General features: G+C 46.9%; 1 protein-coding gene across 2 annotated transcripts; it reads left to right on the forward strand.

Annotated features, from left to right (window-relative positions):
• The first annotated feature begins 5793 nt into the window (after window positions 1-5793).
• LOC119952417 (C-X-C chemokine receptor type 5-like) lies at window positions 5794-53254 on the forward strand. 2 transcript variants are annotated; one of them, XM_038776155.1, is made up of 2 exons: window positions 5794-6289; window positions 51976-53254. In XM_038776155.1, exons 1-2 carry the CDS (start codon window positions 6252-6254, stop codon window positions 52685-52687), a joined length of 750 nt encoding a protein of 249 aa, XP_038632083.1. In that variant the 5' UTR covers window positions 5794-6251; the 3' UTR covers window positions 52688-53254. The 2 variants fall into 2 exon arrangements, with proteins under 2 accessions (XP_038632083.1, XP_038632082.1); XM_038776154.1 differs by lacking the exon at window positions 5794-6289 and adding an exon at window positions 48081-48195.
• Window positions 53255-72089: the final 18835 nt, after the last annotated feature.

Here is a 72089-nt window from a genome sequence, read left to right on the forward strand (position 1 = left end):
TCCCAAACTGATTTGTGTGCAATCTTTGGATTGTTGCAACCTTATTTATATCTCTTGTCATACAGGGATCTCACGCTCAACTTGCACATTCCAGGAGTGGACAAATAAATGTTTGGTTCATCCATAACTCTTGATGTTTTTGTTTCTCAGAAATCCAACAACCCTATTTGTTAACTGCTGAATGTGGAATCATTTTGAAGATTGTTCTTAAGATGAGCCCCCAGGTATGGTTATGTATCTGAAACAAAAACAGAAAATACTGGACAATCTCAGCAGGTCTGACAGCGTGTGTGGAGAGAGAAGAGAGCTAACGTTTCGAGTCTGGATGACTCTTTGTCAAACCTGGAGAGAACTGGGAATAGGATGAGATTTATACTGTTATGGGAGGGGGGAGCATGGAGAAGTAGGGCTGGATAGAGAGCCAGCAATAGGTAGGGATTGATAATGATGCCATGGACAAAAAGGCAAAGGGAATGTAAATGGTGTGATCGTGTCGAAGATAGTGGCACATTGAGAGATCAGAATGTGTTAATGGCGGAACCGGGGTAAGCAGGGTATTACATTTTATTACAAGTCAACCTGGGACAGGGGACATATGGCCCTCGTGGGATGAGGTGGGGGGAGGCCAGGCAATGGTGAGGGAAAAACAGAACAATGGAAGAAATGAAAACTGTTTGGAGCGTCTAATGTTTCAGACAACACAGTGAACGCTCTCCTCCACCTTCACCCCATTTGTATTTCTCTCTATTTACATTAAAACTCATTTACCCATGTACCCTTACTCATGAGATGAACAAAGGAAAAGAGTGGCTTTGTGATTCAACCCGATTTTACTACAGTACCTTATTATCCAAACTCTATTAACAAAATAACTCTAAATCCTTACTTAAACATATCAATACAGTACTGTCTATCTGAGACTCTGATACCACCCATGAACGTTGAGCTTGGCTAGGCTGCTCAGCCTGGGATAATTCTTCGCTGAGCTCTGCTGATTCCGATGACCTTGCCTCTGAAGTCAGGCTCTTCTTCATGAAGGTGGATCTCACACGCCCTCTCCAGGCAGGGCTCATATGGCAGGTGACACTCCCTGCATTTATGTTCAACAGTGGGCAGTCAGAGGGGCACGCAGCCAGATGGCTGCCTTTCAGGCTGCGGCAATGGTGGTACGTGCCTGAACACTCTGATTCCGGTGGGATACCCTGACCCCACGGCCCATCCCCTGGTCACCCACCTCCACCCACCGGGCCCTGTCAGACGCCCCCAGCCAGCAACACAGCCAGTTCACTGATGCGCTTTTGGGGATATTACCTACCTCCTCTCTTGCCCTCAACAGCCACGGCGCCTATTTCTTGATTTTAAGTACCTCAAGTGAACCTCGTCATCGTCACTTCTGGCTGGCGGGAGCTGAGCATCGCAGGAGGCCGGAAACTATCTGGTCAGGCCTGTTAATGAGATGTTAATGCATGCGAATGTACATTTTGCATCTCCACGCCGGCGCGCAGCATGGAACGCATTTACGCCGCCATCGAAGCGCCAAAGCTTGGCGTTCCGTCGGGCAGCCAGCGCCGACCTTGATTTTTGGCTGATGCCGTATTCTCCACCTAGTCGCGATTCAGGCATGTCTGATGAAGAATCCCGCCCCTTATCTTTCAACTGCACCCCCTCTTTCTAGTCTCCCCCGCAAGAGGAAGCATCCTCCCAGTATCCACCCTCTCAAGTCAGCTCTGGTTCTTATATGTTTCAATAAGATCATCTCTCATTCTTCAAAACCCCAATTTGTAGAGGCCTAATCTACCAGGCTACCAGGTTATACATATTTATTTCTAACCGTTTTGTTGTAAATGCAGCAGGCATTTGGATACAGAGCATTTAACTTTCTCTTTTTTTTAATTTTTGCAATCTATGGCCTTATCTATTGGTGTATCTTTGTAAGACCCTCCACCTGGTCTAAAGATTCTTTTGTCTTTACTCTGGATATGACTGACACAACAACTTGGATGAAGTATCAATAAAGATGATACAATTTCATTAAACCACAAACAAGTGTACATACGACAATACCAATCGCTTAGCTTCCCTGTGAGCCGAAGTCTGTCTTGATGGTCAATTCGGTGACAAATCCTCTGTACGCATCTTCTGAGTAACTGACCAAACAGCTCTAACCCACTGCAGCCCCAATGGTTCTGAGGCTCTTTCCTGATACTATGGTTTGCTACGGCCCTGTTCCATATAGGGCAAAGTTGTTTTTAGTTTATTTAATAGATTTTTTTATCACATCACAATACATCGCCATGCTTACTACAGATGTTCCCTTGCTCGGCTCCCATTGGAGCTCACACTTGAGGTACCATAACCAGCTTGAGTACACTTTGTTCCTTCCAATACTGTTATCAATCTCCAACACTGGGGGAGAATAAAGGGATTAAGGGTTATGGTGTTCGGGCCAGAAAGTGGAGCTGAGTCCACTAAAGATCAGCCATGATCTCATTGAATGGTGGAGCAGGCTCGAGGGGCCAGATGGCCTACTCCTGCTCCTAGTTCTTATGTTCTTATGTTCTTCTACAGTTTAAGTCATTTTGCAAAACTTTCTGATTCTAACAAGGCTTTCACTTGACTAAATTAGCCATGATATCTTCATACCATGGAAGATATAGTGTGCTATTGCAAGAGTCGCTAAAAGTTGGTTTACAGGTGCAACAGGTGATTAAGAAGGCTAATGGAATTTTGTCCTTCATTGCTAGAGGGATGGAGTTTAAGACTAGGGAGGTTATGTTGCAATTGTATAAGGTGTTAGTGAGGCCACACCTGGAGATTTGTGTTCAGTTTTGGTCTCCTTACTTGAGAAAGGACATACTGGCACTGGAGGGTATGCAGAGGAGATTCACTAGGTTAACCCCAGAGCTGAAGGAGTTGGATTATGAGGAGAGGTTGAGTAGACTGGGACTGTACACGTTGGAATTTAGAAGGATGAGGGGGATCTTATAGAAACATATAAAATTATGAAGGGAATAGGATAGATGCGGGCAGGTTGTTTCCACTGGCGGGTGAAAGCAGAACTAGGGGGAATAGCCTCAAAATAAGTAGATTTAGGACTGAGTTTAGGAGGAACGTCTTCACCCAAAGTGTTGTGAATCTATGGAATTCCTTGCCCAGTGAAGCAGTTGAGGCTCCTTCATTAAATGTTTTCAAGATAAAGATAGATAGTTTTCTGAAGAATAAAGGGATTAAGGGTTATGGTGTTCGGGCCGGAAAGTGGAGCTGGGTCCACAAAAGATCAGCCATGATCTCATTGAATGGTGGAGCAGGCTCGAGGGGCCAGATGGCCTACTCCTGCTCCTAGTTCTTATGTTCTTATGTTCTTCTACAGTTTGTCACTTTGCAAAACTTTCTGATTCTAACAAGGCTTTCACTTGACTAAATTAGCCATGATGCTTTGTGTTTTGAGCTGTCAGTGCAATTCAGCACAATTCTTTATGTATCTTCGGTCTGGGTTCTTCATCTGCTGCTCTTTCTTTCACTTCCCTCTCACCACTTTGTGATGTCTCGCCAATCGTCGTTCTCTCTTTCACTCCACCTTCCCCTAGTTTATGAAGTCTCTCCAAGTTCACTCTCTCTCTCTCTCTCACTCTTGTTCCCTTTTCATTGGTCATTCACATGAAATATGAACTCTTCTAATCTCCAGCAGATACAGGCCTAACCTGTCTGACCCTTTCTCATAAAACACTCCATCCATTAGTCTGTTAAACCTCTGAACTGCTTCCAATGTGTTTAAGGGGATCATAGGATATGGAGACAAGGCAGGAGAATGGGGTGAGAAACATACTAGCCATGATTGAAGACAGAGCAGACTCGATGGGCTGAATGGCCTGAATCTGCTCCTATGTCTTATGGTCTTATTTACATCCTTCATTAAATAATGTGACCATACTGTACACAGTACTCCGAATGTAGTCTCACTTATGCCCTGCAGCACTGAAGCATAACCTCCCTACTTAATTCCTCTCACAATAAGTGATAAAGTTACATTAGCTTTCTTAACTGCTTGCTTTACCTGTGTACCTGTATGCATTTTCTGATGAATGCACCTCAGAGCTCTGCAATCTCTCACCATTTAGATAATGTGTGATTTTATTCTTCCTGCCAAAATGGACAATTCCCACATTTTGCCACATTATACTCCGTTTGCCAGATTCTTGCCCACTCCTTGAACCTATCTATATCTTGTTGTCGCCTCCTTGTTTCCTCTTTACTTAGCTTCTACCTATCTTTCTGTCATCAGCAACTTTGGCAACCATCCCTTCCTGTAATTATTCTTGTAAAAGAGCTATATATGCCTATTCTCTGTTTCTGTTAGCCAGTCAATCTTCTATCCATGCAATATGTTATCCCCTACACCTGAGCTTTTATTTTCTGCAATAACCTTTGATGTGGTAACACATCAAATGCCTTCTGGAAATCTAAGTACAGTACATTCACCGGCTCCCCTTTATCCACCGCACATGTGACTCCTTTAAAGAACTCCAATAACTTGGTTAAACATGATTTCCCATTCACAAAGCCATGTTGAATCTGCCTGATTACCTTGAGCTTATTCAAGTGCCCTGCAAATTCTTTAATAATAGCACCACTGCCTCACAGTGTCAGGAACCCATGTGCAATTCCAGACTTGGGTGATTGTGTGGAGTTTGCAAGTTCTCTCTGTGTCTGTATGGGTTTCCTTCGGGTGCTCCATTTTCCTCCCACAGTCCAAAGATGTGCAGGTTATGTGGATTGTCCAAAATTGCCCCTTAGTGTCCAAGGATGTGCAGGTTAGGTGAGGTTACAGGTTTACGGGGATAGGACGCAGGGATGTGGGCCTAGGTAGGGTGCTCTGACAGAGGGTTGGTGCAGACTCGATGGGCTGAATGGCCTCCTTCTGCACTGTAGGGATTCTATGGTTCTAATAGCATCCAATATTTTCCCTGCGACAGATGTTAAGCTAACTGACCTGTACTTTCCTGCTTTTGTTGCCTTCTTTTTTGAATAATAGAGTTACATTTGCTATCTTCCAATCTAATGGGACTATCCCTGAATCTAGTTAGTTTTAAAAAAGTAAAACAATGCACGAACGATCTCACTGTACACAAACACATTTTTTGGCATTGAATGCCACATCCTGTCATTTTTGGATTTCCAGAAAATCATTTTGCAGTGAATTGATATGACCTTGAGCTTTGCAGTCATCTGCAAAAAGTCGATAGCTTTTAAAAAAAAAATTGTTGGAAAGGCTGCTTATATATGTGAAGAAGTATAAAGGTCCCAACATAGTTCTCTGGGGAACTCAGGAAAGGACATCTATCGGAGAGGATGATATTCCATCACATAATACTCTTTATCTTCTGTTGATAAAAAAGTACCAGATCCAATTTAATAATTGAGGGCTGGTTTAGCACAATGGGCTAAACAGCTGGCATATAATGCCAGCAGCACGGGTTCAATTCCTGTACCAGCCTCCCCAAACAGGCACTAGAATGCGGTGACTAGGGGCTTTTCACAGTAACTTCATTGAAGCCATCTACAAGATGCACTGTAGTAACTCACCAAGGTTCCTTCTTCAATACCTTCCAAACACATTACCACTACTATCTAGAAGGACAAGAGCAGCAGATACCTGGGAAACCCACTACCTGGAAGATTATTATTACTATTAATGTTTCCCTCAGGCCACATTAGTGGATGAAGACAAATTACCATGGATGCTGGAATATGAAACAAAATCAGAAAATACTGGACAATCTCAGCAGGTCTGACAACATGTGCGAAGAGAGAAGGGAGCTAATGTTTCGAGTCTGGATGACTCTTGGTCAAAGAATGGATGGACAAGAGCTTTTCATGAGGAACTTTGTCAAAGGCTTTTGAAGAATTTGCTGTGTGAATCTCGTTTGAATCTAGGTCATTGACAGATTGCCGTGAGCTGCAAGATGCTTCACAACATGAGAATGAATAATGTGTTCAGGCGATTTGCAAATTGCACCGGTGAGAGAGATACTGGCCTGTAGTTTCCTGTCTGACTTTTATCCCCATTTTTGCCCATGCCTCAAATGCTAGCTTGTCTCTACTGGTCTGGTAAGGAGCCTGTGTTGACTGACTCTGGAAAGAGAGGAGTCCAATTTGGAGCCAGTTCATCAGCTGCTAACTTTAAAACCCGGGGATGGATTTCATCTGGATACGGAGGATGATTTGGATTTATTTCTCGCATTAATCTCGGAATGCCTGCTTTACTTATAATGAGGTTTAGTGTGAACAGGTAAATGGACGCTGTCTAACCTGGGAATGTGTGTTAAATTTCTGGTAAATACAGTAGAAAACTGTACACTTAATTCTTCTGCTGTACCCTTAGGGTCACATATAATTCTATTGTCTATTTTGATGTCTGGAATGCAGATTTCTTCTTACTTCTTAATTTTCTTACTGAATAACCAACAGCTCTCAAGATTTTTCCTTCAGAGACATTGTGAGATATTCAGAAATATAATCGGATCCACGGAGCTTGGAAAATGTTGTGTATTAGCAAATCTTTGAAAATTCTTTTTGACCAAAGTTTTGGAAAATAATTTTTTCAATAAGGCAATTATCTAACTAAATGTGGGAAAACTCTTTTACTTGAAACACAGCACAGAAGTATTATTTTTATGTTTGCTCTTGGAATGTGAGTATCAGTCGAATGACGCCAGCATTTATTGCCCATCCCTAGCTGCCCGTCAGAAGATGGTGGTGGGTTGCCTTCTTGAATCGCTGCAGCCCTTGAGGTGTAGGGACACTCACTGGGCGGTTAGGGAGTGAGTTCCGGGATGTTGCCGCAACGACAGTGAAGGAATGACAATATATTTCTAAGTCAGCGTGGCGACTAACTTGGAGGAGAGCCTCCAGGTAGTGGGGGTCCCAGCTATCTGCTACTCTTGTCCTTCTAGATAGTAGTGGTTATGTGTTTGGAAGATGATATTGAATAAGGAACCTTGGTGAGTTACTACAGTGCATCTTGTAGATGGTACACATGGCTTCCACTGTTCGTCAGTGGTGGAGGGGTTGAATGTTTGTGGAAGGGGGAGCAATCAAGTAGGCTGTTTTGTCCTGGATGGTGTCCAACTTCTTGAGTGTTGTTGGAGCTGACTCATTCAGCCAAGTGGAGAGTATTGCATTACACTCCTGACTTGTGCCTTGTAGATGGTGGACAGGCTTTGGAGGGGGTCAGGTGGTGAGTTACTCGCTGCAGGAGTCCAGTCTTTGACCTGCCCTGGTTGCCACAGTCTTAATATGGCTAGTTCAGTTCAGTTTCTGATCAATGGTAGCCCCCAGGATGTTGATTATGGGGAGTTCTGCAATGGTAATGCCATTGAATGTCAAGGGCAGTGGTTCGATCCTCTCTTGTAGGAGATAATCATTGCCTGGCATTTGTGTGGTGCGAGTGTAACTCACCACTTGTCAGCCCAAGCCGGGATATTGTCCAGGTCTTGTGTATTTGGACATGGACTGCTTCATTATCTGAGGAGTGATGAATGGTGCGGAACATTGTACAGTCATCTGCAAACATCCCCACTTCTGATCTCCTGAAGGAATGGTCATTGATGAAGCAGCTGAAGTGGTTGGGCCTAGGACACTACCTTGAGGAACTCCTGCGGTGATGTTCTGGAGCTGAGATAATTGTGCCTGCTCCCAGGGCCCTGTACCTTTTCCCCTTTGATACGGGTTTGCGTACTCCCACAGGATAGCGCCCGAGTGCGTCAAGTGCCAGGCCGGACCTCACGCCCTAAAGGGGCCACGCTACAACAAGCAGGTAGTGGTGAATCACATATAATTGTGTTGTTTGCTAGGCCGTTTCAGAGAGCAGTTGATTGGTGTGAGTCTGGAGACATGGGTAGGCTAGACTAGGTAAAGACAGCAGATTTCCAACTGTAACGATCAGGTGAGGAGAGAACAGATTCCTTTCTTTTCCCACTCTCCCATTGGTTCTAACAGAGCTTTGAATTTATAAAGAATGTGATATTGCAAATTCAGTTTATTCTTGATTGTGTGCAGTCATGTAAGAAATAAACCATTCAGACATTCTTGAGTTAAACACCAATACTAAAAATTGCACATAAACCAACCCCGGCAAAAATAAATGTAAAAAATTTACAAATACATCCTGCTTCCCATTAACACATGCAAACACACATTCAATATGCAGAAAAGAATACAGCTTACGGGGAGTGTCAGATGTCAAATTTGGTCAAGTAAAATACCAATACAATCGTGAAGTCAATAAAGATTTACTGATTGCAGCCGGAGGCGTTGGCTCTTCAGCGAAACTGAAGGTTTAAAGTTGTTGCAGGTGGATTCCCTTCTCTCTTGGAATTACTAGTGTAGAAAATCCAAGGGATTTTTATGGAACCTTTGTTTGCTACTGGGCTGCAGATACCTTTCTCAGCAAAACAGTGTGCAGTCTTAAGTGAAGTGTTGCAGAGAAAGAGAGACAGGGAGACCACTGCTCCATCTGGCAGCTTCTGTGTCGCTCAAATCCCAAATCCAGCACTCACACCAAAGGATATATTACATGGCTCTTCTCCAATTATACATTTGATTAATGTTGATTATACATTCCAAAAGATATAGAACACTAGTTCATGTTTTGCATAGCTTTCCTTTTTAGTTTAAGGGTCTGGCATAGTTAAGGTTAACATGGGGTTTGTACTGCACCAGCCACACTGTGATGTAATGGAACACATCTCGAGGGCAGTCTTCGACTGGACAGAGGGTTGTGTAGAGGCAAGTATGGAGACAGCTCCGAGCTTGGACCTTATCCTGCATATCTGCACATAGTTGAACACTTACTGTTAAACTATACAAGCCTCAGAATCGCATTACGAGGCTGACCAAACTACACACATATTACAAAACAATGACTGCTCTTGGAAAAACCGAGTCTCACAGAAGAAGCTGGAAAAGACTGAAAAAAGTAGCATTCTGACCTGACGAAAAGTACCAGCAGTGAAGGCGCAGAAGGAAATCATAGAATTTACAGTGCAGAAAGAGTCCATTCGGCCCATCGAGTCTGCACCAGCCCTTGAAAAGAGCACCCTACCTAAGTCCACACTTCCACCCTATCCCCGTAACCCAGTAACCGCACAAAACCTTTTTTGGTCACAAAGGGCAATTTAGCACGGCCAATCTACCTGACCTACACATCTTTGGACTGTGGGAGGAAACCGGAGCACCCGGAGGAAACCCACGCAGACAAGGGGAGAACGTGCAGACTCCGCATAGACAGTGACCCAAGCTAGGAATCGAACCTGGGGTCCTGAGGCTGTGAAGCAACTACGCTAACCACTGTGCTGCCGTGCCCTCCATATCACCAGAGAAAAACTCCAAAGCAGGTTTAGATGTTGGAGGCAGTAATAAAACTCAATGCTGCAGCAGAAGACTACACTGAATCCAGCTTCAAGAGAAGCTTAAATAGAAATGCCATTTATCAAACGCAGCACGGACAGATGCTGGGTTCCGAGTCAGCACCTGAACTTGTGATGACCAAGCTCACTCTGATTGAAGAATATATGTCAAAAATAATCGACAGGTTAAAAAAAACACAGCAATTGCTGGGAATTGATGGTTTCGCAACTTGAAAAATACTTAGATACTGCGGGGAAGACTCAGAGAAATTCGATCTGGAGAGTCACTGCTGAAAGTTTGAAATGTAGAAACTGGGAACGCCATTACTGCAGGAACCTGCCAAAACCAACAAGTGTGGGAAACTTCATTGGGAAAAAGCATAAGGCAGCACCATCCTGGATTTCCTAACGGTAATTACAGAGGGACCCACTTAATTTTAAATGACCATAGATGAGTTTATTTTATGACAATCCGGCAGCTTTGCGACCATTATTAATTAGATTAACATTTTATTCTTGATTTAATGATCAATTAAATTTAAATTCCCCAGCTGCCATGTGAGGAGTTGAATTCACGTCTCCAGTGGTTGTATCTGAACCTCTGTTCAGTCACATTTCCAGTATGCTACCAGCCCCTCAACTGGACAGGGACATTTTTTAGTGCTCTGAGGAGGAAACATATAATGACTTACAGTAGCGTGAAAAGATTTCCTCAACAGCATTCAATACAAACATACTCGGCAAGAAGTAAATAAATCTGTCAACGATAACGCTTTGTTTATACAAAATGTGGCTATCGTAATCTGAACATGCTGTGTAAATTCATTACAGTGAGAAAGGTCATAGCCATAATCATTACATTCATATCTTCAGAAGGTTAACCTGCCAGTCGATAAACAGTGGGGGAGGAAATAGCCAAAGGATAACAACTTTCGAAAGAAATTCCGCAGATACTCATCATTCCTCCCTCCCTCCTCCGCAACCCTACACCACCCTTGAAAATATTGAATCACCCAAAGGACAAATATGTGAAAGGACATATCAATCGTAAGGTTCGCAAATTCGAGGGTTAGCCCTGCTGCCTCACGGCGCAGAGGTCCCAGGTTCTATCCCGGCTCCGGGTCACTGTCCGTGTGGAGTTTGCACATTCTCCCCGTGTCTGCGTGGGTTTCGCCCCCACAACCCAAAATGTGAAGGGAAGGTGGATTGGCCACTCTAAATTGCCCCTTAAATGGAAAAAAAATGAATTGGTTACTCTAAATTTATAAAAATAAAGATTAGCAAATTCCACCCTCGTTTTTTTTTAGCCTCCCAGTCTGAGTATTGGAGGAGTTGAATCCAGTGGCATTTCATAAATGGTGGAGGAGGACAGAAGCTCAATAGCAGAGTAGGACATATTTTGTGTGTTGCCAAGACTGTGAAATCCATCACCTCCAGCTAATGATTCAACACTGCTGCACACGGTATTAATTCTCTCTCTCATTGTCTTTCTCAGGGTAAAGGTCTTGAGCTGCAACTTGTTGCATTCCATCGCAATGGTTATCGTTTATCCCCTAGCTGTCTATACGGAGCCAGGTTAAAAAGGTGGAGACCATGAGAAATTGGAACTGGGGAAGTAGTTAAGAGCAGAAAGTGGTCACAAAAAGATGAGGAACCGCTAGCGCTGTCACTTAAAACCAGAGCCTTTGACAAATTTTGAGTCCAATGATAAGAATTTGAGGATTTGAAATCTCTGCACATTAAAAGATTCCACAGGGGAGAAATATCAGATTGTGATTCTGAAAGTCATTCCTGTGGCTGTTTCCATTCCTAGAATGGAACTGAATTGATCTTTAAAAGAGGCAGGACAGAGCCAGTGGGCTAAACATTCTCTTTCTATGCAGTCCTATCATTTTCTATGCAGTCCTATTCCATGTAAACTACATGATGTTCAACAATGACCATGAAACCAACCAGTTACGTTGCCTGCCATGTATGAGGGCAACAGATTTCAATAGTGAATAATCTGGTGATGGGATGTGGGGAGAAACTGGTCATTGTAATTCACTTTACAATCATCGGTGCGGGCAGGAGTAAACATGGCTCTTCCAATGAATTTCAGGGAAAAAAATGAAAGGAACTAGGCTGAAATTCTCTGAAATATTCCTGGAACTGCAAACAGGAAGATGCTGTTTAACGTGCTGTTAGGTAATGTGGACATTCCAAATTCTCCTTCTGTGACCCAAACAGGAGCTGGAGTGTGGTGACTAGGGGATTTTTATTGCAGTGTTAATGTAAGCCTACTTATGACACTAAGAAAGATTATTATTAAAATGGCCTGAAAAAGCCATTCAGTTGCGATGACTAGAAGCACTTCTTCATGCAAAGGGTAGCAGAAATCTGGAACTTTCTTTCGCAAAATTTCAATACTGAGATTGATAAAATTTTTTATCAACAAATACATTTTTGTTTGTCAAGAATATTATGGGATATGTGACCAAGGCAGGTAGATGGAGGCCAGATTCAGATCAGCCACCGACCACCTCACCCATCCATCGCCACACCCACCCAATCCACTTATCTCAACCATCTACCACACTACCCATTCACTCATTCATCCACTCATCCATTCAGAAACATTTATCCATTCATCCATTCATTGATAATCATACTGAATTGTCAGCTTATGTGAATCTTGAATCATTGTTTAGAGGCGATGGACATCGTAGTGTTAAAAACCCTGCTGATGTTACCTGCAGGAGTGTCTGAAAACCCCAAAAGATAACTTGGGTGACATAGAGGCGCAGTGGTTAGCACTGATGCCTCACGGTGCCAGGGATCCGGGCTCAATTCCAATGTTTGGTGACTATCGGTGTGGAATTTGCATATTCTCCCCGTGTCTGCGTGCGTTCCTCCGGGTGTTTCGCTTTCTTCCCACAGGCCAAAGATGTGCAGGTTAGATTATTGGCCATGCTAAATTGCCCCTTAGTGTTCAAAGATGCACATGTTAGGTGGTGTTACGGGGGTGGGGCGGAGTGTGGGCCTAGGTAGGGTGTTCTTGCAGAGGGTTGGGGTAGACGCTATGGGCCAAATGGCCTTCTTCAGCATTGTAGGAATTCCATGGATTCTTTGGGAACAGTGGTTCAAAGTGGTGTATTTTTGTTTGAAATAATGTGAGGAACTATGTATAACCCAGTGAAGAACCAGGCCAGTCATTGTGTAAACAATTAATAAAGAATGTTTATTACAGTAAAAGAAAAGAAAACACACATGACAAAATCACTGTGACATTTAAGTATCTAAATAACTAAGCACATTTTATCTGAAATTACCTGAACTCACTTGAGACACCCTTTTTCCCCAAACAACATGAAATGTTAGCAACTTTTTAGGTCAAATCTGGTTAATAGTTACCACACAATACCACTTAGGTGACCAAGTCTGGGAAAATGTCTCTTCCTGGCTCAGCAAAAGCACAAAACTGTATATTTTTGAGGAAGCTGCAATGTGCCGTGGATCTGAAACAGGCCTCCCCGGCTTGGATCATAGATGGAACTGGCCTGTCTGACTTAGATAGAGCACTAGCCTCCTTCCCCAATGAGGGTGCCAACAGTTGTACTGTTCAGTGTCTTTGATATTTCCCTCTGTGTATTTGGCTGTCTACCTCGCTCAAACTCCCTGCCTTTAGAAGTTACCATTTGATTTCTGGTAAACAATATTTTTGATATGAGCATTCACACCTCAATGTCTCTGGACTCCTGCTACTCTTGTTACTGGGCAAATTGCATCTCAACTTCACAGTTAATCTCGTTAACTTTTCACATTTTTGACAATGCTCTTTGGAACACAAGATTTTTCCAAGTACTGGGGAAGGCAGTTCCGTTGGCTCTCCACTGACCACTGTCAAGAGATTCTGCTAAAAACAGTGGCAGTTGACAGTCCTGGCTACTCTACTAACACAGGCATCCACAGGATCCACTTCCCAACCCGATCCGAGGAGAGCTCTAGGACCATGGTACATTGTTGACAAAAATATTGCACTTCTTTCTAAGCACTTTCAATTTCCTTTTTTCCTTTTCCCTTTACTGGTTCACTTACAATGGGTAAAGGAAAGATGACACTCCGTCGTACAGTGTATTTTGCCATGCAAGTGTCCTCTTGAAGGCTATATTGGAACAGCTACTAATATTTGATTTGCGTGTGAAACCCATACGAAGCAGGAAGATGTTAGATCAGCTTTGAAGAAGTCAGCAACTTGTGGCACTGACTCCTACCACAACCATCGTCATAGTTACGTCAGCCTGACAGATTTACATTGTGCAATTGAGTTTGTTCTGGGTACAACACTAAGCTTAAGTGAAGGAAAAGAACAAGAATTTTGGCCAGAAGAATAAAGTATGTTCTTTCTCAGTTGAAGAGCATTGGTCGAGGGATTAGCATTGTCTGCTAGAACCACCTGAGTCTATTTAAAGCTCTTTGCACTGCAAGGCTAATAGTTTAGAGGAGTTTGCTAGCTAATTCTTCTCAGGACTATAATAATAATCGTTATTAGTGTCTCAAGTAGGTTTGTATTAACACTGCAATGAGGCTGCTGTGAAAATTCTTAGATCAGCAGGGTCGCACAAGTGGCTAGCACTGTGGCTTCACGGCGCCAGGGTCACAGGTTCGATTCCCTGCTGGGTCACTGTGCGGAGTCTGCACGTTCTCCCCGTGCCTGCTTGAGTTTCCTCCGGGTGCTGCGGTTTCCTCCCACAGTCCAAAGACGTGCAGGTTAGGTGGATTGGCCATGCTAAATTGCCCTTAGTGTCCAAAAAGATTAGGAGGGGTTATTGGGGATAGGGTGGAAGTGAGGGCTTAAGTGGGTCGGTGCAGACTCAATGGGCCGAATGGCCTCCTTCTGCACTGTGTATTCTATGCTGTCACCAAGGGATATGGGGTAACTTTGTAAATATCCGCAAGAGACTCCCCTGTAGCAGACTGTTGTGATAACTCAGACTGATGTTGGAACCTGAAATCAATAACAGTTTTACTTGACCACGTCCCAGGTGTCAGTAGAATGGATGGCAAGTACCACAACCCTGCCTGGAGATCTTCTGAAATTAGATCACTGGACATGTTGAGGGAGAGAGTATGCAGAGAGATGTGATTAGAGAAGGCAAAACTGAGGCTGCGTTTACTTCCAGTGATGGGAATGTGCTGAGCAGACGCACAAAAGGTGGCTCCCCTCTGAAGAACTAGAAAATAGTCACTTTTGACCGAATTTAGCCTGCAAGAATCAGACAAAAACATCCCCTCACCCTCTACAACACACAGACAAGGAGAGATGACAGGTGGCAGTAGCTCCAGAGGCTGCAAAGAGGCCAAAAGCAACAGCAAGGGACAGGAGAAGCAATCAAGCGGATCAGCGGACCCACGAGGCGGGAGGTCCCCGGGCACACCCGAGAGAGTGACACAAGCCAACCGCAAAACAAGCTCCCCTCCCAGAGGCAGAAGTACCTTACGAGGGAACTAAAGGAGTTGTAAGATCAAATCAAGAATTAGATCAAGGCAACAGTCAAGGTGATGGTCACAGAAGTGTGCTCACCATGAAGGTGACACTCGACAAGGTAGAAAAGAGATTGGAGGCCCAGGAAAACACAATCAAGGACCTGAAAAAAGCCTTGATGGACCAGAGCAACTGGATCATCGCCATGGAGGCAGAAAGAAAGAGGTTCGTGGCAACCAAGGGGAATGTGAAGGCAAAGATTAAGGACCGGGAGAACTGGTTGAGGCGCCAAACCCTCAGGATAGTGGGCCTGCTCGAGGGAACCGAGGGTAGGGACCCAACAGACTACGTGGGCCAGATATAAGACAAAAAAGAGTGGCTAAGGTAAATATTGGTCCTTTAGAGGATGAGAAGGGAGTTTTAATAATGGGAAATGAGGAAATGGCTGAGGAACTGAACAGGTTTTTTGGGTCGGTCTTCACAGTGGAAGACACAAATAACATGACAGCGACTGATAGAAATGAGGCTATGACAGGTGAGGACCTTGAGAGGATTGTTATCACTAAGGAGGGAGTGATGGGCAAGCTAATTGGGCTAAAGGTAGACAAGTCTCCTGGCCCTGATGGAATGCATCCCAGAGTGCTAAAAGAGATGGCTAGGGAAATTGCAGATGCACTAGTGATAATTTACCGAAATTCACTAGACTCTGGGGTGGTCCCGGTGGAGTGGAAATTAGCAAACGTGACGCCACTGTTTAAAAAAGGAGGTAGGCAGAAAGCAGGAAATTATAGGCCAGTGAGCTTAACTTCGGTAGTAGGGAAGATACTGGAATCTATCATCAAGGAAGAAATTGCGAAGCATCTGGATAGAAATTGTCCCATTGGGCAGACGCAGCATGGGTTCGTAAAAGGCAGGTCATGCCTAACTAATTTAGTGGAATTTTTTGAGGACATTACCAGTTCAGTAGATAACGGGGAGCCGATGGATGTGGTATATCTGGATTTCCAGAAAGCCTTTGACAAGGTGCCACACAAAAGGTTGCTGCATAAGATAAAGATGCATGGCATTAAGGGTAAAGTAGTAGCATGGATAGAGGATTGGTTAATTAATAGAAAGCAAAGAGTTGGGATAAATGGGTGTTTCTCTGGTTGGCAATCAGTAGCTAGTGGTGTCCCTCAGGGATCCGTGTTGGGCCCACAATTGTTCACAATTTACATAGATGATTTGGAGTTGGGGACCAAGGGCAATGTGTCCAAGTTTGCAGATGACACTAAGATGAGTGGTAAAGCGAAAAGTGCAGAGGATACTGGAAGTCTGCAGAGGGATTTGGATAGGTTAAGTGAATGGGCTCGGGTCTGGCAGATGGAATACAATGTTGACAAATGTGAGGTTATCCATTTTGGTAGGAATAACAGCAAACGGGATTATTATTTAAACGATAAAATATTAAAGCATGCCGCTGTTCAGAGAGACTTGGGTGTGCTAGTGCATGAGTCACAGAAGGTTGGTTTACAAGTGCAACAGGTGATTAAGAAGGCAAATGGAATTTTGTCCTTCATTGCTAGAGGGATGGAGTTTAAGACTAGGGAGGTTATGTTGCAATTGTATAAGGTGTTAGTGAGGCCACACCTGGAGTATTGTGTTCAGTTTTGGTCTCCTTACTTGAGAAAGGACATACTGGCACTGGAGGGTATGCAGAGGAGATTCACTAGGTTAACCCCAGAGCTGAAGGAGTTGGATTACGAGGAGAGGTTGAATAGACTGGGACTGTACTCGTTGGAATTTAGAAGGATGAGGGGGGATCTTATAGAAACATTTAAAATTATGAAAGGAATAGATAGGATAGATGCGGGCAGGTTGTTTCCACTGGCGGGTGACAGCAGAACTAGGGGACATAGCCTCAAAATAAGGGGAAGTAGATTTAGGACTGAGTTTAGGAGGAACTTCTTCACCCAAAGGGTTGTGAATCTATGGAATTCCTTGCCCAGTGAAGCAGTTGAGGCTCCTTCATTACATGTTTTTAAGGTAAAGATAGATAGTTTTTTGAAGAATAAAGGGATTAAGGGTTATGGTGTTCGGGCCGGAAAGTGGAGCTGAGTCCACAAAAGATCAGCCATGATCTAATTGAATGGCGGAGCAGGCTCGAGGGGCCAGATGGCCTACTCCTGTTCCTAGTTCTTATGTTCTTATGTTCTTATGTTCTTATGCTTGGAAACCGGGTGAGAAAGGACAGCTTCCAAACCCACTGGAGGTCAACCGGGCCCATAGGTCGCTCTGGCCAAAACCTAAGACTGGGGATCACCAGATTACACAGGTACCAAGAATGGGAGAGCAACCTGAGCTGAGCCAGGCAAATAAAGGCCTGCAACTGGGAGGGACACAAGATCAGGATATACCAGATCATTGGGGCGAACCTGGCAAAGCGTCGGGCAGAGTTCAATAAAGCGAAGGTGGCACTGTAGAGGAGCAAAGTGAAATTTGGGCTGCTGTACCCAGCCAGACTTTGGGTCACGTACCAGGGTAGGGAGCATTTTTTCACGACCTCTGCGGACATGGATGAGTTCATCCAAAAGAATGGGGTGGGTAAACAGCAACAGAGTCAAGGATGAGGATTCTCCCTTCTGGGGGACTAAACCGCACGCCGGCGGTAGAACCGGCGCCAATCACTACGGCGCAAACAGCCCCCGAAAGTGCAGATATTTCCACACTTTCGGGGGCTAGGTGGACGCCGAAGGGGTTGGCGCTGCTCCAACTGCCGCCGAAGGGACTGCGTGAGCTTGCGCATGCGTTGAAGGGCCAGCGTGATCTCACGCATGCGCTGAACCGTCATCATGGTTCCACGCATGCGCAGACCGGCCGGCATATTTTGGTGCATGCGTGGGGGGTTATCTTCTCCACGCTGGCCATGGCGGAGCCCTGCAGGGGCCGGCGCGGAATGAAGACGTGCCCCCTCGGCACCGGCCCCCCGCAGATCTGTGGACTCTGATCCGTGGGCCAGGCCACCGTGGGGTGCCCCCCCTGTCCGATCCCCCCATGCTCCCCGAGGACCGCTGACTTACCTGCCAGGTCCTGCCGTATGGGACCATGCCTAACCCACGCCGGCGGGACTGGCCAAACACAGACGGCCGCTCGGCCCATCAGGGCCCGGAGAATTGCTGAGGGGCCGCTGCCAACAGCACCCGACTGGCATGAATCCCGCCCCAGCCCGTAAAATGGTCCTGGAGAATACAGCAGCCAGCGTCGGGGCATCGGAGCGGGATTTGCACCGCCCCCCCCCCCGGGGTGGGTCGGAGAACCCCGCCCCAGAGATGCAGAAAATGCTAAAGCACAATTTTCCGGGACTGTTCAACTCAGTCTGAGCCTGCAAACATAGCACAAATAGGAGGGGGCGAGGGCAGCAGAGTGCAGGAGAGAGTGAGGAGGAGACAGAGGGGGAATAAAAGCAGGGAGTGAAAGAGGTGGGCACCACACCAGCAGGTAGGACAAAGATGATAGATGAGGGAAAAGCAGTAGTTGTATTCAGGGACTTCAGTGAAATCTTTGACAAGGTGCCACATGGTACACTGGTACAAAAGGTGAAGTCACATGTGATCAGAGGCTAGTTGACAAATTGGATACAGAACTGGCTTGGGCACAGAAGACAGGTGGTAGCAGTAGAATGGTGCTTTTCTGAACGGAAGGCTGTGACTAATGGCATTCCACTAGCCGGTCTGAGCATGCGTGGAACCATGCCAACAGTTCTGCGTATGCATGAGATCACGCTGGCCCTTTGCCGCATGCGCGAATTTGCGGGATCAGTTCTGGGACCTTTGTTGTTTGTGGTGTACATAAATGATTTCGAAGAAAATGTAGCTGGTCTGATTAGTAAGTTCGCAGACAACACAAAAATTGTTGGAGTTACGGAAAATGAAGAGGATTGTCAGAGGATACAGCAGGATATAACTGATTGGAGTCTTGGGCGGAGAATGGCTGATGGAGTTTAATCCGGACAAGTGTGAGGTAATGCACTTTGGAAGGTCCAATGCACAATAAATGGTAGAACTCTTGCGAATACTGACAGGCAGAGAGATCTGGGAGTGCATGTCCACCGATCACTGAAAGTGGCAACGCATGTAGATCAATTGGTCATAAGGCATACGGCTTACTGGCCTTCATCGATCTTGGCATTGAATATAAAAATTGGCAAGTCATGTTGCAGCTGTACAGGACCTTAGTTAGGCCTCATTTGGAATATTGTGTATAATTCTGGTCACCATGCTACCAGAAGGATGTGGATGCCTTAGAGAGGGTACAGAAGTGGTTTACGAGGATGTTGCCTGGTATGGAGGACATTAGTTTTGAGGAAAGGTTAGATAAACTCGGTCTGTTCTCCCTGGAACGACGGAGGTTGGGAGGTGACCTGATAGAGGTCTGCAAGATTGTGAGTAGCATGGACAGAGTGGGTAGTCAGATGCTCTTTCCTAGGGTAGGAGAGTCAAATACTAGGGGACATAGTGTTCTGGAAAATACAGAAAAGGTGTCATTTGAAACATTGAAGTCTGGCAATATCTGGTCTGAGAGGGTACAGGGAAAGAATAAACATTTAAAATAAGACACATTCCCTGCCCTTGGCGCCTGTCTGTCTCCCGCCCCAGCGCTCAGGTTTTAACAGAAGAGGAAAGTACCCAAGCCACAACAGACATATTTGAGAATAGATTGAATAAATTATTGGAAGAAAAGGAGACCATTTTACATAGAACTGCTGCACCAAATTTGAGAGCTGTTGAAAAACTGCAAAATGTGTGGGATAAGTTTCAAGAGTCAGTGTATGCATTTGAATCAAGCAGAAAGAAAGCTAGGATAAGCAGACAGGATTTTGAATATGTCAAAAGATGAAGATATGGTTTGTTTAACTAGTGCTTTGAACATATCTCAGTGAAAATTGATCAGATCTACAAGATGATCTGTCAAAATACCAGCGCTCAGGCCCTCCCCCCACTGTTGCACGTTTTACTGTGGTTGTAAAACGCGTTTATTGGAGTGTATTAACACGCCTCCGTATTCGACGTGTGCTTAACACTACTAGGCTCTGTTGTATGTAATTATTCAGCTCTGGGAGTCGCCAGTTGCCGTATAGACAATGTCACAAGTATTCCAAGGTCAAGTTCAAAGTAATAAAGACGATACACCGATTAGTAAGGTTCAAACGATCAATATTTATTATACAGTTATAATAAATACTCATGCACACACTAAGAGACTAAGCTATAACTAAACTTAAGTGAACAGAATACTTATCTAACAGGAACAGGCAAGGTCAGAGAACGAGGCCTTCGTCCTGGTCTTGTACTGCAGCCTTCAGCAAGCGTTCTGGTACTTGGGAGTCTAGTGGGCTTGGATCGCGTAGCGAGCGTTGAACTTACGGTTTCGGCGGCTGGTGCTCAACGGCTGGAGTCAGGATGCAAGATGTCAGTCAGAGCCGGAGCACGGGTTTAACAGACCGGGCTCTGTGGGGAATTTGCCTTTATACCCCTCTCTAATGTCCTTGCCCCCTTCTAGGCGGGCTCTACCTTTCGGTACCGATTGGAGCGTTTCCAAACGGTTACCTTCGAAATCCTCCAATGCGGGGGCTTTCCTCGATGTTGGGGGGTGGTTTCGATATTCGTTACTCTGGTGCCATCCTGTCTGCACAACCAATTAAGTGTTACATTGAGATGGAAATGTTGCCATTGTTTGTGCCTGGATCTGGGCTGCCTCATCAGAATGCTAAGCGCTTTCCCATTAACACCTTTGGCTTGGAGATCTTGCACCTGGCCAGAAAACTGGTTTGCTGCTTGCAAAATGCTAATTAGTTGAGAGCAGGCTGTCTGTTCTCACTAAACAGGCTTTTCCTTCTGTCTTCCATTTTAGTTTGGCTCAGTGTCCATTTTGCGTGGCCAGCATGGCTACACCACCATGCCCCTTTAAGCCCCGTAGCCCATCCCCTATCGGAGGTCCCAATCTTTCCCGCCAAAAAAGTATCAAGTGCGGGCTTCTCCTTCCCCCCCACCCACGAGGCAGCAGCAACGAGGAGAGCAGAACGCGAGGGAGCAGCAGCTGGAGAGGTCAGAACGGAGCACAGAGGCAGGAGGACAGAAAACAGAGAACCAGCATCAGGAGAGAAGAGGAGGAGAGAGAGAGAGAACTCGGCCATGGGAAAGGCAAGGCAAGCAGCCGAGTGTAAACTGTAATAGATCTAAAGAAGGCTAGGATTTAAAGTTAAAATGTTAAGGTGAGTCTGAAGGTTCCTACAACCAACCAGACAGCATCCAGAATCACTAATCTTTTTACCTTTCTGTAAAGAAAGTGTTTGCAACTTTTAAAAAAAAGTATAATAATAAAATAACTTAACCTGAAAAAGTGGTTATTAGCTTACTTCACTTCTTTAATAACGCAGGACCCAGGACATCGATGCTATTAAGGGGTAAGTAGGTAAAATTCTTCGGTGAAGGTATGGGTTATACTGGGGGATAACTTGAAAAGATAGTTTGACCTGAATAGCACCCACCGAAGCCTGCATCGGAGTCAGGGAGTGAGAATCCCTGTTCACCATTTAGAATATTGGCCCTTTTTGGTATAGGAGGATTCTAAGAAGAGTGGTGAATTTGCAAAAACAATAGGCTTAAAGCATGGGGAAAAGTTTAGAAAAGATGTGCGAGGCAAGTTTTTTCCACAGAGGGTGGTAAATATATGGAGCGCGCTGCCTGGGGAGGTGGTGGGAGCATGTAAGATAGTGGCATTTAAGGGACATCTAGACAAATATATGAATAGGGTGGGAATGGAAGGATACGGGCTCCATAAATGCAGACGGTTTTAGTTTAGGCAATTACCATGGCCGGTGCAGGTTTGGAGGGCCGAAGGGCCTATTCCTGTGCTGTATTGTTTTTTGTTTTTTGAAAGCTACCACTAGGAGTTACGAGTGAGTGGAGGGGCCACAGCACATCTCTCTCAGGCCGGATGGGGGGGGGGGGGGGGGGAGTGCCTGCCGACAGGGATGGGGAGGTGCACACCATCGACTGAGGGATAGGTAGGTGGATAGATGGTGGGGGGAGAACAGAGGGCGGGAAACAACAGAAGGGAAGGAGGGGTTAGAAGAGGGGAGAGAAGCAGAACCGCGGGGGAACAAAGGGGGAACGGCGGGGGGGGGGGGTGGGTAAGGTCTCGAGGCTGGCTACAGTAGGCCACACGAGGTAACAAGGAACAAAATGACACTGCAAACAGCCACTTTGGAGAGTCCCCGAACAAACGAAAATCCCGGAGCACAGTGGCCTAGCCTCATGGTGAGTACGGTAACCGCGGTTATTTTGAATGTCCGGCTAACAAAGGGAAACCCGGAGTGCAGGGGCTCATCTGCAGGAATTTGGGGGGGGAAACAAAACCCCCAATCAGAATAGCCATGTCAGGGGACTTAACGGCCCAGTGAAAAGATCCCGAGTCTGCGCCCACCTGTCAAGTATGAAAGCCGCTACAGTTTTCCTCCAAGAGCCATACTTGAGGGAGAATAACCGAGTGTGGTCAAGAAAGGGATGGGTGGGACAGACTTACTATTCACGTTATGGGCCGAGAGCTGGGGGGGGGGGGGGGGGGGGGGGGTGGGCATACTGCTTAGTAAGAGGATGACATTTAGTACGACGGTGGCAGTTACGGACCCAGGGGGGATGGTAGGTCATGGTCAGCGATGTACTGGACAGGGCACCAGTGGTCCTGGTGAACATGTACGCTCCCAACTGGGATGACACGGAGTTTATGAAGAAGACCACGATGGAAACCAATAACATAGATACCCACAGACTAATCATGGGGGCGAGGGTGGGTTAACTGTATACAGGACACGATGACGGACAGTTCAAACCCCAAAACGGCGAAGACATCAAACATGGCAAAAGAACTAGGGACATTTATGGAGCAGTTGGGAGCTATGAATCCCTGGAGGCTCACACACCCAAGGGAAAAGTTCTCATTCTTCTCACATGGACACAGGGTCTTCTTTGTGGTCGGGATATCGTTGCTTCCAGGGATAGTAAGTGCGCAATACTCCACAATCGAAATCTCCGACCATGCTCCACACTACATTGATGTGAGGTTGAAGACAGGCCGATCCCACCCTGCAGATTGGACATAGCCCTCCTGGCCGACAAGGCTTTCTGCGAGAATATATCTCAGGACATAGCTAGGTATATTACCAATAATCAGAATGGGGAGATCTCACCCTCCACATTCTGGGAGGCATGAAGATTGTGACCAGAGGCGAGATCATCATATACAAAACGCACAGAGACAGAGAAGGGAGGGCAGCTAGGCAACAACTGGTTGATTCCATACTGGGAAAGCAGTGCACCAGCTCAGTCCGACCTGGGGGACCTTCTAGGAACATGCAGTGAAAGCCAGCCACCTGCGAGGACCGGACGGATTCCCGGCGGACTGCTACAAACAATTTACGACAGCATTGGCCCCTCACTTGCGGAGATGTTTGAAGACTCGCTAGCAAGGGGCACTCTGCCTCCAATGCTCGCCCAAGCACAACCTCGCTGATACCCAAGATAGCCATAGACCTGACCGAATGTGGATCCCACAGACCCGTCTCGCTGCTTAATGTAGATGCGAAACTCCTGGCAAATCTCCTGGCCAGGCGCCTGGACAATTGCGTACCAGAGGTGGTGGCAGAAGACTAGACGGGCTTTGTCAGAGGCAGATAGCTAACAGGGAAGAACACCAGAGGTGGTCATCTCCCTGGACGCAGAAAAGACCTTCACCAGACTCGAGTGGAAGTACCTCTGTCAGGTACTGGAGCAGCTTGGGCTGGGAACAAGGTTCACCTCTTTGGTGAGACTCCTGTACAACGCCCCCATGGTGAGTGTTTTGATCAATACCACCAGCTCTTAATACTTCCAGCTGTACTGGGGCACAAGGATGCCTGCTGTACCCGTTTCTTTTTGCCCTGGCAATTGAGCAGCTGGCGATTGACCTCAGAATGGCAGAAAATTGGAAGGGAATCCAGAGAGGGAACAGAGAGCACAAGACTCCCATTCTATGCGGATGTCCTGCTCCTCGACGTCTCGGACCCGCAATGCAATATGGAAGGGATCAGGAAGCTCCTGAAAGAGTTCAAGGCCGTCTTGGGCTACAAAACCAACCTGAGCAAGAGTTGTCCCGGAAGGGACGGGGGAAAGCTGAAAGGGCTGCCGTTCAAGCAAGTCCAAAGCTTTCTGGGAATCCAAATTGCCCATGACTGGACACGGATGCACAAATGGAACGTGACTAGTTTGTCAGAGGAAGTTAAAAAGGACCTGCAGAGGTGGGACACGCTCCCATAGTCCCTAGCGGGGAGGGTGCAGACGATGAAGATGTACGTGCTGCTCAGGTTCCTCTTCCTGTTCAGATCCATACTGGTCTACTTGCCTAAGGCCTTTTTTAACACAGTTGGCAAATTGATCAAGGTGTTCGTCAGAGGGGCGTGTTGAGGGGGAGGGGGGGGTGGGGAGGGGGGAGGGATGTTGGGGGGGGGGGGAAGAATCCAACGATACCAAAAGGGTCCAAGAAAGAAAAAGAAGTTTGGGAGGCCTGGCCACCCCCCCCCCCCCCCCCCCCCCCCCCCAACCGTACAATCCTATCAATGGGCGGCCACAGCAGAGAAAGTGAAGGGATAGGTGAAGGAACCAGGTGCAGAATGGGTGAGGGTTGAGGAGAGTTCCTGCATAGGGACGTCCCTCCCACTCCTTGCCACAACAGCACTCCTTGGCAATGAAACACTCAACAAGCTCAGTGGAAGGAGCCACACTCCGGACCTGGTACCAAATGAGACAACACTTCGGTCTGAAATGTCCACCATGGCTCCATCTGCAGCAACTACAGGTTTGCGCCAGCCATGAGGGACGCCACCTTTAACAGGTGGAGGCAGGACGGAGAGATGCTGACAGTTGGGGACTTCTGCACAGACAACAGATTAGCATCGTTCGAGGAACTGACGGAAAGGTTGCAACTGCTCCAAGGGAATGAACCACAACGCCTACAAGTCAAAAACTCCGCAAACAGCCAGAGCTATTCATGGGGAGGAGGGCCAACATCCTTGCCTTTGCCTCCCTCATTGCCCGCTGAAGATTCCTGCTCGACTGGCGATCAGCAGCACCGTCCAAAGCTGTCGGCTGGCTGCCCGACCTGTCGGAATTTCTCCACCTGGAGAAAAACAAAACTGCCATCTGGGAAACAGAAGAGGGTTTCCATGAGATGTGGAACCCCAACCCCCCCACCAACCCCCCACCCCCCCACCACCAAACCCCCCCCCCCTCACTATAAACATTCCCCTCCCCAACTCCAGAAGGAAACATGTAAATAAAACTGGTGGACGATCCGAGTCAATGGGGGACAGGGAGAGGGGCAAGGTTATCTGAGTGCCCTGCACATAACACCTCCCTCTCCAATTTATTGAGGATTCTGGCACATGCGAATAACCAAACCCGAAAAATATGTAATATAAAATGTGAAACCAATAAAATACTTAAACAGTTTGGGGGTTTGGGAAGGGGGAGGGGGCTTAGCTGATATCGGTATGGGGGGGGGGGGGGGGCGAGTTGGAGGGGGTTATCCCTGCTATTATAATATTATTGTATGCTTTCTTTCTCAACATTGTAAAAAAACTCGTTAAAATCTCAATAAAATCTTTCAAAAGAAAAACTGAGACTGCTTCGCACTCTGAAAAAAGACACATGGTGTGTGATTCTCCATTGGCGGGATCCGCCCCTTCACCGACAGCGCACTCACATCCGGGGATTTCCCAATGGCGTGGGGTGGCCACAATGGGAAATCCCACTGGCCGGCTGCCTGGACTGTGGATCCTGCTGCTGGCGAGGGCGTGCTGCACTAGAAAACAGGTCTGGCGGGACGGAGAATCCCGCCCACATTCTCTGCAAGAACAATGAACAGGGCAACAACCATTTATTGTGCATACGTAAGAGCAGAACTCCTGGCATTACGAACTTATGACATCCGACCCTGGCTTACGTACTTCACAGACACAGGTTTCTTCTTTCACACATTGAAAAACAAAGCCCAATGTTTAGTCTGCATGCAAATGTAGACACAGACTCACCTGGTTGATGAATCATTGAACTGTTTAAAATGCTGATCACTGCAATGCCTTGTGTTATGAGACACTTGCATTGTATTATATGAAAAAGCTCAGTTGTAAGAAGTCTTACACCAGATTAAAGTCCAACAGGTTTGTTTCAAACACGAGCTTTTGGAGCACTGCTCCCTCCTCAGGTGAATGAAGAGGTATGTTCCAGAAACATATAGACAAAGTCATATCCGGAATGTGGTGACTAGGTGCTTTTCACAGTAACTTCATTGAAGCCTACTCATGACAATAAGCGATTTTCATTTCATTTCATTCGTTGTCGCAGCGTTTGCATGGTCTCGCCAATGTACCACGCTTTGGGACACCCTTTCCTGCAACGTATGAGGTAGACAACGTTGGCCGAGTCGTACAAGTATGTACCTGGTGGGTGGTGTTCTCACGTGTGATGGTGGTATCCATGTCGATGATCTGGCACGTCTTGCAGAGATTGCCATGGCAGGGTTGTGTGGTGTCGTGGTCGCTGTTCTGAAGGCTGGCTGGTTTGCTGCAAAAAATGGTTTGTTTGAGGTTGGATGGTAGTTTGAAGGCAAGTAGTTGGGGTGTGGGGATGACCTTGGCAAGGTGTTTATCTTCATCGACGATGTGTTGAAGGCTGCGAAGAAGATGTCATAGTTTCTCTGCTCTAGCAAAGCACTGGACGACGAAGGGTTCTCTGTCAGTTGTGTCCCGTGTTTGTCTTCTGAGGAGGTCGATGCGGTTTTTTGCTGTGGCCCGTTGGAACTGTCGATCGATGAGTCGAGCGCCATATCCCGTTCGTACGAGGTCATCTTTCAGTGTCTGTAGATGTCTGTTACGCTCCTCCTCGTCTGAGCAGATCCTGTGTATACGGAGGGCTTGTCAATAGGGGATGGCTTCTTTAATGTGTTTAGGGTGGAAGCTGGCGAAGTGGAGCATCGTGAGGTTATCTGTGGGCTTGCGGCAAAGCAAAGTGCTGAGGTGACTGTCCTTGATGGAGATGAGTGTGCCCAAGAATGCAACTGATTTTGGAGCGTAGTCCATGGAGAGGCTGATGGTGGAATGGAACTTATCGATGTCATTGTGTAGTCTTTAGAAGATCGTGTAGTCTTTGGACTGCACGATGACATCAATTACAGAAAGAATAGCCCTAGCAGAAGAAAAGAAAGGGAAAAGGAGATACAGATCAGGGAAAAAGATAAAGAGAGAGAGTTGAACTTTAGAAAATGGCCATGAAACATGACAGTCAGTTAAAATTGGGAGATGTAAATGGAAATGTGCAGTTGGATGATAGTGATGAGGATAGTGAGAAAGAGCGTCAAAGTCGAAGGCTTGGTGGGAATCTATTTAAATATGTCCAAGCATTGCCAAGGTTTGACGAGAAGGAGGTAGAAGCCGTTTTCATTTCATTTGAGAAGGTAGCTAAACAAATGAAATGGCCACAGGACATGTGGGAAAACTGGTTCAAACAAAGCTGATAGGTACGGCTAGTGAAGTGTTTGCATCACTACCGGAGGAGGTATCTGAGACATATGAGGAGGTGAAAAAGTCCATCTTAGGTGCATATGAACTAGTGCCTGAAGCCTACAGACAAAGGTTTAGAAATTTAAGGAATTTGGTCAAACATACATGGAGTTTAAAAGGCTCAAACAGAGTAATTTTGATAGGTGTATCAGGGCTTTGAAAATGAAGCTCTCAGAGAAATTATACTTTTAGAGGAGTTTAAAAATTAAATTCCTGATGTAGTGAGAACTCATGTGGAAGAGCAGAGGGCTAAAACTGTGAGATTAGCAGCAGAAATGGCAGATGATTATGAATTAGTTCATAAATCAAAGCTTGGTTTCCGACATCAGTTTCAGCCTGTGAGGGATGGAAACTGGGAACATGAGAAATACTCAAGTGGTAAAGGTAAAGGGGATCTGATGGTAGATAATAAGGAGAGTGTACCTCAGATTAAAAAATAAATCCAGGCGGGTGGAAAAGAAATGAAAAATTTCAAATGTTTTCATTGTAATAAACCTGGCCATGTAAAGTCACAGTGTTAGTGGTTGAAGAAAAGCACTGGGAAGGCTTACGTGGTAAAACAGGATAAGACAGTGGGGTTTGTTAAAGTGGTAAAGGAAAGCCCAAGTGAAGCGAAGGAGGTGCAAAAGATTGTACAGCCTGATCAAGAGGTGATTGATAAGAAGGTGCCAGATGTATTTAAAGAATTTCCTTGTGTGGGTAAAGTTTACTCATGTGTATCAGGAGGAGCAGGTAAAGAAGTCACAATTTTAAGAGATACGAGAGCCAGTGAACCTTTAATGGTAAGAGATGAGGAGTTATGTAGTCTGGGAAGAATGTTGCCAGAAAAGTTGGTAATATGTGGAATTCAGGGTGAGAGGAGTAGTGTTCCATTATATAAGGTAAGGTTGTGAAGTCCAGTGAAGAGTGGTGAAGTGTGTTGCTCGATATGCTTTCCCTTAATTTGCTCTGTTTTAATTACCTTTGCTCTAGAGTCGCCAGGTATCTTTCTGATACCACCACAGGGTTTAAAGCCAAGTACTGATCAATAACTCAATACACCAGTTAGTAAGTTTGAAATCAATACACATTTATTTACACACAGTCAATTATTACTCATGCATAAACTCTACTCACTAAACTACAACTACTACAAAAAGCCTGTACTTAGCTTTGAATGGCCCTCAGGGTCAGAGGAACAATGGCCATTGTCCAGTTCTGATACTGCTGGCTTCGAACTGGTACGGAATACTAACTAGGAGTCTATCTCGTAGCGTGCGTTGACCTTAGACTTACTTGTTCTGGTGCAGCTGCTAGCTGAGAGCCAAGAGCCGAGAGCTAAGAGAGCGAACTGAACTTGGGGACGCTATCTTATAGTCCCCAGGGGTTTCGCGCCCTTCTGGGCGGACCCCGGACTTGGTCCCAATTAATTTTCTGGTGTTGTCCGTTTTTCCCTGCACTCCTTGCGAGTGTCCATTTTGAATCGGGATGTGGCCACCCCAGGTGGCGACAAGTGGTAGTAGGAGTAATAAAGAAACTATCTTGTCCAGGAATACAGTTTATCTTGGGTTATGATATAGCTGTATCGCAGGTGGGAGTGATGCCTAATGTGGTTGATAAGCCAGTAGAAAATCAGACAACTGAAGTGTTGAAGGACGAATATCCTGGGATTTTTCCGGATTGTGTAGTAACAACGTCGCAAAGTCACAGTTTAAGACAAGAGGAGAAATCAAAGAGTGAAGATGAAGTGCAATTATCAGAAACAATTTTTGATCAGATGGTTGAAAAAGAACAACAAGTGGAGGATGAGGCGGATATTTTTAGATCAGGAAAATTGGCGAATTACAACAAAAAGATATAGAAATAAAAAGGATGTATTAGAAAGCATACATGGAAGAGGAATCTAAGTGCATACCAGAATGTTATTACCGTAAAAGTGATGTCTTGATGAGAAAATGAAGACCTTTACATGTGCAGGCGGATGAAAAGTGGGTAGAAATTCATCAAGGAGTATTGCTGGTAGGGTATAGAAAGGAGGTGTTGCGAGTTGCACATGATGTACCAGTGGCAGGTCATTTCGGAATAAGGAAAACTCAAGCTAAAATCCAAAAATATTTTTATTATCCTGGACTGCATAAAGATGTAGTAAAATTTTGTCAATCATGTCACACATGTCAAGTGATAGGGGAAACCTCAAGCAGTGATAAAACCAGTGCCCTAAATACGCATTCCAGCATTTGAGGAACCTTTACATGGGTCCTAATTGATTGCATTGGACCGCTTCCTAAAACGAAAAGTGGGAATCAATATCTTTTGACTATAGTGGATGTGTCTACTAGGTTTCCAGAGGCCATTCCAGTACGTAATATTACAGCTGAAAAGATTGTGGAGGAGTTACTTAAATTCTTTACTAGATATAGACTACCCACAAAAATACAATCAGATCAAGGATTGAATTTTACCTCAAGGTTATTCAAGAGGTTGTGGATAGCTTAGCAATAAAACAATTTAAATCAACTGCGGCCTATCCAGAATCGCAGGGAGTGTTAGAAAGGTGGCATCAGAATTTAAAGACAATCTTCAGTGCTTATTGTCATGATTATCCAGAGGATTGGGATAAATGAATTCCATTCGTACTGTTTGCAATTAGGGTTGCACCAAATGAATCAACCAAATTTAGTCCTTTTGAACGAATTTTTGGTCATCAGGTAAGAGGACTACTTAAATTGATTAAGGAAAAAATGGTGAGTGAGAAATCAGAAATTACATTATTAGATTATGTGTCAAATTTTAGGGAATGATTAAATAGAGCAGTTGAATTGGCTAGACAACATTTAAAAGTTGCACAAAATGTGATGAAATGGGTCGCGGACAAGAAATCCAAAGTTCGTAGTTTTGCCACTGGAGATAAAGTTTTAGTCTTGTTACCAGTGGTAGATGAACCTTTAAAAGCTAGGTTTTGTGGACCTTATCAGATTGAAAGGAAATTAAGTGAGGTGAATTATGTGGTTAAAACACCAGAAAGAAGGAAAACTCACCGAGTGTGTCATGTGACATATGCTTAAAAGGTACTTTGAAAGGGAAGGAGAGAAAAAGGAGGAAGTTTTAACGATTCTAACTCAAAGTGACGAACCAAATCCAGATGACTGTGAATTTGACATAGCTCAAATAAAATTGGAAAACGAGGATGTTCTTAAAAATTGGGATAAAGTGTTGAGTTACCTTCCAGAGAAAAAAAGGGACTGACCTGAAAGAGTTATTGCTATCACGTGGGCAAGTTTGTAGAGATAAATTGGGAAATACTAAAATGGCTATACATGATGTATATGTAAGAAATACTGTTCCAATTAAACAACATCCATACAGACTTAACCCTTTAAAATTGGCACAGGTTAACAAAGAGATTGAGAGTATGCTTAAAAATGGCATAGTTGAAGTGGGTTGCAGCCAATGGAGCTCACCCGTAGTGATGGTAGCAAATCCAGATGGTACCCAATGGTTGTGTATGGACTATAGAAAGATTAATGCAGAACGGATTCTTATCCTATCCCACGTTTGGAGGATTGCATTGAGAAAGTGGGACAATCAGCTTTCATTTCCAAACTGGATTTACTTAAAGGTTACTGGCAGGTACCTTTATCCGAAAGGGTGAAAGAGATTTCAGCTTTTGTGACTCCAGATGGTATATCCCAATTCAAAGTTATGCCATTTGGCATGAAAAACGCCCCAGCCACATTTCAACGGTTAACTAACAAAATTGTTTCAGGATTACTGAATTGTGCGGGATACATCGACGATCTGGTCATTTTCAGCCAGACGTGGAAAGAACATTTGAAACATGTGATGGAGTTATTTGATCGACTTCAGGAGGCGGGTTTGGTGATAAACCTAGCCAAAAGTGAATTTGGAAAAGCCCAAGTCACTTTCCTTGGCCATACAATCAGACAGGGTCGAACGGTCCCACGGAATGTGAAAACTAAAGTTATTGGGGAGTTTCTGATACCCTCGACACGACGGGAAATAATGCTATTTCTTGGTATGAGTGAATTTTACCGGAAATTTGTACCAAATTTCAGCAGTGTGGTCGCTCCACTGATGGGCTTGCTCAAGAAGAGAAACAAATTCCAGTGGACAGCGGAGTGTCAATAGGCATTTGACGGCCTGAAGGCTGTGTTAACCACCGCTCCTGTGTAAGCCATCCCAAATTTTACGAAACCATTCAAAGTGGCTGTTGATGCTAGTAATGTGGGTGCAGGGTCTACAAGACGACGACGAAGGGCTAGAGCGGCCTTTTGGTTATTTTTCAAAGAAATTGAATTTTCACCAGAAAAAGTATTCAACGATTGAGAAGGAGACATTGGAATTGGTGATAGCTTTGCAGCATTTTCACATTTATGTGACCAGCAATCCGTCTGACAACATTATATATACTGATCATAATCCGTTGACGTTTTTGGAGCGATTCCGGAATGCAAGGCTGTTTCGCTCCCGAAGTACAGATGGAAACATGCAAATAAAACCGGAGGACTAGCCGAGTCAATGTACATCCAAAAGGGGGACAGGGAGAGGGGCAAGGTTATCTGGGTGCCCTGCACATAACACCTCCCTCTCCAGCTTATTGAGGATGCTGTCACATGCAAATAACCAGACCCTAATAACATAATATAAAATGTGAAACAAATAAAATACGTAAACAGTTAGCATGGGGGGGGGGGGGGGGGGGGGGGGAGGGGGGTTGGGTTGGGTTGGGTAGGGGGCGGGGTTTAGCTGATATTAGTGTGGGGGGTAGGTGGAGGGGGTTATCCCTGTTATTATATGTTATTGTGCTTGCCAGGGGCTGGTTTAGCACACTGGGCTAAATCGCTGGCTTTTAAAGCAGACCAAGGCAGGCCAGCAGCACGGTTCAATTCCTGTACCAGCCTCCCTGAACAGACACTGGAATGGGGCGACTAGGGGCTTTTCACAGTAACTTCATTGAAGCCTACTCGAGACAATAAGCCGTTTTCATTTTAATTTCTTTCTTTCTCAACATTGTCAAAAAACTTGTTAAAATCTCAATAAAAATCTTTCAAAAGAAAATCTGAGGCTGCTTCGAGCTCTGAAATAAGATACACGGGGTGCGATTCTCCGTTGGCGGGATTCTCCCCTTCGCTGGCAGCGCACTCGCATCCGGGGATTCCCCGACAGCGTGGGGTGGCCACAATGGGAAACCCCAATGGCCGGCTGTCTGGACTGAGGATCCTGCTGCTGGCAAGGGTGTGCCGCACCAGAAAACAGGTCTGGCAGTGCTGCCTTTTCTGTGGCTCTGCTGTAACTACGGCAATCAGTCGGTTTGCCCTTCTTTCTTTGATATTTATATTCTAATGCTCAGAGTCACCAGGTATCAAATGATACCAACACAAGGTTCAACCGGCTATCGATCAAAGAGCCAAACACCAGTTTATTAGTTCAAGGTCAAGGGTACTTTATTTACACACACAATAGATCATGCAACATACACTGCTAGTTAACTACACCTATCGACTAAGATTGTACTTAACTTCAGGCACCCGGCTTAGGTTAGACGAACAGTGGCCGTTGTTCGATTCTGGATCTATCGAGTCTGGAGAAGTAACTGCTGCTCAGCTAGGCTCATCCGTCTGGTAGCGAGCGGTGAACTTGGATTTGCTTCTGGTGGTGCTGCACTTGGACGTATGCCGAGGCGCCAGGTCCAAGAGAGGATGAACACATGGCGGACTCTCTTCTTATGCTTGGCGGTTTTTGCGCTCTTTTGGGCGGTCCTTCAGTTTGGACCCCACTAATTGGGTGATCACTATGTCCGATTTCTAACCAATAAATGGGCGGGTGCCTGGATGGCTGGGCGTGTCCCAAGCGGTCACTGACCCTGTTGTTTACGCTTCTCTAGAACAGGGAGTGGCGCTGAAATGTCTGGGACTGTACCGGTCGCTCGAGTACCAGTCCTTTGTCTGGCGGAGATGGGCCATCAAGTGTTAATCGGTCCATTAAAATGCTAATTGGTCGGTTTCGATACCGCCTGGATTCCTTGCCTGCAAATATACATTTCAGGCTCTGAGCCTGCCTGAATCTTGCTTCGTCCATTTTACCCGCTAGGCTTTGCGAGTTTCTCTGTTCCTGGTTGTAAGTGGTCATCCCAGATTACTACAGCAGAACGGAGAATCCTGCCACATTCTCTGCAAGAACAATGAACAGGGCAACATCCATTTATTGTGCACACGCAAGAGCAGAACGAGTGACATTACAAACTCATGACATCCTAGTCTGGCTTACGTACTTCACATAGACAGGTTTCTTCTTTCACACATTGAAAAGCAAAGCCCAATGTTTCGTCTGCATGCAAATGTAGACACATACTCACATGGTTGATGAATCATTGAACTGTGTAAAATGCTGATCACTGCAATGCCTTGTGTTATGAGACACTTGCATTGTATTATATGAAAAAGCTCAATATAGCTTCAAGGTATGAGACTACAGACAATTTGAGTTCTTTATTCAATCAGCATAATCCAGAGATTGATTCACAGTGTACACAGATTTCAATGAGTCACCATGAGCAGACAAACAATAAATTGGAACTTTTAAAAATTCAGACATGGGATATAGATGTCGCTGGTTATATCAGCATTTATTGCTCATCCTTACTTTCCCATGAGTAGGTGGTGGTGAGCTGCTGTTCTAACCCGCACGTGACATAGGGCATTGGCGCAATCAGTCTCCTGTCATGTCAGAGTACCTTTAAGAAATGAGTGTTTAAGAAATGTACCTTTAAGAAATGGGAGTTTAGGGGACTTCCGGTGGCGGCAATGTCCGAGTGAGCCGCACATTCGGTGGGCTCTCACTCCGGTGGGGCGGAACAGCTGATTCCCCGCGATAGCGGGACCACGGGGGCGGCAGAAAAGCTGCCGTGAAAGAAGAGGAGAGCGAGCTGCAGCAAATGGAAGTGTGGGAGGCCAGCAGGTGAGGAAGAAAGAGGGCGAGACGGAGGCAAGGAGGAAGCTGACCTGAAGGGTAAGATGGCGGACCCACGGACCTTCCTTCCTCCAGGACAAAGGGAAGAAAAAGTTTGGAGTTGCTGAGGAGGGACAGCTTGGACCCACTTCAGATGCCCAGGAGGGGAAAAATTTAAGGAGCTGGGCAAAGGAAAGCGGCAGCGAAGGCGCTGAGGAGCGAGCTGCGGCACATGGAACAGCGGGATTCCAGAAGACAGAAGAAGAAGGAGAAAAAGGGACAGAGACAAGGACCTGAAGAAAATTACCTGGGACCTAAGATGGCGGACACATGGACCCCGGACTCAGTAATCCAACTGGCGCTGGATAACATGCTCCAGGTAATGAAGTCCAGTTTTGAAGCGCTGAAGCGGGACAGCTTGGACCCAATCCAGAAAGCAGTGGATCAGCTGAACCAGAGGCTGGACGCCCAGGATGTTAAAGTTAAGGAGCCGGGAGAGGCGGTGGAGGAGCAGGCGGATGCGCAAACGGTTGCAGCGCTAGAAGTGGACGGCCTGAAAGAGCGGCAGAGAAGACTGCTGGACAGAGTGGAGGAGCTGGAGAATAGAGTCCGCAGGAACAATCTGAGGATGGTCGGCCTCCCGGAGGGGGCGGAGGGAGCTGATGCTGCAGCGTTTGTAGCAGACCTGCTGAAGCAGCTGATGGGGGCCGAAGCCTTTCCGCTACCGCTGGAGCTGGAGGGGGCTCACAGAGTGCAGGCAAGGCAGGGGCGGCCGGGCGGACCCCCCTGCCCGATGGTGATTAGGTTCCACAGGTTCGTGGACAAGGAGCGGGTGCTGCAGTGGGCAAAGAGCGCCAGGAGCAGCACGTGGAACAACAGTGTTCTCCGCATTTATCAGGACCTAAGCCAGGAGGTGGCTCGGCGGCGAGCAGCCTTTAAGAATGTCAAGGAGGTGCTGTTCAAGAAGCACGTGAAGTTTGGTCTGCTGTTCCCAGCTCGGCTATGGGTCACGCACCAGGGTCAACACCACTACTTCTCCGAGCCCGAAGAAGCGATGGATTTTGTGAGGGACCTGGGGCTGGTCCCGAAAGGAGGCCCCAAGGACGCGAGTTAGGGCCCGAGGATTTCTGTGGGAAGGAACGCCGAATGTGCCTGGACTGCTGCTCAACGGTTTGCTGGGCCAAAGGGGCCAAGCGGAACATTTGAGACTCTTTCCTTTGTTCATGGACAGTTATGTGCTTTTTCTCTTTTTTCTGTGGTTTTTCTTTTTTTTTCCTGTTTGGGCTTTTTGTGCAGCTCGCGGAAGACACTGGAGCCGGCTTGCCCCAGTGGGTGGGGAGGAGGACGGGGAAACAAGGGGAATGGGACAGGAAGGCGCCGGAGTGTTGAGTCACCGGGCTAGCAGATTGGCTAGTCAAGGAAGTCAGATGGGAAGGGAAGTTACAGCCAGTAGATGGCAGGGGTGGGGGTATCGGGGGATGGGGTTAGGGGAGGGGGGGGTTGTTCTGCTGACGGGAGAGGGACTTGAAATAGGCACTGGAAAGGAGGTCGAGGGTGGAGGCAGCCAAAGGGCGGGCCAGGAATGGCGCGACGCACGGGTCGGGCCGGCCCGAGAAAGGCTATGGCTGACCGGTGGGTGGGGGGGGGGGGGTGGGATGTGCCCCCCGACCAGTCTGATCACCTGGAACGTCAAGGGACTGAATGGGCTGGTTAAGAGGGCGCGGGTGTTCGCGCACTTGCGGGCCCTGAGGGCGGACGTAATTATGTTGCAGGAGACACATCTGAAAGTGTCAGACCAGACCAGGCTAAGGAAGGGCTGGATTAGCCAGGTCTCCCACTCGGACTTGGACTCGAAGTCCAGAGGGGTGGCAATCATGATCAACAAGCGCGTGCAATTTGAGGCAGAGGGCATATCCGCAGACAGGGGGGGCAGATACCTGATGGTACGGGGCAGACTGGAGGGGAGAAGAGTGGTGCTGGTGAATATATATGCCCCGAACTGGGATGACGTGGACTTCATTAAAAGAGTGCTGGGGAAGATCCCGGACTTGGATTCTCGTAGGCTAATAATGGGAGGGGACTTTAACATGGTCCTTGACCCGACTTTGGATCGGTCGTGTCCCAGAACGGGTAGACTCTCAGCAATGGCAAGGGAGCTGAAAGGGTTTATGGAGCAAATGGGGGCAGTGGACCCCTGGAGAGAGGGACAGCCAACAGTAAGGGGCTACTCGTTTTACTCGCACGTCCATAAAGTATATTCCAGGATAGATTTCTTTGTAATAAGCAGGGACTGTATGGGGGAGGTAAAGAACAGGGAATACTCAGCAATTACCATTTCAGACCATGCCCCGCATTGGGTGGACCTGCAGTTCGGGGGAGCGAGTTATCAACGCCCGCAATGGAGGCTAGATGTGGGACTGCTGTCGGAGGAGGGGATCTGCGAGAGGCTTCGGAAATGTATAAAAAATTACCTGCAGGTGAATGACACTGGGGAGGTCTCAGCGGCGACCGTGTGGGATGTGCTAAAGGCAGTAGTGCGGGGGGAGCTGATTTCAATTGGGGCCCACAGAGCCAAGGCAGACCGGGCAGAGGTGGATAGATTGGTCAGGGAAATGGGTCGGATAGATGAAGAGCACGCGGAGTCCCCGGGGGAGGTTTTACTCAGGGAGAGGCAGAGGCTACAGGCAGAACTGGGGGCACTATCCACGAGCAGGGCCGTGGAACAGCTTAGGAAGGCGAGGGGAGTGGTGTACGAGTATGGGGAAAAGGCTAGCAGACTGTTAGCGCAGCAACTCAGGAGGAGGGAGGCGGCCAGGGAAATAGGTAGAGTGAGGGACGAGGGGGGGCGCAAAGTGGAGGGTCCGGCAGAATTGAATAGGGTATTCAGGGACTTCTATCGTAAGCTGTATACTTCGGAGCCGCCGGAAGAACCGGAGGGGATGAAAAGGTTTCTGGACGGGTTAACATTCCCAACAGTTGGGGGGGGGGGGGGGGGGGGGGGGGGGGGGGGAGTGGAAGAGCTGGGGGCCCCGATTAGAGTAGAGGAGGTATTGGGGGGCCTAAAGGCCATGCAGTCAGGGAAGTCCCCGGGGCCGGATGGATACCCAGTAGAGTTTTATAGGAAGTTCTCTGAGCTGGTGGGCCCGGTCTTGGCGAGGGTTTTCAATGAGGCAAGGGACAGAGGGACCCTGCCGCCGACAATGTCACAAGCCACCATATCTCTGATATTGAAGCGGGGTAAAGACCCGGAGGTGTGCGGGTCCTACAGGCCAATCTCCCTGATTAATGTAGACGCCAAGCTCCTGGCAAAGGTACTGGCGGGTAGAATGGAGAACTGTGTACGGGTGATTGGGGAGGATCAAACGGGGTTCGTGAAAGGTAGGCAGCTGGCGGCCAATCTGAGGAGATTGCTCAATGTGATAATGATGCCCCCGGCGGGTAGAGAGGTGGAGGTAGTGGTGGCAATGGACGCCGAGAAGGCCTTTGACTGGGTGGAGTGGGACTATCTATGGGAGGTGCTCGGACGGTTTGGGTTCGGGGAGAGATTGGTGGATTGGATCAAATTATTATATCAGGCCCCGAGGACCAGCGTCAGGACCAACAGAGAAGTGTCGGAGTACTTTAGGTTGTACCGTGGGACCAGGCAGGGCTGCCCGCTCTCCCCGCTGCTGTTTACGCTGGCCATAGAGCCGCTGGCGATTGCGCTGAGAGCCGCAGAGGGTTGGAAGGGGATGGTGAGGGGCGGGGTTGAACACAGGGTTTCTCTTTATGCAGACGACCTGCTCCTGTATGTGTCGGACCCAGTGGCCGGGATGGGAACTATACTGGGAATGCTGAGGGAGTTCGGCCAGTTCTCAGGATACAAATTAAATACGGTCAAGAGTGAAATGTTTGTGGTCCAGGCAAGGGGCCAGGAGAACAGATTGAGAGGGCTACCGTTTAGGCTAGTTGAGGAAAATTTCCGGTATTTGGGAATCCAGGTGGCACGAGACTGGGGCAGGCTGCATAAGTGAAATTTGGCCAGGGTGGTGGAGCAAATGAAGGGAGAGTTTCGGAGATGGGATGCACTCCCGCTGTCGCTGGCAGGGAGGGTGCAGACTGTAAAGATGACAATCCTCCCTCGATTTTTGTTTATTTTTCAGTGCCTCCCGATCTTTATCCCACAGTCCTTCTTCAAAAGAGTTAACGGGCTGATCATGAGCTTTGTCTGGGCGGGAAAGTCTCCGCGGGTGAAGAAGGCGATGTTGGAGAGGAACCGCAGCGAGGGAGGGCTGGCTTTGCCGAGTCTGGTCAATTATTACTGGGCGGCCAACATCGCTATGATAAGGAAGTGGATGGTGGGTACGGGGTCTATTTGGCAGCGGGTGGAGGCGGCTTCGTGCAGGGGCTCCAGTTTGGAAGCCCTGGTCACGGCTCCTCTACCGCTGCCGCCGGCCAAGTACACCACCAGCCCGGTAGTGGTGGCGACCCTGCGGATATGGGGCCAGTGGAGGAGGCATGTGGGGGAGATGGGGGCGTCTGTCTGGGCGCCAATCTGCGACAACCATCGGTTTGCCCCCGGCAGAATGGATGGGGGGTTCCGAGTATGGCGGCGAGCAGGGGCGGGAAGGGTGGGTGATATGTTCCTGGAAGGGAGCTTCGCGAGTTTGAGGAGCTTGGAGGAGAAATTTGGGTTGGTAAGGGGAAATGATTTTAGATACCTACAGTTGCGGGACTTTGTTCGTAGACAGGTCCCATCTTTTCCGCGCCTCCCGCCAATGGGAATCCTAGACAGAATAGTCTCTGGGAGGGACGAAGGGGAGGGTAGAGTCTCGGGTATTTATAAGGTGCTCATGAGGGAGGAAGGGTCCCAGACAGAGGAACTGAAACTTAAATGGGAGAAGGAGATAGGCGGGGAAATGGAGGATGGGCTGTGGGCAGAGGCCCTGAGTAGGGTAAACTCGACCGCGACATGTGCTAGGCTCGGGCTGATCCAATTTAAGGTCGTTCACCGGGCCCATATGACGGTGGCTCGGATGAGCAAATTTTTTGGGATAGAGGACAAATGCGCTAGGTGCGCGGGAGGACCAGCGAACCATAGAACATAGAACATAGAACAGTACAGCACAGAACAGGCCCTTCGGCCCTCAATGTTGTGCCGAGCCATGATCACCCTACTCAAACCCACGTATCCACCCTATACCCGTAACCCAACAACCCCCCCCTTAACCTTACTTTTATTAGGACACTACGGGCAATTTAGCATGGCCAATCCACCTAACCCGCACATCTTTGGACTGTGGGAGGAAACCGGAGCACCCGGAGGAAACCCACGCACACAGGGGGAGGACGTGCAGACTCCACACAGACAGTGACCCAGCCGGGAATCGAACCTGGGACCCTGGAGCTGTGAAGCATTTATGCTAACCACCATGCTACCCTGCTGCCCCCTGTGAACCTGCTGCCCCATGTGAACATGTTCACATGTTCTGGGCATGCCCTGAGCTGAGGGGGTACTGGGAGGGATTTGCGGGGGTCATGTCCCAGGTGCTAAAAACAAGGGTGGTGATGAGTCCAGGGGTGGCAATTTTTGGGGTTTCGGAAGACCCGGGCGTCCAGGGGGAGAAAGAGGCCGATGTGTTGGCCTTTGCTTCCCTGATAGCCCGGCGACGAATATTATTGGCGTGGAGGGACTTGAAGCCCCCGAAGACTGAGTGGTGGCTTGCGGACATGTCGAGTTTCCTGGGGATGGAAAAAATTAAGTTCGCCTTGAGGGGATCTGTGCAGGGGTTCACCCGGAGGTGGCAACCATTTATTGACTTTTTTGCGGGAGAGTGAGCGTCAGCAGGGGGGTGGGGGGAGGGGGGGGGGGGGGGGGTAGAGTAGAGTTGGAGGGAAAATATGGCGGGTAGTACCGGTGGGAGGGGAGCGGGCTTGTGCAATATGTTACGGTGGAAGTATTGAAAGTATGTGGATGTTTGCACATTTTTGCCTTTTTTGCTTCCTTTCTGATGATGTCTGTAACTGTTTATAAAGCCAAAAACTACCTCAATAAAATTGTTTATTAAAAAAAAAAGAAATGGGAGTTTATCAGTGATGTCAGAGTGTGGGTGGAGCTGGGCTGTCTGTCAGCTTTTTACTTCCATTTTAGACTGTTTGCTGCAGGGCGTGTTTAGTTTAGTTTTCAGAGCTGGATAGCTGCAGTCACAACCAGAAGGTGTATTAGAGTCTCTCTCTGTAATCTAAAGAATGTAAATCGAATCTTCGGTGATTTAAAACTAATAACTGCTCTCAGTAGTGACTTTAACCTGATGTGCTTCTGTTAAAAGGTTGTGTTTTCAGTCTTATGGATGTTAAAAGAAAATTAAGAATTACTTAGTGTTGTATTCTTTGGGGGTTGTATCTGAATTAATGGTTGCTAAAATGTTCACTGTATGTTTTTAAAAAGGTTAATTTGATTCCATAGAATAAACATTCTTTTGCTTTGAAAAATATTTTTCCATTTCTGCTGTAGAGTGGGCTTTGTGCTCCCCATATCACAATCTATAAAAGTTATGGGTCAGGTGAACTCCATGATACACTTTGGGGTTTTCTAACCCTGGCCCATAACACTCCCGATATGACTCGCTGAATATGAGCTCCCCCGCTCAGGGGGCAGGAGCCAAGGCCATTCATGATTGAGATCTGTTTAAAAACGGCCAGGTATGGAACCGACGGCACAGACCCGGCTGCGATCTGATGTATATTGTAAATATCATTGCTTTGCAATAAACTAAGTTTTCTTTTGGCTATCTCGGTTCGGAAATGTTCGTAGCCTACAAAAGCTGCCTTTGTGAATCGCTGCTGTCGATGTAATGTATGTAATTTCACAGTGCTGTTCGGGAGGGAGTTCTAGGACTTTGACCCTCCAAGTCAGGATGGTGATTGACTTGGAGGGGAGCTTCTTGATGATGGTGTTACCTTGTGTCTGCTACCCTTGTCCCTCTCGCTGGTCGAGGTTGTGGGTTTGGAAGTTGCTGTCTAAGGAGTCTTGGTGAGTTCCTGCAGTGCATCTTGTAGATGGGACACACGGCTACCACTGTGAATCAGTGGGGGAGGGAGTGACTGTTGGCAGATGGGACACCTAACAAGTGGGCCGCTTTGTCCTAGATGGTGTCCAGCTTCTTGAATGTTGTTGAAGCTGCACTCATCCAGGCAAGTGGAGAGGATTCAATCACACTCCTAACTTGTGTCTTGTAGATTGCGGTCAGTCTTTGGGGAGTCAGGAGGTGAGTTACTTTCTGCAGAATCCTAGCTTCTGACTTGCTCTCATACCCACAGTATTTATATAGCGTGCCAAATTCAATTTCTGGTCAATGTTAACTCTCAGGATGTTGATAACGGCGATTCGGTGATGGTAATGTCATTGAATGTCAAGGGTAATGATTAGATCATCTCTTGTTGGAGGTGGTCATTGCCTGGCACTTGTGTGGCATGAATATTCCTTGCCACCTGTCAACCCAAGCTGGATATTGTCCAGGCCTTGCTGCATTTAGACATGGGCTGTTTCAGTATCTGTGGAGTGATGAATGGCGCTGAAAATTGTGCAATCTTTAATGAACATTGTCACTTTTGACCTTAGGATGAAGGAAGGTCATTGATGAAGCAGCTAAGATAATTGGTCTGAAGACACCTCCCTGAGGAACTCCTGCAGCGATGTCCTGGAACTGGTTGTTGACCTCTTCCTTTGTATCAGCTGTGATGCCAACCAGCAGAGTTTTTTCCCCTGATTCCCAAAACTGGAGGAAAACATTTCCAGAATTGCAGGAAGCTACAAGAGCTAATGGCAGTTCTGTATATTTTAGGCTGTTAGGTTGGACATCCAAAACTAACAAATTATTTCAGTTTGAAAGTGCCTTACTCATACTGACTTGTTGCTCATTGGAATAACTCACTTCGCTCTTTGGACCCTTTTATACTGCTGATCTTATTGTTGATGAATGAACTGATATGTAGAAATGAGCCCCACGATGCAATGTAGCAACTCACCAAGGCTCCTTAGACAACAACTTTCAAACCCAAGACCTCTACCATTGAAAAGGACTGTGACAAGATTAATAATTTCAAGAAAAAAAATTATTCTGATCAGTCAAACATACAAGCATTTGCAGTCTAGCAAGAAATTAATTCCTTCCTATACTCTTCCCCATTTTCCAACATTTCTATCTGTGTAGCAAGATCCACGTCCAAACTTGAAGGGGGGATGAAAATTAAACTTAATCAAGAAGGAATGACAGGAGCTATGTGGCAATGAGTCTGCTCCTGATCTACCAAAGCTGGTTTTAACAGTATAATTACAGGGAGAACAGCATTCCTAGTAGGCAGTGCTCCACATACACCAGGCTCATTGAAACCAACTTAAAAGACCATTATGAGGGCCCTTTGATTCATATCTTTATGATATGAATGCCCAACTTCCAAACACTTAAACATGAACTGTGAACTTATACCACACATGAGTTATCACTGATGCAGAATTCACCATTATGAATGAGGCAGGAGTTTGGAGCTTAGAAGAGGCAAAATAAAAGCCGATAGGATGACCTGAAAATGCTTCAAGAGACAGTTATTGAATTTTGGTAGGTGTTGACATTCATGAAAGGAGAGTTGAATTCTGAGAGATATCCCACGAGGTAACAAAGGTTTAACATGGAATCTATTTTTTTTAATACTGATGCAACACACTTGAGGAAACACAGTTTCACCTGACTATGAAGTGATAACACAATAACGGTGGATGGAATATGATATGAAGGATTGTAGCAGAATGCGCAATGCAGGGCAGAGGCGCATTTACAGTTCGTGGGGTCCTGTGCTTAGACTCATTTTCATGGTCACCCAATGCCAGGATCTGAGAGCTGAAACCCTCCCCTCGCACAGACTCTCTTCCCCCCCCCCCTGCCCCCCCCCCACCCCCCCGCCCCCCGAACCCTCACACACTCTCTCTTGCTCCCCACCGCTCTCACACACTCTCTCTTCCACCCATCCTGGAACACTCTCCTCTCTCTATCCCCACCCCTCACACACACTTCTGCCCCTCTTCTCCCTTCTCCCCCGCCACACCGCCACCACCAACAGCATTGTGGGAAATTTTCCGGTTCAGGAGCTCTAAAAACTGTATTGGCCATGGAAATTCTCAATCATCCATTACACTGTTTTCCTCTGTATTAATCATTTCATTCCCTCAACATGATTAAATGTGCGCATTTTAAGTGAAAAATATTAATACCAGATGGCATTATATTTAAAACCATGAAACATTGAATCATTATATTCATCTTTAGCATAGCTAGAAATTTATTATGCAACAGTTTAATTGTGTCATTCAAGCCTTTTTAAAACATGAATTACAGAGATTTACTTCCAAGATATGGAACAAAACTGGTGGATCAGCCACAGTGGCAAAACAAGAGCAAGCGCTGAGTGGCCTACTCTTGTTCTTGTGTTGCTATATAAATATTAATGAATGGGGTTTAGCACATGTGTGCAAGCATTCATTCATCAAGCTTTTTCTCCAGTCAATTCAAACTAGTCTAGGTCTCAAAGAACTAGTCAGCTAATTAATTTAGTCAACTAGATTAATGGCTCGTATTTTCTTTAGTATTCAAAGTTAAAATGTTATCTGGTCCAGCAGCCTGATCAATCTTCTGTGCCTTAAACTAAACTCAGGCCATTTATGCATTTGCAATCAAGGAGCCAATATCTAATGCAAGTGCACCTACCACCATATCATCTTCAAAACCACATTCCGATGCCTGTTCGGGTACACGGAGGGAGAATTCAGAATGTCCAATTCACCTAACAGCACGGGTGGGATTCTCCGATTCCCGAGGGGGGGGGGGGGGGGGGGGGGGGGGGGGGGGCGCGAGATTCGGCGGGGGCGGGAATCGGGTTGCGCCGGTTGGCAGGCCCCCCGCGCCGATCGGCGGGCCCCCTGCGGCGATTCTCCGGCCCGCAATGGGGCCCACCGATCTGACCCCGGAGGGTGTCCCCATGGCGGCCTGGCCCGCGATCGGGGCCCACCGATCGGCGGGTGGCCTGGGCCAGCCGGCGAAGTCCTTTCGGCCCCGGCTGGCGTGGCGCCAAAGGCCGTTCACGCCAGCCAGCAGAATGGGAACCACTCTGGTGCGGGCCTAGCCCCTCAATATGAGGGCTTGGCCTCTAAAGGTGCGGAGAAAGGTTCACGCCACTCCGACACACCGGGACCCCCCGCCCCGCCGGGTAGGGAAGAATCCCGGCCCACGTCTTTCGGGATTTGTGGGGGGAAACCGGAGCACCCAGAGGAAACCCATGCAGACATGGGGAGAATGTGCAGACTCTGCACAGACAAGACCCAAGCTGGGAATCGAACATGGGACCCTGGAGCTGTGAAGCAACAGTGCTAACCATTGTGCTACCGTGCAGCCCAAGAACCTATGTGTCTTTTCTGGCCACTAATAGAACTTATAAACTTTTAGCATGGGAATGCCACCTGATCTGTTATTTTTCTCCACAGCATTTTTCGCATTCTACTGTGGCCTTGATTAACTTCAACTGTATCTGATACTGATATGCAATCTTGCCAATAATTTATACTTCGTAAAATATTTAGTTCTGTCATTACTTTCTGATTATATAAATAACTTTATTTTTATTCTCTATATCTTACTTCCATCAACCAGTACAGTGCTTAGCACTGCTACCTTACAGCGCCAGGGACCCGGGGTTGATTCTGAACTTGGGTTACTGTCTGTTTGGAGTCTGCACGTTCTCCCCGTGTCTGCGTGGGTTTCCTCCAGGTTCTACGGTTTCCTCCCACGGTCCAAAGATAAGCAGGTTGGGTGGATTGGCCATGATAAAGTGCCCCTTAGTGTCACAATGATGTGCATGTTCGGTGCGGTGACGGGGATGGGGCGGGAGTGTGGGCTGAGGTTAGGGGGCTCTTTCAGTGGGTTGGTACAGACTCGATGGGCCAAATGGCCTCCTTCTGCACTGCAGGGATTCTATGATACACCCCAATCTATATTTTTGAAAACTTTCTTCATATCTGAAAATTGAACACATTCTGATAGCAGGACCAGCAAGTTGTCTGCGGCAATTATTTTCTCAACCAAATTAAATAATTTGACGCAATGACTATCGATATGAATTGAGGGGTTGTTAGGAACATGGAATGTTCCTCGCAGAAACAGTGATAGGAAAAGACTCCATCATATGTTTCATATCTGATACTTCAAAGAAAAAGAGAAATATGGGAAAGAGGATGACGTGGATAATTCTGAGAAATGTGCAGACAAATAATGTGTTAGAAAACCTCCATCTGTGCTTTGAAATTCGACATGGAAATTAGATATCATGACAGGATTACTGTTACTCATTAAATCCATTACTTCCCAGCTTGCTGAATAAGGAAGAAATGCTTGCTTTCACCCTCAACTATCTTTTCCGTGCCACACTATCTATTGACTAAGGTAACGCACCCAAATTTTGAGCCACGCATGTATTGCTGTTTCACAACATACATAGCTAATTTTAGGGATTGTGGTTATGCTTCACACCGGATAAATTAAGTGATTGACAAAACCTCTGGGCTCGAAAAAAATCTCTGTGTTCTTAGAGAATTTTGCTTTACGCAACCAAAGTTTTGATCCCTATAAAATATTTATTAGGTTGGGGAACCTAAAGAGATTGCAGCCCTGGTGCTAAGATTCTACAAAAGAGGCCACAGCCTGATTGGTTTCTGCTTTCAATAACACAAAGAACAAAAGGACATTAATTGAAAAGCAGAGTTGTTCTTTCTGAGAGAATCTAGGCTTAAAGTAGACTAACTTGGGGCACGGTTCAGCGGCTTCGTTGCGCCCGACTTGGTGTTGGAACGGGGTGACTGAATCTCGCAAGAGGCCTTCATCACGAAGCTCAAAGTGTCCACCAAGTTTCAACAGAATCCTCGCTGGGCGAGATCAGACACGCATATCTAAATTACATTAGGCTCATTTAAATATGTGCTCGCCCAGTTCTCCCGGGGCACGGGATTCGCCTGCCTCGCCAGCGAGAACTCAGCCGGGTGCCATGAGACCATAAGACATTGGAGAAGAATTAGGCCACTCGGCCCATCGAGTCTGCGCCACCTTTTAATCATGGCTAATATTTTTCTCATCCCCATTCCCCTGTCTTCTTCCCATAACCCCGATCCCCTTATTGATCAAAAACCTATCTATCTCTGTCTTATAGACACTCAGTGATTTGGCCTCCACAGCCTTCTGCGGCAAAGAGTTCCACAGATACACCACCCTCTGGCTGAAGTAATCCTTCCCCATCTCTGTTTTAAAGGATCGTCCCTTCAGTCTGAGATTGCGTCCACTGCTTCTAGTTTTTCCCAAGTGGAAATATCCTCTCCAAGTCCACTCAATCCAGGCCTAGCAGTATCCTGTAAATTTCAATAAGATCCCCCCTCATCCTTCTAAATTCCAACGAGTACAGTCCCAGAGTCCTCAACCGTTCCTCATACGACAAGCTCTTCATTCCAGGGACCACTCTTGTGAACTTCCTCTGGACCCTTTGGTACTGGTTCAGAAAGTCGTGAACCAGTCATGATGGCACCTCGGGGGTCTCTCTGGTGAGTTGAGACCCTCGGGTGGTCGTACACTGGGAAGAGTAATTGCAGAGTGATCAATGGAGTGATTGACATGTCACTTTTGGAAGGGATTTCAAAATAGTTCTGTCCCTGATTAACTGTGAGAACCTCACTCATCATTTTGGGGCCCCCTGCCATTTGGACGTCGTGTGCCTGGGCACGGAGTGTTTCATTGCAAATCTGCCCCTGAAACAAGCCACATGATAACTTCATGAATTGTGCTGAAGTAATTCTGGTGTATACCCGATGCTTCACTGTGAGCAACGATCAACAAAATACTTAGAGCGCCAAACCAAACAGGTATAGTACAGGTCAGGGAATATCATGTTCAGACTGCGTAGTGACTGGGCCAGGATACCATGAGTACACTGTCCTGTTTTCATCATTGGGGATATGAAGAAAACATTGAAGGAAATTGAGGGGAAAGGGTATGAGAATATAAAGAACATAACCCTATTGCCCCAGAGGATCCAGATGTGAAGAGAGCTTTGAGGGTTGTGGGTCTGAAGGAGATAGGGATGGACAATGCCAGAGAGGGGGGTCTGGCTACAAGGGCGAGAATTTTAAAATTACGATGTTGTTTGACCGGGATCCAATCTAGGTCAATGAACATAGGGGTGATAGGGGCGTTGGACTTGCTGCGAGTTAAGATCTTAATGTTCAAGGGTAGGTCTAACAAAGGTGGCCTACCACAGCAGAGTATATCACTTTCATTGCTTCTGCTTTGAAATGAAAAAGGTGATTTTAAAAATCCAGATTAAGTCAAGTCCTGAGCGAGCAACCTGGAGTTAACTTGATATTTTTCTACTTTAACTTTACGCGAATAAGGGAAAAAACATCAGAGGACTGCCAGTTGCTATGTTGGTATAAAAATACATGGAGGTCAGGATTGGTTGAGAATATGGGAAGAAAGCCAGCATTTAATGTTTTGCAAGAGGAAGCATTGTACAATAACCATAATAGGAGCTGATGATGTCAGCACTGGCTCACACCAGATGACAGATGTATTAAAATGAATGTCAGAAAATATTTCACAGTTGCTGAAACCTCACTGTAATGAAGGAATGGAGAGCCTAAGCAACCTGTGTGATGCATGTTCTCAACAACAGAAAGTGTAAGTGTTGACTGATTTCTCTGGCTGTTATTGTGTTAGCTGCTTCTCAGTTTGTTCCCACTCCTTTTAGGTCCAGAATTTGTTTTGCAATGGTTTTAAATGAAATCATATTGTATTATGTTTTAATCACAGAAGATTCAGAGTAATTTTGCCAACAACCCAAAGTGGCTCATGTCATCCACCAGCTCACTGAAGTTCGTAAAGTGAAGACTATTTCCGAATGTACTGCAATTGCTGTCAGCTTCTGAACTATTCTCAGTGATACAGAGAGTGAATTGCAGCACCTTTGTTTTTTGTTCTGGCGAAGTTTGGAAGGCTTCTCACCAAAGGTTCAGGGTATGTCTGTGAGAAAGAGTGGGGTGTGTGTGTGTGTATCTGTAAGCAAGTGTGAGTGTGCAAGTAAGAGTACTGAAGAGGTAGAATATAATAATGTGTAGGAGAGCATGCAAAAGAGTTGGAGAGCATGTATGAGAATATGTGAGAGAGTGAATGGGAGAGTGAAAAAGTATGTATGAGCCAAGATGTGAGGCTTTGGGTGTGATCAAGTGCATGTAGTAGAATGATGTGTGAGAGAGTGTGGCCAAAGTTCAGTCAGGCTCATGGGGGTCTCACCCACCACTTGAGGACCGGCAGGGAATACCCATCAGTTCTGTGGGAGAGCCCCAATGGGGTCAAGTTCCATTTAGGCACTTAAGTGACCACGAAGGGGGCCTTCGCTGTGATTGAAGTACCATCCACTGAACTAACAGCTTTTCCTGCTGCCAGTGCCAGCAGGGGCAGAGGAAGCTGATGGTACTGCATCTCCAGAGGCCCAAGGTCATCAAAGGACTGTAGACCAAAGGTGAATTAAAGTGGGGATCGTAAAGTGGCATCGTTGGAGAGCAGGTTGGGAATGTGGGGGGAGGGGGAGGGGGTGTTCAGATGCAAGGGCGGGGGGGGGGGGGGGTGACTTTGAGAAGTCTACTACATTATGCCAGGGTACTCAATTGGGCATTCAGTCCCTGAACCACTGCCCCCCGGCAGAGTGGCGCTCTGAGGGCACAGGAAAGCCATGGGACTAGCTCCATTTCCATATGCACGGAGTGCTCTATCCCCCCTCTCTCTCACACACACACACACATACAAATAAGTTAGCTCTTCACTCACTCTTGTAAATTGAGATAAGATAAGTTTTACAATCACCTCGGGCCTTGAAGAGGATACCACTATGCTTGATTAGGAGTTGGTGTAATTTGAGTTGACAGACTGGAATTGTTAGTACCAAATTCATAGATAAAATACTGCACTTACATATAGGGATTCTTCCCACATCTCAAGCAATTGATAATATTTGGTTGGATCACCAGTTGAGTGTTACACTCAAGAAGACCAGACATCTTAACCGTTACTTTATGATAAACCTTCAAGGGATTGAATGTCCACATGGCATCTTCCTCTCTGTGGCAGTGACTGGAGCTGAATTAAGTGTGTCAATGCAAGAGGGGAAAATCCTCAATCCAATGCCAATTCAAACATACGTATTTTGGTGAAATACTTTCTCCATGGAGATGATGACATTGTCACTATATGTTATTTTTAATTAAATCATTTCAAGCTATTGGGTAATTCAGATCTCTTTGCACTTATTAGGCTCCGTCCTTTTTTTCGTTTTAGTTTACAACAGAAAATCCGATGACTTTACTTTCCTCGTTACAGCTCCAAACATCGGGCCTGTGTCTGATTACTGTTTTCTGAATTAGATCCCATGGCTAGTTTTGAATTACATTTCAAATGCGAAGAATAAAGTTATTTCTGATGAATTTCCAAAGAAAACAGATATGAATAGTTACTGTCCTCTGACTCCTGCACAGCGAGGGGAAAATGGAAGAGCAAAATGTTAAAAAGCTAATGGCACCAACTGTAGGAGTACAGTCCAACCCGGTGCCAACCCAGACAGCATTGGCTGGCTCGGTCTTTCTTGTACATCAACATTGCCAGAAAGGGAAATTCACACAAAGCCTATCTTTCTGAGGCTGTGCTCTTGCTATCTTTACTGAGTTTAGACCTATTAATAACTAACAGGGGCATTATAGTGCAAAGGGTGGTACTTTTGTTTAGAAGGAGAACACAACTAGAATGTAATTTTCCTTCACTCAACTCTGGTCTTTACTGTCAATATGGGCAGCTAGGAACTGTACAGATTTAACTTCACTCCCCCCCTTACACACACCTCCGAAGACTAGCAGTGACTTGGAGTGTGTTTTTCCCAATCAAAAGGCAAACCCTTCAAATCAGCATCCTTTACAAAAAAACTTGGACTGCTTAAACTCCTCTTAGGAGGGTATTGGCAACCATGGACTTCCATTGGATTGGCCCATGATTATGCTTGACAAATTGCTGCAACTGTTTGCCATTGCTTTCTGCAGTATGGCTGCCCCTGCTCTTGCCACAAGGCACATTGGAAGGATTTACAGGCCAATAGTCAACCCATTTGGCCATGTTCTGAACATACCTTCCATGACCATCAAATGGGACTTGAACCCAGATCTTTTGGCCCACAGCTAAGGTCGCGAACACTACACCGCAAGAACCCCCCGCTTCTTAAACTAAGCACAATAATAGCCCTACAAAATATGTGTCAAGAACACCCTCTCATTGCTTCACCCTTTACTGCTGGACAATGACTTCCTTTAATGTCGCGTGAACAATGTATACTAGACTTGAAAGGCTTACCTTTGGAATCACGACAATTGATATTTCTGGTGTTCTTTGAGAAATAAATGAAAGACTTTCATTTAAGTAGAACCTTATACAACCTCACGTTGACCCAAAGCACGGTGTAATCAGATTGGAGCACAGTTGCTGTGGTGAGATAGAAAATACTGCCTTCAAATTCCATAGAGCAAACTCCCACAAACAACAATGTGATAATGACTAAACAATCAGTTTTGACTGTGTTGGTTGAGGACACAATGTCTACTCAGGCCAACAAATATGGCCTTGGCTTAATATCTCACTGAAAAGCTCTGACCCTGAACTGGGGTGCAGCCTAGATTATGTGTTTAGGTTTCCGGGGTGGTACTTGAACCCATAAACCTCTGACTCAGAGATGAGTGTTATGACTGAGCCATGGCTGACATCGGGAAACAAATGCTGAAGAATCTAGGACAAGCGGATGAAACAATTTGATGGTATCAGGCACATGGCTTCAAGGGGGACATAACAGAACATGCAGGACTACTAGGTGTAGGCCTAGTGGTATTGTCACTGGACTAGTGAGTGACCCAGGGGTTTGATTCCCACCTCTGGCAGCTGCTGAAATTTGAGTTCAATAAAAATCTGGAACTAAAACCATTGTTGACTGATGTAAAAACCTGTCTGGTTCACTCATGTCCGTTAGGAAAGGAAACCTACCATCCTTACCTGGTCTGGCCTACATGAGATTCCAGGTCCGCAGCAATGTGGTTGCCCTTTAAGAAAATTGCCTCTGAAATGGTTTAGAAAGCCACTCTGTCCAGATGCAATGAGGGATAGGCAACAAATGTTGGCTCAGTGACATCTGCATTTAATGAATAAACAAAAAGTAGAAACCCTGGTTTACTCCATTATTGTTGAGATTTTTTTACTTACCCATAAAATACTGTAGGTATTCTATGAAACTCTGCTGTAAATGTGGGTGATGTCACGACGCAGAGCATGGGGACGTGATTTTCTTCAAAAAAATTGCGATCAAGCTTTTCAAAATGTCATCCTAAATCAAATTCAATAGAGGAGAAATTAACTTCTTTCTTTTCCTCACAGGAACTCCGCACAGTCAAAGACGCCTCAGCACGCAGATTACCTGCCTGTCCTGAAGAGGTATCTGGTTGCAAAATACATACAGTACATTTTCCTGCCTTCTGCAAATGTTGTGGTACTGGCCGCAGGGGCCTATGGAACACTCCACGTCTCCGTCTTGCTCTTGTCTCAGGCCGTGTCTAGGAAGAGCACAGCAGTCTTCATTTCTCACCTGGCAGCAGCTGATGCGATGCTGGTGCCTGCCATCTTGGTCCAGGTGTGCCACCTGTTCGATGTCAAGTTTGTGTCAGAAGACTTCATCCGTGGCCTCATTTGCAATTTCCTGGCAGTGAACACCTATGTCAGCTCTCTCATATTAAGCTGCATCAGCCTGGAGGCTTTTCTCATAACTCAATTCCCTGCACAGTCACGTCATATGAGGACTGTAAGGCATGCTAGAAGGACAAGTATGCTTGTCTGGGTTGCTGTGCTCACAGTATGTGTCATTTTACAAGCTGAATGCGCCAACAGTTACGAAATTGAAGCTCCAGGCTTTGAGAAAACCCCTCTCTCAAGGCTATTCCAGTATTTTCTGTTGATGGCTCCTGCTGTTAGAGTACTGTTTGATAATCTCGTCATCTGCTTCAGGTTTGTTAATGGATTCTTCTACTACAAAGTTTACATCGCCAAGTCTTATTCAAGGCATTTCTCAAATAGACTCGGTCATTGTTCTTAACATACAAAATTACCTGATGTATCAATTTAAAATATTGTGATATATTCAGTATTTTAGGTAGACGTAACGGGCAATTAAATATTTATAATTAAAGATATATTATTTGATGGCATACATTTGGAAATTTCTGACTGCGGATATTTTTCCAATGTCTCATTTTACTGTGATGTAGCTTCACATGCTTTCACTGCTGAATCAGCCTGGAAAGAATGAGTGAGTCAGAGCAGGCTCAACCTTTCAAAGTCTTTAGGGATGAAGGCTTCCAAGCATTAAAGCAACATCATCACTGTAATCCTTACATCGGGAACTAACAGATCAGAAGTAATATCACCGGTTTTGGACTAATTCCAAACAGTCATCAGTCTCACAACTTGTTTTCAAGCTGAAGTCGAGATTACTGGAGATTTTGCGCATTATAGACTCATTACAGATGTACCAATGTGTCACAGTTGATTTGGCAGTCTCCTATTCTTTTATTCCCTTCATTGCAATGGCAAATCGATCATATTAGTTGATGCATTAAACTGCTAATGTATGTATTTATATTAAATATGCGTTGTAACGGAATGGACCTTGAAATCTCATGGATCAGTTTCCCTCTCTCGTGAATTTTTAATCCTCTGCTATCTCTTGGTGTGCAAGCAATCCGGCAGAATTATTGATATTACCAGCTAGCTGCTGCAGGAATCACAGTAATACAATAAATATACCCGATTCTGCAATGATAACAGAGAAATTAATTCTTGTGGAGCAGAGGTATCGCCTGTGCTCATTATTATGTCTGTTTTACTTCCATAATCTATAGCCATCTGCTATTTGTTAATGGGCTTTCAGAGAATAACTTGGCAAGTATCACCTCCCAGAATTAGGTGGAAAGAACAGCTAAACTATTTGGCAGAGTTTGTGCTCCAGTGTTGATACTGCCACAATTACTTCCTTAACAGGTTCTCCACAAATGGAGAGGGAGAGCTGGAAAGATTAAACATGCCTGAATGTTCACTTTTGCCATTTGATAGGTCGTTCACATGGATTTGTTCTCCAGAACCTACCACACCTCGAGCCAAGCTGTTCCTATACGGCTACAACACTGTCATCTACCTGGTATTGTGGAAACTTAGCCAGATATGTTCAGTCCACAAATAACAGGGCAAATCCAACCCAGATAATATCCAGGCTTGGGCTGACAGATGGTGAGGAACATTCACGCCACACAAGTGGCAGACAATGACAATCTCCAACAAGAGAGAATCTAACTATCGCTTGACATTCAATGGCATTATCATTGCTGAATCCTCCACATTCTGGGGACTAGCATTGAGCAGGAACTGAATCGAATTGACCACATAAATGCTGTGACTTCAAGAGCAGGTCAGATGCTAGGGATCCTCCTGACTCCCTAAAGTCTGTACACAGGTCAGGAATGTGGTGGAATACTCTCCAATTGCCTTGATATTTGCAGCTCCAACAACACTCGCGAGGTAGAGTGACGCCATCCAAGACACAGTAACCCGCTTGATTGGCACCCCATCCACAAACATTCACTCCCTCCACCACCGATGCACAGTGGTAACAATGTGGACCACCTAGAACATAGAACATAGAACATAGAACAGTACAGCACAGAACAGGCCCTTCGGCCCTCAATGTTGTGCCGAGCAATGCTCACCCTACTTAACCCACGTAACCCATATACCCGTAACCCAACAATCCCCCCCTTAACCTTACACTACGGGCAATTTAGCATGGCCAATCCACCTAACCCGCACATCTTTGGACTGTGGGAGGAACCTAGACTGATTGAGTTACGGAAATGCCCAATTAGCTGGAATTTTAAGGCCCCTGTGGGATTTATTGATGGTTTACAAAGACCATGGAGGCTTCAGAGATTCACTTGATGAGACAGCAAGGAAACAGGAGCTCAGTGTTGGAATTCTCAACCAGCTATCAGTGGAGCCAAGGTGCTGTGGCACAGAGAGTATTAGCAAAGGAAGGTAGCAGAGAAAAAGCACCAGCATTGTGGTGGCATGCTGCCTGGGTCACATAGTGGCCATGGCAATTGCACCAAAAACACAATTCAGGGAAAGGTTTGGGGGAGGGGTGGGCGGTGGTGGCATCTAGATAGAGAGATAATCCCATTCTGATGGCTTCATTCACCCAGGCTTCAGGGCCCCTATTCAGAGGCTGTAGGGAAGAGGTCCACACAAGCACCAGCAGAGGCATACCAGGAGCTTCAGATCCAGCAAGAGAGCCAGCCTTGGAGTGGAGTGGGCACTCGAGGGAAGGGCGCAGAAAAACATGCCAACAGCTCACTATGGATGGAAGAATGTGTCCTCAACTGCCCGAGGCTGAACTTCCTCCAAATGTCCAAGCACACTGTCAATGATGACTGAGTTCTGGTGGTGGGGAGGGGGGAACAGTAGGGGGGGGGGGGGGGAGGGAGTTGGGTAGGGGGAGCAGTGGTGGAGGCATCACTGATCTCTCTCCATCATGCTGTAGGTTGAGCTATGACCCAATGTCAGTGACACTGAAGATCACCATGGCTCTCAACAGCTACATCTTCAAGTCTTTGTTGGGATCCACGAGCTTCATTGTTTCCCATTGCATGACCAAGAGCTGCGGGATTGTTGGTTTTATCTTCTCACACTATGTATCATGGCCAAGAATTGATTGCCTTACACCCCCCAGCAATCCCTAACATCAGTAAACCAGTTGTTTTCCACTTCTGGTTCTCATATTGACCACCACATTCTGCTTCAATTACGATCTATTTGCCGCCTCCCTGAGGTGTTGATGTCTATGATTGAATCATTAACATGTACACAACCTGGAAATAAGTTCTGCTGAGGGTTTGAGGAACCTGGCTCGAAACTCAATTGAAGGACCTCATAGATTTTAATCTCTGAATTGGCAATTGATTTCCCACTTTATGTGCCAGGCATTTTGCTATGGACTGTGAGACCATCATGACATTGACATTTAATGCAACCAAGAGCAGGCTCAGTATTACTTTGTACCAGTTTGTACACACCGGTCATGTCCTGTTTTGGGAATATTTAGATTTTTAATAGCAAGAGATGTCAACTGAACTGGGATGAAATGAAGAAGGCAGAAGAGTTTGCCAAGTTGCAGGATGGGGACAAGCAATTGAAGGATTATGTTCTGCAAATATTCAATGGGACTGTAACCCTGAAGGACATCGGACTAAAGACAAATCTCAAAGCAAGTGATGATTCAGCAGAGCCTGCCAATTGTGTGTGTAGACTTGGAAACAAATAACATCCAGATCATTAGGATCATGACTCTAATAATAAATTCCTGTCTAGAGATGTTTTCTGAACACTTGCTCATTAACGGGATGTGCATTATCTACAAGTAAGGCTAACAAGTGAAGTGATCGGCAGGACAATTTGGGTAGGGACTGGGTTGTGTTCTATGCCAAAGCGAGGAGCTGAAATGCTGAATGCGACTATGGGTTGATTTGTTTGTCGAAATAATGGCACCCTGCATCAATTGGGCCAAGACAGCAATAAAGATAAGGGCACCAATGAGATAAATTCATTCAAAAAGCACCTCTTGGCTGTCACAACACTCCTGGCCAACTCTGTCCTATGCAGAGCATGAGGATATTGGCTTCACATCCCCATTCCTAAATGGCAATGATCCCGTCATCCCTCCACAGCCTAATGCATGTTTGAAATTTATATACCCCTGCTTGCTGTAAAGGTCCTTCCTGCTGATTCCCTTATTTCCCCTTCCTTTTATATTGCCGTTATCATTTTTGATCCAAGGATGATTAATGGACATGTATCGCGGAAGTCAAGCAGCAGAGAGAATGGGGAATACAAGAAGTTGCAACATATACAATAGCATGTGGCGCTGCTATCTTTGAACAACAAGACCCAGACTTTTCAGCGCCTGAGGGATGAGGTGGGACTCGGTTCAGTTCATTGGTTGGCCAAAAGGCCGTATTCTGCTCGGTAACAGGTGGTGATTGGTCCTGCCTGAGTGGAATGATTTTCAGAGGCCTGAGGAGCTCAGTTGTTAATTCTGGACACACAGGGACAAAGACCTGCTCTCTTCTCTTTTCTTTGGGCAGCACGGTAGCATAGTGGTTAGCACTGTGGCTTCACAGCGCCAGGGTCCCAGGTTCGATTCCCTGCTGGGTCACTGTCTGTGCAGAGTCTGCACGTTCTCCTCGTGTCTGCGTGGATTTCCTCCGGGTGCTCCAGTTTCCTCCCACAGTCCAAAGACGTGCAGGTTAGGTGGATTGGCCTTTCTAAATTGCCCTTAGTGTCCAAAAAGGTGAGGAGGTGTTATTAGTTAAGGGGATAGGGTGGAAGTGAGGGCTTAAGTGGGTCGGTGCAGAATTTTGGGCCGAATGGCCTCCTTCTGCACTCTATGTTCTATGTTCTATGTTCTTCTCTTCTCTTCTGGTCCCTCTCCAGAAAGGCTGTGAGCTGATGTATTCTTGAATCTACATAGACCTGAATGAATCTACAGTGAAAACCATGAACTGAAATCAGTTTGAAGAGGAGAAAGGTGCTGGAAAGAACCATTTGAAATAAAGACTCTTGGGTGGAATTTCCCATCGACTGACAGCGAGATCGGGAAAGGCAATTGGGCAGAGATTGGTTTTGACGGCGAAAATGTGGCATTTTCCGAGTTCACGTCAAATCACAATTCTCTGGTGCCTCGACAACAGCGTCAATACATTCCACTTTGCATGTACAGTGAACGTTGCATAATATTAATGGCCCTGACCCGGTATTCTCCGGGGCCTCCGTGATTCTCCGCATCCACTGGGGAGAGTTCCCGGTGGCGAGGTTCACTTGTGCTTTTAAAATCCGAGAAACAGGCGCCGTGGCTGAGAGAGGAGGTAGAACACGCAGAGGTGCAACTGTGGGCTGTCGGTCCTGACACTGGCCGGGGTGGCTGGGGTGGTGGGGGGGGGGGCACTGTCAAGACCAGGGCGGGGGGGGGGGGGTGGTTAACAGAAGTGCGGGCTGTAAGGCCTGGGTGACCACCCACAAGACGGGGGTGGTGTCCAGGCATGGACCGCCATTGCCGTGGCCTGCGAAGCAGCCACCTTGTTGCACATCCCACTGACCACCCACCATGGCCCTTGGTTCTGCAGACTGCCACTGGCCGTATGGGTGCCCACCAGCCCCCTCCCTCGACCCCACCAACCCTGTACCTTACCCTCTGCCATACAACCCTTTGAACTTGCTTCCACTCACCGGCAGGGCATCATTCGGCATGTCCAGGGCAACGCCCACATCATTCCCTACAGGCAGGCGCCAGATGGGTCCACGGAGCATAACACTGGCAAGGGCATTGCCAGCCGACAGTACCATGGTAGCAGAGATGGGCACCAGAGCCAGAGGACCCCACGGTGCCAGGCACCGATGGGGCCAGTGGTGTGGGGATGGGGGGTGAGGGGGACATGTGGGGGCAGGAGCCACCATGTAGCCCGGTGGGCCTGGTTGGATAAGGTGGATGCACACCATGCTAACATGTCGGCCTTTCACCCCCTGCAGACAATGGATTTTGGAATTAAACCAGCAATGGTGGCCTTCCTCCTAGTGGCCAGAGCCCTGGGGGATGCACTGTGGCGGTATGAGCTGGAGCTGCTCGAGGAGGAGGAAGCTGCAGCAGTGGAGCCTGCCCCAGAGGAATAGGAGGCAGCTGCCCAGGATGGCGAGCTGGCTGTCCAACAGGCTGAGGAGGAGAAGGAGGAGGAGGTGCAAAGGAGGTGCCGTCATTCGAGGACATGCCGGACCGGGCATGCTGTTAAAGACTCCAGCTGAGCAGGGAGACAGTGCAACATATCTGCGGATCATGGCGCGGCAGGCATCGCGGGAGAATGGGGGTCGACACCCGCTCCCAGTGGCCGTCAAGTTGACAGTCGCCCTGAACTATTAAGCCACGGGCTCCTTCTAGTGAACGAGTGGGGACCTGTCCAGGATGTCACAGAGCTCATTGCACAGGTGCATTTGCATCATCACGGATGCCCTGTATGTCCAGTCAGTACAGTACATCCATTTCAACGTGGACCATGCCCACCAGGATGCCCAGGCAGCGGAGTTCGCCATCATCACTGAGATGTCCCGGGTGTGTGAGAGGCAGCCCTGTCCTGGGCCTCCGCCAGTGCCTGCAAACAGTAACCCAGGCCTTGGACATGCTGATTCATGGCCTAAATCCTCATCCCCAAGGCCTCCACCATGGATGCCACCCATGCGGTGTTGGCCTGGGTGGCACACATGGCCGGCAGCACCTCCTGATCCTGCACATGGTTGGACTCCTCCAACTGCATCTGCAGGTGCTGGATGCTCGCCGACAACCCCGCATGTAGTCCCGGGCTCTGCAACTGCGTCTCCACAATTGTCCATTCCTGAAGCCCGAAACCCGTCTGGACGGCAGCTAGTCCTTGGGGTTGGCCCGCCCTCCGACTGTCTGCCACCTCGGGAGTTCTTACCTCCACCTGATGCACCAGAGCATGTGTGTGATGCACACCAGCTAGTTCCCCAGGAGCCTCTTTACTGAAGTGCCCAAACGAGGTTAGTGTACCCGGGATGGTGGAGGGTGTTGGAGACAATCCATGTCATCCCCACACTTGAACTCCGGGGTGTCCTGGAATTTGAGAGGATGGCTCCCGCCCGTGGCGGTATTGTCCTTGTCGCTGGTCAACGCCTGGGGTTTTGGCTGTGGCTGTGAACGGGGTCGGGGACGAGGGACACCAGAAGGGCCCGCCCTGTCGCCAGCAGCTCCTGCAAGACATAAGGCGAGCCACATTATTGCACCGTGGGCTGGGGAGGGGTGGGAGGGGGGTGGGGGGGGGGGGGGGGAGGGTTTTGGAGGGGGGGAAAGAATGGTGTAGGGGTGGTGGTGGGTGTGAGGGTGGTGTGGGGGTGATGGGGTGGGGGGCTATATGTACCATGGGGAACTGCAACTCAGTAGGGTCTCACTTCCTCGCCCGATGCCGAACTCCACCCTGGCGACTGCCCTTTCCTTGGGCCCGCCGACGATGCCCAGTGACCTCTGATCTGCTGCAGTGAAGGGCCGCAGGTCCAGAGGTCCTCCTCCAGTCTTCTCCAGCTCCCGGTGGTTATGGGCTGCCTTTCCTGGGAGGGGTGGGCGGAGGACAGAAAATGCACACCGTTAGACAGTCTGATGCTTGCAGATCAGGGTGTGAATAGCTGGTAACTTCATTGGAAAGGCGCTATGGGTGCCGGCATGTAGTGCAGAGTGGGGGTTTAGCCACCCTCCGGGTTGGGGTGGGTGGGTGGTAGGGTAACGGGATGTTTGGGATTGGGTTTGGTGCTAGGGGCATAGTGCTGCCTACTCATCCTAACCACCTTGAGGGGGATGTGCAGTTTCTTCCGGCACTGCAGGTTACTCCTGATGGTGTTGCCCACAGGGCTGACCACCTCTGCCACCTGTGTCTAAGCCCAGCAAATGGCGGTGGCTGGCAGCCTCCGTCCCATTCCAGGGTACAGGGTCACCCGCCTCTCCTCCACAGCAGGGTCTCCAGTTCCGCGTCAGTGAACCTCGGGCCCGCATGTCTTTCTGCCATTTTGTTGGCTGGAACGGCATGTGTGGGAAGCGGGGTGTGGATATGTGACTGCAGCTGGTCAGCCTACTGAGTGTCAATCACGGACTTGGCAAATCCGGACCCCTTCTTCATTAGAATCGATTGTGTTCCATGTGCCGCTGGTGCTAGCCCCTTAACAGTCTCTGAATCAGTCCAGGTATGGCGCCAGTTTTGCTATCGTAGATGTCCATGGATCCTGCCCCAGCATGAGCACTTAATCTCAGGAACGGAGAATCCGGCTGCTTATCTTTTGAATTTCATCCTGATAATTTTCACCCCTCTTCTCCCTCTGTGTTTGTCTGTCTTTTGTGTGTATTTGTCTGTGTGTATAGACGATGGGGGCAAGTTAAAGCGGGGGATGAGGAATTAGCTGATAGAATCAGCTGTATTTGCTGCATATTTCATTATTGTTCTTGTTATAAATAAATTTGAGTTTAAATTTGCAAACCTGATGACTGTAATTATTGGGCAGCCAAGGAGCAAAGACTTTGAGTATTTTTCGAAGAATTATTGGTTAATTCAATTGTGATGTGACTCTGGGTCAAGTAGGCCTGGAATTGACCGTGCACTTTCCCAGGATGTCCTAACGCTGCACACCGCTCCACATCCTGCATATGAGGAACTCTCTTCTCAGTGCCCTGTCACGATGGGGGAATGAGACACCTCACAGATCATGGCAATGAAAGAAAAGAATGACGCTTGCACATAAATACTTACTTTACCACCCCCAAGGCAACTATGTAGAGGCTGTTGATGGTCCCTGGTCGTCAGCTGTTGCGTAGCAAACAAGGACAACCAAAGGGATCAAATGTCTGGAGAGCATTCTGTACAGGGAAACAGCACATTGTGCAGCTTACGAGACATGAGCGACTGTCCAATGATTGGAGCACCCGAGACTATGATTTTTTTGGGCGGAAGCATAATTATGGATGCTCTCATTGCTGCCACCTTTGCTTGGTCCCATCTAGAATGGATCCATATATATTCCAATGTAATTGTCACACACCATGGTCAATGTTATGCTTGTGCCTTGATCAGGAATTTTTCTCTTGCCTCACCTCTCCCTGTTTCTACACTCAATAAGACATTTGGCAAAATTTGCCTCTCTGAACCAATTTGGAGGTCACATGCCATAAGTTATCTTTTGTGACCGGCCATGAAATTTCACCTTCTGAGTCTCCAGTGAAGCACCTTGCTAAATTATCAGACTGATCTGCTGATAGAAAGAGTCTCTCTCATTCCTCTCAGTGACAGTTGACTGTCAATCACCTGAAGCCTAAATAGGGCCTCAATATGTGTTAATTACTGTTGAAGCTAAACTAATCTCAACTCCTTTTGTTCCAACTTCTGTTAGAAGTGGACAATCAGTAAGTGGGCACACGAGCATTGGAAGAGACATCATCCGAGTGAGACACAGTCAGAGTGAACATAATTGGGAATTTGGAGCAAAGTGGGAATTTGGTCCAGGGGAAATGAGGTGCTCTTTTGCTTTCTAAACGTTTTCATCTTCAGAAAGTGTTCTTGTTCTGCTGCAGGAGTAGAGGCTACAAGGGAACAAGGTTTCTGATAAGTAATGGGTCAGTTCTTTCTCCCCAATTTAAAGTTACATAAATGAAAGGTGACAGGGAGTTGGAAGACAGCTAATGTGGTACCATTATTCAAGAAGGGAAGATTGCGAAAAACAAATAATTACAGGCCAGTCAGTCTAACACCAGTGGTAGGAAAATTATTGGAAAACATTCTGAGGTTAGAATTAATCTCCACTGGGAGAAGCAAGGATTAATCAAGAATGGTTTGCATGGCTTTATCAGGGAAGATCATGTCTAACGTATTTGATTGGCATTTGCAAGGAGCTTACTATGTGTGTGGATGAGGGAAATACAGTTGATGACTTCAGTAAGGCTTTTGACAAAATTAAGAAGGAAAGAGCCCATAAGATCCAGGCAAATTTGGCAAGCTGCATCCGAAATTGGCTCAGTGGGAAGAGGTAGAGGGTGATGGACGAAGATTGATTTTGCGATTGGAAGCCTGTCAAGCTGCCAAGCTGCCAAGCTGACAATGCGGAGGAGCACAGCTGCCAGAGGGAATGTTAGGGTACACCTTTCCCAATGCCCAACCACCCAGGGGCCCCAAATGGCCTGGGAGACCCCCCCCCAGACCCCCCCCCCCCCCCCCCCCCTCCGGCCGCAGTGTCATTACAACTAGTCCACGTTTTTATGGACCAGTACAAAATGACGCTCTGGCGAAATCTCCCAGCCGCGAATGATGAATCCCGAGCACCGGGTGAATCTGGCAGATGCATATTTAAATTACGCTAATGGATCATTTACATATGCATATCTGGACCTTGCCCAGTGAGATCCAGGTCACAATGTCTCGTGGGATTATGTTGACTCTCGTTAGATGTTTGAAATGTTGCAAATCTCACGAAAAACCTCTCACAAGATTCAGCAGCCTACACCTGACACGAGGGCGCTGAATTGCGCCCATCATCTTTCGCCATTTCTGTCAGCACAATGCCTCTGCCAAACACATTTCTACCGTTTGCAGCTTCATGAGGGCACCATCCCTCTCCCACACCCTGGTTCCCTTTATCACTCTTTCCCATGACACCTACCCTGGATGTTCCTTGCTTGGACATTCAAAGTCTGAATTGATCCCAAATGTTCCTACGTTCAACTCAATCCAGAGTATGGCAATGATGAGAGGATCAGTCATCTCAGTCTAAAATCTAACAGCAGCTTTGTAGAGAAGTTGAAAGAAATTAAAGGGGACAAATTTAACAGGAGCCTTGCTGTGAGCAATAACGGTTAACACTCCACACAAGGGTTGCGACACTTGACTTCCTTCATCTGTCAGTTTGAGCTTATTTTCTTAATGATCGTTGCAAAACTGTTTTTTTTTTGTCTCAGACCACAATTGGATAACTGAAATAAAAATATTCTCTAACAAAAAAGAGTTCACTTTGAGATTTCCTTTCTTTTTGCTCCCTTTCTCATATATCTGGCTTTGCGCTGTAGTTTTATTTTACTCCGATCATTGAATAATTCCACTGCATGGAGAATTATAGCCACATGGATGACACCGCCACTGATCCCAACCACAACGCCAACCCACAAGTGGATAGCAGAAAGGACGAGGACACGGATAGCGACGGGAGCCCTGGAACCGCATCTTGAGACACCCTGGAGCACCAGTCCAGGGACGACACTGACTTCCTGACACACTCCAGCAATCGCAGACATGCACCTCAGTTGGCACTTTAGCGAAGAGGCTCCTGGGGCACGATCTGGTGCGCACCACACACGTGCACCGCCACAGCAGGTGGCAGGACCCCAGAAACTAGCTGCCTTCCGGACAGGTTTCGGGCTTCTTGGAAAGGAAATCCCATCAATAATGGAGATGCATATTCACAGCCGAGGACTACATGAGGGGATGTCGGCAACCATCCAGCGCCTGCAGGTCCAGTTGGAGGAGTCCAACTGTCTGCAGGGTCAGGAGGTGGTGCTGACCATGCGTGCCACCCAGGCCAACTCCGCATGGGTGCCATCCATGGTGGAGGCCTCGGGTGCAAAGCTATCAGCCATGGGTCAGAATGCCCGAGGGCTGGGGCACTCTTGTGCGGGCGGTGGCCACAGGCAGTTATGTACCAGGGCCACAGCGGGTCATGGCTCAGGGCATTGGCAGCATTGCCCGGGCGTTGGCTGACCTGAGCCAGGAACAGATAGAGGTGGCACAGTCATTGTCTGATGTGGCACAGACCCGGAGGGTGGTGGCACAGTCACTGGATGATGTGGCACAGTCCCAGAGGGAGGTGGCACAGTCACTGGCTGATGTGGTACAGACCCAGAGGGTGGTGGCACAGTCACTGGCTGATGTGGCACAGTCTCAGAGGGAGGTGGTCTACTCTCTGTGATCCATGGCAGTGAGCATCGAGAACCTGGCCAAGATGGGAGCGGGCCACTGACTGGGGGACAGTGCTGAGGGCAGTGCCAGGGTAATGTTTGGGCCTATCCCTCTCCCCCCCCCCCCCCCACCACTCCCCCCCCCCCTCCCCCCACCGGGGCCCCATTTAGCTGTGCACCCTCAGCATATTCCCATTTAAAAATATTACTGTCAGACGTGGACAGTTTGAAAATGGAACCTTTATTTTCACTAGTCTCGCAATTTCAGCCATTATATTTTTCAACAACTCAATGGTTCTCAGTAATTTTGAGGCACACAACGCTTTTTCATCTGAATACCTTGAGCTTCATTTGCCAATCTTAATTCTGTCTTTTCATTCTCTGTCGGTAACAGAGCATTGTCCTTCATTTTGATTTCACCATTGGCCAGGTCTGCCTCTGGGAAAGCTTCAACTTGCTTCAGTTCTGCAACTGTGCAACTTATGGTTTCATTTTCCGCTCAGAACCTGGGAAGTTCTATAGCCTTTCCTTTCAGTGCCTCCTCTTTTCAATTCAGCTGGTTCTTCAGCTCTTCAGTCAGTTCCTTAAAGCTTTTAGCTTCCTCCTGGATTACAGAACATTGTGGAACCTGCTCTGCCAGCTGGCTCTTCAAGTTGTTCAGGGTGCTGATAAATTCATTTTGCTTCTCTTCGGAATTTTCCAGAGAAGTAAACTTTGACCGAAGGGATCCTTGCAGTGCGCGAAGATCCTTCATCAGATTTTCCTTTTCTTCGTGAAACTCAGTTGCTTTATCTTGAGTTTTCTTCTTGTACAACAGGGAGTCCTTGAGTTTCTTCTGCTATTCTTCCATGGTGCTGACAAGTCTTCATTTCTTCATGCTGCTGCAGGGTTATGTATTCCATCAGCATTTGATCTTGAAAGACAATCACCTGTTCTTTCAACTGTTTACTTTCTTGTTGACCTCTTTCCAACTCATGCCATACTTCAGTGCATTGCTTTGTTGTTACTGATAGTTCCACCCCTGTTTTTTTAGCTCCTTCTGTTCCTCCAGGGCTATGCCCTGATTCTTCAAAGAGTCTTTCAGGGTGGTGGCTTCTTTGAATCCCTTTTCCACCTGCTGTTGCGCTTGTCTATACTTCTGTCTGAGTTCCTTCAACTCGGTTTTGATGCAAATGATTTCCTGTGAAATAGTTTTTTTCTTTTTGCAGATATTGTTTATTTTGGGTTATCTTTGTTAGCTTTCCCTCATTCACAACTAGCTTCTGGCTCTGCTCTGCCATCTGTGTTGTAGTTTGGGTAATGTGTCAGCATTTTTGAAAAGCTCTGTGTTTAAGCCTTTTGGATGATTCTCAGTCTGTTCTTTCTTTTGCACTTAACTCTTTGGCTCTGAGACCCCATTAAAAGAGCCAGCAATTCTGAAATGAAAGCAAGATTTTCACCAATTCCTTTGCCATGTTGTTATCTGAAACCACTCAAGGAGCCACAACTTTTCAATAAAATTTGATAGACAACAAATCTGAAGTTGAAAAAATAATATTAGATTTGTGGACTGTAGAATTAGTCAGATTTTACGAGACAAGTTTTTTTTTGGTAACAATTTTTAAAATAGCTTTTGTCAGGATATTTCAGCTTCTATCTTCACCCCGTGTGTGATTCAATCTTTAATTTTCTCAACATCAAAAAGTTTAAAAGTGATTTCATTTTCAATGCATTTTTCTTCCTGGTTGGAGGCCCCTTTGAAAGTCAGTTTTGAATCTGCCTCCGCCACACTCTCACGCAGTGTTGGCTCATATTAGCTGTGACATATAACTGATCAGTTGAGTCTGAATTACTAATTGATCTTTCTGACTGATAGAGCTTTTAAGACACCAGGTAGAATTCTCCCATGCTCCGTCAATGGGTTCAATGGTGGGAGGGAGGCCCAAGAATCAATTTTATGCTGGTGTGAATTTCCCACGGGATCTTCCGCCGGTGCTTGTAGGAGCATTTCCAAGGCCTGAGTATTGAGCCAGCTTTAATGTGGGGTTCTCTCCTTTTAGTTATGTCTCAGCTTAATACACAGAGCGACAGACACATCAACCTGGTTAAGACAGCTTTATTATTCCAAGCTTGGTTTCGTGTACAGGAGAGAGAGAGATCTGGATAAATGCCAAGATCCATCTGGCTAATACTGATAAAAACATATCAATTATAGGATTTTCCAAAAATCAATAGTCCACCCCAGTTGGACTTGATCCAATCCTTGGAGCTGTCACTTCTATATTATCCAGTAAAATTACCTTAAACAAAATGATGACTTGTGATCAGCTCATGATTTAACCCCATCCTGTCACCTGTTGTTTACCAGGATCCTGTGTCCATTCTAAACCTGTTTTTCGGACATTCCCAACCTTGTATTGCAGTCAGTTCCTGTCCACCTCATGGTTCATCCGGGGCAGGATGCCAAAGCTGGCTTCCTCTCTACTCAATGGATTGTTTTTGAGACAGGATATTGGGGCACTGCTAAAAACTGTTTACTGATTTGGCTATGTAATTTGTTGACCACATAATCCTGTTTGTCTCAAAAACATGGGCAAGTTAGCGAGCTTAAATCCCATCATGCATTGTGGCCACTGCTTGTAGCTAGAGTTTAAATGATTATCACTGCTATGTCCTAAAATACATGTTTAATGGTTAACAATGATTACCGGGTACACTTTCTGTGATTAATCTCAATCTTTAATAATCTAACTTATTTTGAACTATTCTAGTGTCCCCTTCAGTGCTCACCATGGAAGACTGGGAAACTCACTGGAAGCTGGTGTGAAACTCATTTGTATCCTGCCAATGAGATGAAGGCCCAAATGCCCAATCATAATTCTCCGCAACACCAGAGGGAAAACACGCCGGTGCAAAACATGTTTAGAAAACGTGGTGTGCAGATATCGGACTGATCTGAACAATACCCGGGCTGCCTCTGGAGTTCAGGGTGGAGGCTACCAGCAATCCTGGACTCAGAACACCACAGTCGTGGGTGAGGTGAGCATCTGCTGGTGAATCTTCCACATTCAGTGGCATCGAAGGGGTCCATCTTCCAGCCTCAGAATGTTCCTGGAGAGCCAGCCTCTTTCTCAGGAGATCCAGCCTCCAGGCCCAGAGTGCTACCAGAGATCCATCTTCATTTTCAGGAGGCCCATCTTCTTTCTTCAATAGTGGGTCAGTGATGTTGAGCACAGACTCAATATGACGCCCAGATAGCGCGCAGTCCGCTGTACTATCAGGCCCGCCCCACCATGGAATATGGCACAGAACTCCCGGATGCATAATCAATGATGTAAGACCCAGAAGATTTAGGCTGTTTTCCCACCCACCACCACAGCAGGCAACACTCAACATTCTCAATCCCCTGCCAAGGGCTTTCCTGGAAGTAAATGCTGAACTCACCACTCAAGTCAGGCTATATTAAAGCAATGTAAAACACATTTGATGGAGTAGATTCCTGCTCAGGGACCCCACTTAGTTTAAAGTTGGGGAACTTCTTGATTCAGCGCAAAAAGTGCTTGTGACAATGGGCAAGACTTTAATTTAAAACAAACAAAAGCTTCCACAAAACCACAGCCTGTTTGGAACAAGACAAGTTCTTCAAGCACAGACTGGAACATGGTGGAATTCCGTATCATACAATTCCAACCACGGAAACGAACAACAACTCTGAGTAAGTTCAGTTTGTTTAAGGATATGTTGACAGTATAGAACAGTGTGCTGGGCAACTTAAAAGGTCATTGAGATTGTGAAGAATATTCAGCAATTAGAGAAAAGCAAAAATGCTGTTTTGTCTAATTTTAGCACAGGCCTGCGTGGAATTAGTTGCCTTTGACTTAATGTGAGCTGCTGTTACAGCCATTGCACTGAGTACTCCACCGTGTAATTCCAGGACCATTATTTTTCTGAGGTGGAGCAACAAAGTTCACTTTGTTGGTCAATAGAGTGGACTGTTCTTGGCATTAGCATCTCATTGAACCTCATTCGGTGCCTCGACTCTGCATCGAACCTCCCAAAGAGCACTATACGTAGACCCACACCCCACCCTATCCCTTTAACCCCACAACCCAGCCTAACTGCCCATCTTATGATTGTGAGAGGAAATCAGAACACCCGGAGGGAATCCACACAGTCACCCAAGGCCGGAATCGAACCCGGGTCCCTGGCGCTGTGGGCCAGCACTGCTGACCACTGTGCCACCGTGCCGCAATGGATACGTCCACATCCATCAAGATGATTGCAGCAGTGGGGCCTGTTCTTTCATTGGCAATGTTTTGAAAAGGTAATTTTAGGTAGATGGTTTTCTAATCGAGCTACTATATCAATAATTCGCTGACTGACTTACCTCCACTTTCCCCAAAAGTTCCAATGTGAACCAATGGAAATGATAGAGATGTCACATGATTTCTCAACATGTTTTCAACATGTTTTCAACATGGGCAGCACGGTAGCATGGTGGTTAGCATAAATGCTTCACAGCTCCAGGGTCCCAGGTTCGATTCCCGGCTGGGTCACTGTCTGTGCGGAGTCTGCACGTCCTCCCCGTGTGTGCGTGGGTTTCCTCCGGGTGCTCCGGTTTCCTCCCACAGTCCAAAGATGTGCGGGTTAGGTGGATTGGCCATGCTAAATTGCCCCTAGTGTCCTAAAAAGTAAGGTTAATGGGGGGGGGGGGGGTTGTTGGGTTACGGGTATAGGGTGGATACGTGGGTTTGAGTAGGGTGATCATTACTCGGCACAACATCGAGGGCCAAAGGGCCTGTTCTGTGCTGTTCTATGTTCTATGTTCTATGTTCTATAAACAGTCCTGCACAATCGCAGTAAATCAAAACAGCCTCACTGTCTTGTCAAACCAACGGATCTGAGCGTGTGTAATTGTGATATTCTCCTCTCCATTATTGCTGCCTTTACACAGGGGGTGTTTTCGTTAGTTTGATGCTTTACTGTACCTATAAAGCCTTTTCATACTATTGTATAATATAGCCTTTGGCCAGAATAAACTCTGGAGCTAATCCAATGTCTTATCAGCTGTATGTGAGCAAATACACCAGCCCAGGCCATTCCGGGATTTGACTCTTTACCTCTGTGGAGTCAATTGCTCTCGGGTGTGGCAGTGATTGAAATGCTGCAGCTGAGTGAGACAGCTCGAATTAATTCCTTTTAAAACATATATAATTTTATTGGCATTTTCCAATTTTAACAGTTTAACAATTTGACTTAAAAAGAACACAATATTTACAGAGTACCATTCAAATGAATTCCAATGATCTATTTGCCCTGTTTATTCAACAGTATACATTGAACAATGCAACATGTCTCCTGCTGATGTGTAGCTGCAACAGTTTTTCCTCTTTGCTTATTTAATAGAACATAGAACATAGAACATAGAACAGTACAGCACAGAACAGGCCCTTCGGCCCTCAATGTTGTGCCGAGCCATGATCACCCCACTCAAACCCACGTATCCACCCCATACCCGTAACCCAACAACCCCCCCCCCTTAACCTTACTTTTATTAGGACACTACGGGCAATTTAGCATGGCCAATCCACCTAACCCGCACATCTTTGGACTGTGGGAGGAAACCGGAGCACCCGGAGGAAACCCACGCACACAGGGGGAGGACGTGCAGACTCCACACAGACAGTGACCCAGCCGGGAATCGAACCTGGGACCCTGGAGCTGTGAAGCATAATCTTATTATTCACCTGGATTTCCTTTCTCAGTATTAATGAACCTCAGACCTTGTTGTACTAGGTTATTAATTGCCAATACACTATTGCCTCGGACCTCCGTATTGGCGGTCTCCCTCTCCTCTGCCCTCTGCTTGGTCCGATGCATGCAGCCCAGGGGTTGGGTCACTGATGGCATTGGTGCACAGGGCTCCCGGCCATTGCGGCTGGCATGGTGAGTGCAGCCATGTGGGTCAGGGTGGGGGTACGACAGTCCCCCTGGGGAGGGGTGGGTCACATGTGTGTGAGGGGGTGGTTTGTGCCAGGGGCACAGTGCTGAGTACTCACCCTGGCCGCGCTGAGGAAGTTGTGCAGTTTTTTCCTGCAATCCGGGCCACTCCGCTGACGGTGCTGACGGCGCCTGCCACCTCTGCTCAGCCACAGCGAACGATGGCATCTACTGATCTCCGACCCGGCCCAGGGTACAACACCAGCCTCCTCTCCTCCACGGCGTTCAGGAGGGCCTCCGGTTCGACGTCCAGGAATCACGGCGCTGCTCTCCTTGCGGCCATCTTGCCTGCGATGCTGTGTGTGTGTGTGTGTGTGAGGAGGCAGAATGATTAAGTGCAGCCGCGGCGTCACGTCGATCACTGAACCGGCGGCCGGTCCGTCGGGCATTTCACAATCCGCCCGTGCTAGCCCCTTGGGAGCGATTGAATTGCTCCACCTGTGGACCCGATGACATCATCGTGAAACTCCACGGTTTTCACGACGATGTCAACACTTAGCCTCATTTTGGGAGAATCCAGCCCCTTGGGTTTCAGTTTTTGTATCCAACAAAGGAACAGCACTTAAAAGTTCAGTCCAAATAGGCACATTGTTGTCTAGCCTCGGCTACGAATAATTTCAAAATTTTTAGTAGGTTTTTCTTTAGCTTATAGCTTCTGCCACTGTCTGATCGTATGCCCTACTGCTTTTGTGAGATCTATGGTGCCCTGATTACGCTCCTGTATAGTGGTTTGGAAAACTTTACTGCATTAAGAACACTATATAAATTCAAGCTATTGTTACGGGGGGAGGAGGGGGGCACCGCTAAATGGTGCACAAATGAAAAGGCACACTCCAGTTTCTGGGGAAACGGAAAATTCCTTGGAGGAGAACTCTTTGGTGCTAAAATATAAAAATCCTAACATTTAACTATTGTACCAGAAAGGTCTTAAAAATACATCAAAAGTGCTTAACAAGGCTTGGCTTAATTTCTGTTTATCAAATATCTTGGTTTTGGAGGGCAGTTTGGAGTCAGGATGTATATCTGTTTTTCTCTTCCAAACCATCTTTTAAACTGGTGCGGAGATGCGTGCAGGTTAAGTGGATTGCCCATATCTTTTAAAGATGCACATGCATAATCTGTCCTCTGGGTGGCAGTACATGCATGGTGCTGCACACTCAACAGGCACTAGAGCAATCCTATTATATGGTGTTGTTAATAATAATCTTTATTATTGTCAAAAGTAGGCTTACATTAACACTGCAAAGAAGTTACTGTGAAAATCACCTAGACACCACATTCCGGTGCCTGTTCGGGTACACAGAGGGAGAATTCATAATGTCCAATTCACCTAACAGCACACTCTCGGGACTTATGGGAAGAAACCGGAGCACCCAGAGGAAACCCACGTAGACATGGGGAGAACATGCAGAATCCACATAGACAGTGACCCAAGCCGGGAATCGAACCTGGGACCCTGGCGCTGTGAAGTAACATTGTTACGCACTGTGTTACCATGCTGCCCATGGCACATAATAATGTCTTTCTCATTCATTTGGTGAAGATATTTTAAAGAAACCTATGCTCCATGCCCTCAACAAAGAAAAGTCATGTAGAAACCGTATTATATTATTGTCCAGGCAACACTTTAACAGAATGGTAGGCACTACTCCCTCACAGTGCCAGTGTCTGTGTGGATTTTGCACTTTCTCCCCGTGTCTGCGTGGGTTTCCTCAGGAGAGCAGAGAATCAGCACCATTGGCGCTGGTGAGGTCGGCGCGGCGCCGGCCAGGGGCCACCCCACGCAGCCCCTCCGGCGATTCTCCACCCGGGATGGCCCGAGCGGCCATGCAAAAAAAGCCAAAACCTGCTGGCGCCGTTTGCACCTGCTCTTACCCGGCAGGACCTCGGCGTGCATGCATCAGGGGGTGGCCTGGTGTGGTGGGAG

Source organism: Scyliorhinus canicula, chromosome 17 (assembly GCF_902713615.1).
Source record: "Scyliorhinus canicula chromosome 17, sScyCan1.1, whole genome shotgun sequence".
In the NCBI taxonomy this organism is placed as follows: domain Eukaryota; kingdom Metazoa; phylum Chordata; class Chondrichthyes; order Carcharhiniformes; family Scyliorhinidae; genus Scyliorhinus; species Scyliorhinus canicula.

Bases quoted from the DNA above. Each gene is read 5' to 3' on its own strand.
- LOC119952417 (XM_038776154.1), top strand. From the start codon at position 48,098: ATGTCAGAAAATATTTCACAGTTGCTGAAACCTCACTGTAATGAAGGA. The intron at 48,196-51,975 runs GTAAGTGTTGAC...TTTTCCTCACAG, and splicing joins TGTTCTCAACAACAGAAAGT to GAACTCCGCACAGTCAAAGA.